This window comes from Pyrus communis, chromosome 10 (genome assembly GCF_963583255.1).
Source record: "Pyrus communis chromosome 10, drPyrComm1.1, whole genome shotgun sequence".
In the NCBI taxonomy this organism is placed as follows: domain Eukaryota; kingdom Viridiplantae; phylum Streptophyta; class Magnoliopsida; order Rosales; family Rosaceae; genus Pyrus; species Pyrus communis.
In genome coordinates this window covers 20,348,985-20,420,082 of record NC_084812.1, presented here as the reverse complement: position 1 = coordinate 20,420,082, position 71,098 = coordinate 20,348,985, and the positions used below count along the sequence as shown (strand labels likewise).

The 71,098-nt window shown below is 36.8% G+C and overlaps 8 protein-coding genes and 1 pseudogene across 9 annotated transcripts in view; 1 reads left to right on the top strand and 8 right to left on the bottom strand.

The window, feature by feature from the left end:
* The window catches only part of LOC137748496 (tubulin-folding cofactor A-like), a 1,777-nt gene extending 548 nt beyond the window's left edge, over window positions 1–1,229 (top strand). The window contains exons 2-3 of the mRNA XM_068488656.1: window positions 715–801; window positions 884–1,229. Coding sequence (XP_068344757.1) covers window positions 715–801; window positions 884–988 — 192 coding nt within the window. The 3' untranslated portion in view covers window positions 989–1,229. The remainder of the gene's footprint in view (window positions 1–714; window positions 802–883) is intronic.
* A 181-nt stretch (window positions 1,230–1,410) lies between these two features.
* Window positions 1,411–5,290, bottom strand: LOC137748495 (uncharacterized). The gene is made up of 3 exons (XM_068488654.1): window positions 4,795–5,290; window positions 2,567–3,231; window positions 1,411–2,432 (listed from the first exon to the last, which is right to left on the bottom strand). The coding sequence occupies exons 2-3, from the start codon at window positions 3,178–3,180 to the stop codon at window positions 1,733–1,735; spliced, it is 1,314 nt and encodes a 437-aa protein (XP_068344755.1). The 5' UTR covers window positions 3,181–3,231; window positions 4,795–5,290; the 3' UTR covers window positions 1,411–1,732.
* Window positions 5,291–17,156: 11,866 nt separating this feature from the next.
* On the bottom strand, window positions 17,157–18,297 carry LOC137747965 (glycine-rich protein A3-like). The gene is made up of 2 exons (XM_068488085.1): window positions 17,982–18,297; window positions 17,157–17,410 (listed from the first exon to the last, which is right to left on the bottom strand). The coding sequence occupies exons 1-2, from the start codon at window positions 18,295–18,297 to the stop codon at window positions 17,157–17,159; spliced, it is 570 nt and encodes a 189-aa protein (XP_068344186.1).
* A 3,391-nt stretch (window positions 18,298–21,688) lies between these two features.
* LOC137749068 (glycine-rich protein A3-like) lies at window positions 21,689–24,611 on the bottom strand. The gene is made up of 3 exons (XM_068489250.1): window positions 24,470–24,611; window positions 22,748–23,126; window positions 21,689–22,132 (listed from the first exon to the last, which is right to left on the bottom strand). Exons 2-3 carry the CDS (start codon window positions 23,100–23,102, stop codon window positions 21,897–21,899), a joined length of 591 nt encoding a protein of 196 aa, XP_068345351.1. The 5' UTR covers window positions 23,103–23,126; window positions 24,470–24,611; the 3' UTR covers window positions 21,689–21,896.
* Window positions 24,612–25,636: 1,025 nt separating this feature from the next.
* On the bottom strand, window positions 25,637–28,196 carry LOC137747230 (glycine-rich protein A3-like). 2 transcript variants are annotated; one of them, XM_068487299.1, is made up of 3 exons: window positions 27,918–28,196; window positions 26,887–27,262; window positions 25,663–26,095 (listed from the first exon to the last, which is right to left on the bottom strand). In XM_068487299.1, exons 2-3 carry the CDS (start codon window positions 27,236–27,238, stop codon window positions 25,878–25,880), a joined length of 570 nt encoding a protein of 189 aa, XP_068343400.1. In that variant the 5' UTR covers window positions 27,239–27,262; window positions 27,918–28,196; the 3' UTR covers window positions 25,663–25,877. The 2 variants fall into 2 exon arrangements, with proteins under 2 accessions (XP_068343401.1, XP_068343400.1); XM_068487300.1 differs by lacking the exon at window positions 27,918–28,196 and having other exon boundaries at window positions 25,637–26,095; window positions 26,887–27,241.
* An 8,658-nt stretch (window positions 28,197–36,854) lies between these two features.
* On the bottom strand, window positions 36,855–39,162 carry LOC137748392 (glycine-rich protein A3-like). Its single transcript, XM_068488539.1, has 3 exons — window positions 39,111–39,162; window positions 38,150–38,390; window positions 36,855–37,522 (listed from the first exon to the last, which is right to left on the bottom strand). Exons 2-3 carry the CDS (start codon window positions 38,361–38,363, stop codon window positions 37,257–37,259), a joined length of 480 nt encoding a protein of 159 aa, XP_068344640.1. The 5' UTR covers window positions 38,364–38,390; window positions 39,111–39,162; the 3' UTR covers window positions 36,855–37,256.
* Window positions 39,163–53,942: 14,780 nt separating this feature from the next.
* On the bottom strand, window positions 53,943–56,423 carry LOC137748957 (glycine-rich protein A3-like). The gene is made up of 3 exons (XM_068489142.1): window positions 56,395–56,423; window positions 54,941–55,269; window positions 53,943–54,652 (listed from the first exon to the last, which is right to left on the bottom strand). Exons 2-3 carry the CDS (start codon window positions 55,239–55,241, stop codon window positions 54,270–54,272), a joined length of 684 nt encoding a protein of 227 aa, XP_068345243.1. The 5' UTR covers window positions 55,242–55,269; window positions 56,395–56,423; the 3' UTR covers window positions 53,943–54,269.
* A 4,318-nt stretch (window positions 56,424–60,741) lies between these two features.
* LOC137748629 (pentatricopeptide repeat-containing protein At5g16420, mitochondrial-like) lies at window positions 60,742–63,165 on the bottom strand (annotated as a pseudogene).
* A 199-nt stretch (window positions 63,166–63,364) lies between these two features.
* LOC137748635 (uncharacterized) lies at window positions 63,365–67,437 on the bottom strand. The gene is made up of 8 exons (XM_068488800.1): window positions 67,119–67,437; window positions 66,834–66,896; window positions 66,635–66,710; window positions 65,635–65,714; window positions 65,436–65,485; window positions 65,271–65,355; window positions 65,030–65,128; window positions 63,365–63,880 (listed from the first exon to the last, which is right to left on the bottom strand). The coding sequence occupies exons 1-8, from the start codon at window positions 67,386–67,388 to the stop codon at window positions 63,656–63,658; spliced, it is 948 nt and encodes a 315-aa protein (XP_068344901.1). The 5' UTR covers window positions 67,389–67,437; the 3' UTR covers window positions 63,365–63,655.
* Between the last annotated feature and the right edge of the window lie 3,661 nt (window positions 67,438–71,098).

The following is a 71,098-nucleotide window of genomic DNA, read 5'->3' as shown; positions in this document are numbered from 1 at the left end:
TCTACTTGTTTGTTTATCATTCTATTGTTAAACTTCATAGTTTTTAAAAAGGGATTTGTATGCTTTTCCCCCGTTAACAAATTTGGACAGTCAATACCATGCTAGTAGAAAATTAAGTCCCACATTTTTGCTTTCTTATTTTTTCACTAATAGTTATTAGCATACCATTAGTAAGATTTGGGGCCAAATTCCTGTTAGCTGATGACTTATTTGAAATTTTAATGGATCATTTTACCCTGTGATTCAATCTTTGGAACACTTTTGAGGCGATTAATAAGATGTAGATTGACTTGATCAGTGCATTGTGCAATCTGCATGTACACATAAATGTTCAGATGCGTTTGCTTGCTTGCTTGCTTTGTAGAAATTATGGTAATTTACAAAAAACTTTAACAGAAGAAAAGGTTTAAGATTACATAACCCCACAATATACACTCCATAACTTAGTTTAACTTGGTTTATCAACTGTCTATGTTCTTTTGGAGATCCATTAATTCTAATTGGTATAAGTCAGGGAGTATTTTTTCCCATCAGATAATGTTCAAACTAAAGGCCATGGACACAAGCTTGCTTCTGATTGCTTGGAGAAGTTCTCGTATATTCTTTGTTAAGCTACTTCATTGAGAAGTCAACTGAAGAAACGAAAAGATCAATGGATATATGCCTATCCCTTCCAAATAAGATTCCTGTCTTGCCTTCTTGGTTCCCTTACAGGAAAATGTGCTTGCTGAATCAAGGATGATGATTCCTGACTGTCGGAAACGCTTGGAGGCCTCATTAGCTGACCTGAAAGGAATTTTGGTACGTAAAAGTCTTGGTTAACCTTAGTTTGAAGTACCAACTCATTTGGCCCCAATTCACTAAGCAAGATAATTACTTTTAGGCTGAAGTAGAAGAAGAGTTGAACCAGAAGGAAGGCCCTGAAATTGAAGAAGCTCGAACTGTTATTGGAGAAGTTGACACACTGTTCCAGACAACAGAAGCCTGATGTCATAGCTTGGTAACGTTACTAACATCGGGGTGGTTTTCGCCTTCGTCTTTTGTTCCGTTTCAAACGATGGACAGAGTGTGTTGTCTTCACATTGTTTTCTAAGGAGCCGTATTATCTTGCCTGTATATGAATTGAAATTGCGTGCTGCTTCTCCTTCTTTTGCCCTCGACGATCTTTGAATTTCGGTTTGTTTGGTACTGTGCTATTGAATGGAAAAACAAGAGCAGAGATACAAAATATATTCTGTCCTTTTCCTTCCTGCTGGATCTGTCTGTTCCCAATTAAGTCCGTAACGCATGAAAACGACATAGAATCAAAGGAAACCAGCGTAGTTGTACTTGTTCCTACTTCCCTTTCTTTTAAGTAACATCTTCGTTTTGTTGCTTGTTGAATATTAGCTTATCATGAGAAAATTTTACGTGTAACCGGTTGCATACAACCCGCAATCGGTGATAGATAAGTTCGTTCTTATCAGGGGCAACCCCGAAAGTGGATGTTTTCCTAAAAACTATCCTCATTCCGTCACCCATGACAAAATAGTAGGTACTGCCCAATGTGATGTATAATGACACCCTTTCGGCTTACTGCTACCATGAATGAGTAGTTAAACAATCTTTGAGAGTTCTAAATAAGAGTTTCCTGTACACAATGCAAGATGGTACATCAATCAAGAGAAACTACGGTTCTTTTCAGTGCACGGTTTCCCCTCCGCTCTTCTCTTCCTCAAATTTTCTTACTTTTTCATATAGAAGGGCAGGAGGGTTTCCTGAACTTCCGACGGAAGGGCCTACATGCCTCAATGCTAAGATCGACGGCAGCTGCAAGAGCCATGAAGATGGCGGCATCCTCCACACATGTCACATGCCTCATGGCTAGTTGTACCGATGGCTTGCTGGCTTTTCCTTCCCCTTGCACTCTACAGCTCATGACGAAACCACCTACAAATGGATATAAACCTGCAAAGTCTCCACTGCTTTGTGGGCTTGGTATCGGACTGGCGGATGCTGCTGCCGCTGCTACTGCCCGCATCTGTCTGTCTGTGTCTATGAAAAACTCCCCACCCTTTTCAGCATTGATGCGGATTTCAGACATGAAGAGCTCCACGGCCTCCTGGCATTCTGACAGAAGGCGAAATCGGCAGCAAACAGTGTCTCTGATGCCACGCTCACGCCATGCTTCAAGTTTTCCCCATGGCTGCCAGCTATCAGGCCTGCAAGGATCAGGACTAACAATCAACCAAGCTCCTGGGTTGGACCTTGCAACCCAATCACAACCTGTTGCCGGAACAAATGGAGTTGTTATAAAGGCTGCTGCAACAGCCGAGCCAGAGAGATCATGTATTGTCACCTTCCATCCCTTTCTCTCCCTTCTCTCTGTTTCCAGATCAGGATTGTTAGCAGCACCTGACCAGTATGTGTTCAATGGATCCACCTGGGGAACCCTGTAGATTCATTAAACTATCAGAAACTACATCGACATTTGTTTCTTTTCTCAGCAATACAAATCTCACATAGTTTTCATGCAGAAGTCTTAAACATTTAACATAAGTTATAAAGATAAGTGACGTCACGTCACCTGTCTCGGATGAACTTGCAGCTGAAAATAGGCTGTTTAAAGGAGCCTTGAAGCTGAACAACCTGAGGACTAACTTTTGTCACATCGTCAAACTGGAAAACATATCTTGGATCAGGATCTAGTCTTATTCTCAAATGAAGCTCTGCACTCAATTTTCCGCTTTCGTGCTTGTTTTTGCCGATAGCTATCCATCCACAGAAAAGAACCACTGGCCTTCCTTGGCCCCATTCGGGACCAACCTCCAGCTTATATGTCCCAATTTGCTGCCTTTTGTTCCCTACACCACAGTGGGATCCCTTCTTCCCTGTGAAAATAGCAATCTCCAGACAGGAATGAGGATTGTAGAAACAGCCAGGTTCCAGCAGCGCTTTAATATCCGATTCTTCAAGATAAAAACTCGAGGCCATGCTGAGAGAATCAGGTGTAGTAGTAGCTTCAGGGGAAGAAACTAAGGGAATTGATGCTGTCTGCATAGGGAATCCTCGAAGGCGAATTTCACACGAATACTGGGAAGAGAATGCATGAATACAAGATTTTTCAGACTTGAAAGGTGTTCCAGGAATCCTTAGTCCAAGTGAGCCTATTGACAACCTAATAAAAGCCTGAGGATCCATTCTCGTCACAAAAACTTCCCCATCATACCGAAAGCCATATTCTTGGACGGCCTGCAGCATCAGCAGAATAGTGACAATTAGATCACCGGGGATTAAGTAATGAAATTTGATGGCAATCTTGGAGAAACTAATGTCAGGGACTTAAAAGAGTTTATATTCACGATAAATTTAAGTGCAAAGCTTTGATTGATGCAAGAACCCGGCTTCAAAGCTGCACCGAGTCTTCAACTTGCACGGCTGCAGAGCCCTGTTTGATCAATTTAATGTCGAACTAAGGCCAAAACATATTCACAATTTTATCGGACAAATCACGCAATATCCCTTATCTGTCACTATCAAACAATCCTGCTGCAAATCAACTAACGTAACTAAATGTTCCTCAATCAAGTTAACAACTTTCTAACCAATTATTCAAAGGTGTTATACAGAGAGAAACTCTGAGTTTCTGCTTTCTTCTTAGAATAAGCATATAGAAGAAAATAAATACACTTAAAACTGCTAAAAGAAAGAAAGCCGAAGCTATGCATCTATATGTTCACTAGATAAGATACTTTCACTGTTTCAATTCATTTATACAAGAAATTACTGTGCATATCTGTTGCACCACGTAGAATGCCGTGGTGCATCAAATCCACTCGTATTACAACACGTGTAGAATCATTAATACTTAAATCCTAAACGTTGACTTGCCCTCTTTATCTCCTGTGACAAGTCTTGGACTCGGTTTCGCATTAATTTAACAAACTCTGATCAAATTCCATCAACCTAAATCCAACTTAGCATTCCTTTAAATTCAAGCCAACCAGAGTCCAGTCAATACAGATAAACTGAGAAAAGAAATGCACATACAAAATTCAATGAACTCAACAAAGACTTCACCTGTTATTTAGTATTATGGTCAAGTGATATTCCTCTTCACTTGTAAGTGAGAGATCTTAGTTCGATTCTCGCCAAATGCGATTTGAACTACATTATTGCTAGCCCATTGTGAGGCTAAGTTCACCCCATTCTCCCTTACCGCACATAATATTGTTTATTCAAAAAAAAAAAAAAAAAAAAAAAAAAAAAAAACCAAAGACTTCACCTAAAACTGATTGGCTTGGTTATGGTCAATTTACGGAAACTTTTTGTGTGGATTGACCTGAAATTAAAAAACTTCCATTACTCGCATCGTCTCTTGCAGTTTTCCATCAGACCAACAAAGATTAGGGTTCTAGGAATCAACTGAATTGAAATCTACGACTATTCACACCAATAAGTGGGTAATTAGCCACCAGCATACTCGATAACAAAACTTATGCATCAAACAGAGCATTGAAGCTAAAACAAGCCAACCCAGTTCAAATTTCTGCAAACTAAGCTCAACCCAATTTAAATTTCATCAAACCAAGCTCAACCCACAAAATTTTTCCAACCAAAGTACACAATTTCAGCACAATGGAATCCCCAAAAATATTAGAAACATTGAGATTACACATAGAAAAGCAGAGTCAAGAGTCACACAAACAAAGTTAATTGGGGAGCATGATACCACAAAAACGGAAGAGAAAAAGAGACGTGAATTGAGAGAGAGAGAGAGAGAGAGAGATAGATAGAGAGAGAGAGAGAGAGTACCTAAAAGTTGCGGAGCTGAAACAAAACCTGAAATTGAGCAGCAAGAGAACCAGAAGTCCAACAAAACAAGAACAAGGACGAGAGAGAAAGAGAGAGAGACGCCACAAACTGGATTACCCAATAAGAGAAATCTCTTTCTCTTGAATGTGGGTGCAATAAATAGTATGAGTAAATGATTGATGTGAACTTCAGCAACAACTCTTCCTAGAGAGAGAGAGAGAGAGAGAGAGAGAGAGAGAGAGAGAGAGAGAGGGATTGGCTCAGACTCAGTAGTAAACAGAGAGAGAGAGAGAGAGAGAGAGAGAGAGGGGAAGTGGGTACTTGCTGCTGCTGCTGCTGCTGCTGATGGTGTTTCTGTACAGAGTCTACTTTGGATATCACGTAGTGGGCTGTGCGCGGATCACGAGGACACACACCTTCTCACAATAAACGAAGCAAAAATACCATCTTCATTTTCTCTTCCCTTCTCACTCTGCTGCACCTGCATCACTGTATAACGTATTTTACTTGTTTTTTTAACTTTCGCTGTGTATTTCTTTTATTTAATTGAAAAACTTATTATATGGTCATGTTTTTGTCATGCTTAGGTTGTCATATGCATGGATTTTGTTGACAAATTGTGAACCTAAACTCTCCGTTGAACCAATACATAATATAAGTTGTCACATAAAATATCGATGTTATGTGAAAAATTTGATTAGAGCTCGTTTGAAATCTTTTTTAAAATGATTGAAAGTGCTTGTGATGAAAATGTTTTGAAATCAATCCTTAGTGAAAATTTAAGTGAATCCTGAAAGAACATTTTAAGTAATTTCTCTAAGAAACACATATCTAATGCTTCTTAAAAAAAAAAAGCACTTAAAGTGTTTTTGAAACCCAAAACCAATTTTACCACAAACGCTTTCAGTCATTCTAAAAATACTTTCAGACGAGTCCTTAATCAATAATAAAGAAGCTACATAAACTTAAAAGGGAGGGGATGTTTGCACTTTATCTTTTCACCTCTGCATTTCCTTATTTATTTGAGCATTCTAAATTGCATAATTTAGAAGAGAATCGACAGATTGAATTTTATATAAGGTTTAAACCACTCCTCGAGCATGAATCATGACCCCAAGTACCATTCTCTAATAAGATATTTCAAACAAAATACTTAACGCGCAATGAAGATTAATCACCTCAAGAGAGACTGCATCTCATGTTCTAACCTCTCTTCCTTTAATATTGAATACCACTTGAAATAAAATTAAGATTAACAGTCTCGTAACAAAATTCATGAATACATATATGGGTAGAAATATTGCAAAAATAAATATATCGTAATAAATGTTTTTCAGCCATCTGATGATTAAGAATGTACGTATGTTCTTCTAATGTTTTAATTTTAACGCTTAATATAAAATTTAGTAAATACACGATTATATATTTTTGTTGTCGAGTGATCAAGAGAACAAAATTGTTGAACGAGGGAAAAAGGAAAAGGAATAGGAAATAGATAGTGTGAAATTATAGGATAATATTATTGAGTTATTATTAATACACATTGGATTATATTATTTACTGGAATAAAAGAAAGAAAAGTAAGAGATGACCAGATGAGGGGGGAGAGCGGTGGTCGTGAATACAGCTGTAACCAACACTTGTTTGCTTAGCAGTTAGCGACTTAGCTCCCTCTCTCCCTCCAATCCAATCTGTCCCTATTCGTATTTTCCATGAGTACCACTCTCATTCTTCAACTCTGACTTCAACCTCTTCTCCTATTTTTCATATCATTTATTATTACTCTTATTAAAATATTTTCCTATTATTTATAACTATAATATAGATTGCTTACACTCTAAGTTAGATTAAGAAAAATTAGAGGTTAAGCTCGAGCTGTTGTGGGTTAAAAGGGAAGATTTTATTTAACGGAGCACTTCACCATTTACAATCTAACATGGTTTATCGTCATCAAATTTATAATCTGATTATTTTAGTGTTCGGATTTAGATAGGTCTACAGACTCATTTATGAAATGTAACAAAAGAAAGTGATAATAAATTTTAAGATGATAAACTTAATTAGTCATATTGAAAAACCTAACCATGCATGTTTATTAATCGTTCGAAAATTTAATTTGCAATTACAAACTTAGGAGCAAGTTTATCTACAAACTAAACTCATCACTCATACAACCCTAAATAATAACAACTTCACCCAATACATATGTTAGTAACCAAAACCAAAGTCGGGTATGAAGGTGCTCAAACTCCTTAGTTGCTGCCCGTAAACATATGCTCCATTTTGGCTTGAATGATATTTTCAAGCTCGAGCTCAACTGGTTTATAAGCTGAACTCGAGTTCTTTTGTTGACATGGCTGAATAAAACTTGAAAATTGATACAATTCTTTTTATAAAAAGCATAGTAATGAACACAAAATTGATGTGTTTTTAAAAGAACTAAAAATGTTTTTAGAAAAAGTGTTTCTAAGTTCCAAGAGCACTTAAAATGTTTTTCCATGATTCATTTGTTTTTTTACTAAATATTCGTTCCAAAACATTTTCAAAAAAAATGTTTTTAACCATTTTAAAAGCAGCTCAAAACAATCCCTAAATATACTCAAAATAGTAGGCTATAAACTTTGAAACGAGTGCATGTCCAATAAACAAAGATACAAAATATTGCTCACGATCTTTATAAGCCGGATATACCAAAGTTTACTAATGAGCCTAATATTTTAGGAAAATGATAAGTACACTTTCTTTTTAACTGTTGAAATATTCGTGTTTAATGAGGACCCTCGTTTCCATTTAATTGGTTCAATCTTATGAACAAAAATAAAAAAAGATATGTAAGAAGCTTAAAGAGATGTGTGAAAATCATCTCTCATATTTCAAGCCTAGCTGATTTTACTTATGAATTGAGCTTAAACGAACCAAATAGAAGTCCAACTTGAACTGTTCTGAGTCAATTTACAATTCTAATCCCAACCTCGAATTCAGACCATCTAGTTGATGAAAAACTAATGTACTACTAATGTTTTATTTTTATTGATTAGTTTGTATTAGTTGATAACTTTTTTGGGCTTAGCATGGCTCAACACCAACATCATTGATATTGTCTTACTTAACCACTAACATTATCGATGTTGTCTCACTTAACCATCATCATAATTGATATTATCTCACTTAATCACATGTTACAACATGTTGTAATTTATCACATAAAACCTTAGTAATAGTATAAATTAACGTCCACATATAAATTGTATATTATTTTTGTTATGTCCGATGTGAGATTATTTCCCAACGTTAGTAGATGGGAGCACATGTTCCAAACAATCTATGGAGGATTTTTATTTAACGTTAAAAAAAAAAAAAGAATATATAAAAGTCAGTGTAGTGAATAGTATACGATAAGTAAAGACAAAAGAGAACAATGAAAGAAATATTAAAATAAAGTCACATCTACTCCAAATTTGAATATATCCTTAAATTTAATTTGAACAACTATTACAGAGTGATTTAGTAGTTAAAGATAAATTTCAGATTTATATTTTACACGGTATGTTTTGAATCCGATTTCTAATATTGATAAATTACACGATAATAATAAAAAAGATTGAAATATCACTCTGCATCTTCTTATCTTCCAAAATGATGAACTGCCAGCTGATTTCTTCTTAAAAAAAAAAAAAAAAAAAAGTTTAATTTGAAGAATATGTCAGAAATGTCATGTTAATCAGTGACTAGGATTTCATAACAACAATATACTTCATCAATCTATCGATCCCCGCAAATCACTGGAAAAAAAAAGTAGGTTTCTCTCTTCTTTTTTTTTTTTTTTTTTTTCTTCAATTTTTTTTTTCTTATTTGAACGGTCACGATTAAACCATATAAACATTTTATATTAATTTTTTATAGAAAGAGAAAGATAAAATAAAAATATGAGAAAAGAGAATGAAATGAGATGGAAAGATGAGAAGAAAAAATCATAATGCCTGAAAAAAAAGACTCAAAAGTAGTGTAATGTCATTTATTTTTTTTACGGAATTAATGGAACGTGAAAAAGTGTTAAAAAAATCAAGTTTAAGTAGGTAAAGTTGGGCAAAATAAGTTTCGGCAGGACAATGAGATTAAAGTTGAATTCAAATTTACTTTTTTTTCTTTTTAATAATAATATTTTTTTAACACGCAAAAAATATCATACAATCATCTTACAACACGCGAATTAAAAATATTATTCCAACAGTCGTACAAAAATACTTCTACCAAAAATTTCTCCCTTTTGTTTGTGACCGTTACAAATCCAAAACCCCATGCAAGTAAAACGAAGATAGGACGTTGTATTTTTAAATTTACTTGTATGTATATCGACAAACAGTTGGATCATGTATGCAGATGAATATTGTTCTAAAAATTCTTGTTTAGGTCTTGTCTAAACGCTAGGCTACTGACAACCATCCCAATTAATCCCTTGACATTTGAAAATTAATTAAGAAAATACTATTAAACCTGCTTAGACATCTGTCTAGACCGCCTAGACACCCACTCAAACTCGCCTAGGTTGCCACTTTCACTTATTAGAGCAAGCCCATCGTGGCTTTTTGCTTGGGGGAAGGTGGACAGAACAAGGGCCCGAGGGCCAGGGGATCAGCTCCAGTGTGGGCTAGCCCGACCGAAGGTGGAGGCCCGAGCTCCGGGGCCGTGGGGGATTGCTAGCCCGAGAGCCTGAGGGCCAAGTGACGTCAACGCTGACGTCAGCCTGGCGTTAGGCAATATTAAATTTTTTTTGTGTCAGGCGTGTGCACCCCACTCGCGCGTGGGAGCGTGTCGCCGACACAAAATCAGAAAAAAAAAAAAAAAAAAAAAAAAAAAAAGTTTGTCAGTTACTGTTGGGAAGCCACGTGGCTTCCCACGGTCCGTTAGATCAGAACGGTTACTTAATTTGGACCGTTCGATCTCAACGGTCAAAAAAAATAAAAAAAGTCAGATTTAATATCCACTGTTCGATCTGAGATCAACGGTGGATATTAATATTCTTTATAAATAAAAAAATAAAAGAAAAAATAGTTTTAAAAATAAGAAAAGTTACTGTTGTGACACGTGGCACAATCTAGAGTGTTGGAATTCAAATTTTTTTATATCCAACGGCAGAGATTAATTAATTGAATAAAAATTTAAAAAAAATTGTAAAAAATTCAAAAAAAATCAAAAAAAAATCTGAAAAATTGTAAAAAATTGTTTTTACTTTTCTATAAATACCTTCTCATTATCATCTACCTTACACAACAATTTCATATTTTCTCAACTATTTTCAATCACATTCCTTTCTTTGTCTCAAAGTTTGAATCCATTTTTTTTTCAACAAAATGATTGGTTAAACAATTCTTCCTCTTCCTGATCGAATTCCCACATCATCCTTGAGGAAGAAGAAGACATTGTAAGAAAGAAGCAGAATCTATGAATAATGATACAAATTTTTGTGAAGAAGGAAGCAGAAACTATGAATAATGATAGAGATCTTGAGAAAATTGGTGTGAGATTTGTGAGGATGGATGGTGGATTATATAGAAGATTCAGAAAGGATTAGGTTGCACATAATGCCACGTGGCATGCTGTCATTCATTAAAAATCTGATGGAAATCTATCCTCAAAGATTGTGAACAGTTTATGACACGTGGCATGCCATCATTCGTTAAAAATCTGATGGAAATCTATCCTCAAAGATTGTGAACAGATTATGACACGTGGCGCGACGTAATTGGTTAATAATCTTATCAGAAATCCATCACCAATAATTGTATTTTCGGATAATGACGCGTGGCATAACGAGTACGATTAAAAATTTTATCGGAAATTCATCCCCAATAATTGTCTTTTCGGATTTTATGACAAGTGGCGTAATGACAACGATTAAAAATCTTATCCGAAATTACAAATAAAATTATTTTGTATTATTTAATAATACTTCGGATAATGACACGTGGCGCAACGAGAACGATTAAAAATCTTATCCGATATTACAATTAAAATTATTTTGTATTATTTTATAAATAAAAAAAAATACGAATATTTTATTGCCTATTGCCAGGGCTATTGAAGTGTAACGGTGGAGATGCAAATGCTACTGTCAGGGCTATTTACTGTTCATTAGGTGGATTGAATAGTGCATTGCCTTGGGGGAGGGCTCCAACGCTGGAGTTGCTCTTAGACAAAATAGATAACTTTCATTTTGTATTTTATTTTTTTAATAAATTGCAAGAGACTTGTTCCTCATATGCAAGTTCCTCGTATTTTATTGCCTATTGCCAGGGCTATTGAAGTGTAACGGTGAAGATGCAAATGCTACTGCCATGACTATTTACTGTTCATCAAGGGCAGTTACTGTTCATTAGGTGGATTGAATAGTGCATTGCCTTGGGGGAGGGCTCCAACGCTGGAGTTGCTCTTAGACAAAATAGATAACTTTCATTTTGTATTTTATTTTTTTTAATAAATTGTAAGAGACTTGTTCCTCATATGCAAGTTCCTCGTATTTTAATTATGTAGTAAAACTTTATATCTATAAGTCATCTATTTTGTAGTTTATGCATCCCATTGAAATTATATATTTTTTTAAGTTTAAGCAGACACTTATTTATATAATAAATTTACTTAAGTCCGCCTAAGTCATGCCTAGCCGCCTAAACGCTAAGCCCTAGCACTTAGCGTCTTTTTGAACCTTGCATATAAAATAAGTGGTATAATATTCTGCCATCATACATTTCCTTTAACTTTGTCTCTCATCAAATAGATTTCCAAATAACAGAAATGGAAAATGAAAAAATGGGAATAAAATGAATAAATAGAAAACAGAGACGATTGGAAAATAGGAAGTGGTGGTTGCCAAAAGAATTACGTCTAATGGTTAAGGACAAAACAAAATATATTTTCCTTTTTTCATTTGGCAGGGAGCGCAGATACGATACAGCGCGGACGAAGCAAGCATCGGATCGGAATAGGCCACTTTCTCGTCTTTTGAAAAGAATGGAGCCGTCTAAAATGGGTAGTGCTATCTACACCTTTTTTAATTTTCGACAGTCGGATAGAATGAATTGAAGAAGATCAATGGACAAAAATTTAATAAGAGTGTGTGAGAGGTAAGATAGGGTGTGTGAATAGCACTAGCCGTCCAAAATTTTGAAAACAAGAGTTTGAAAAGCTCACACAATTTCAAAGTTCACGGAGCAAAGTAGAACAAGATATATTATGCAAGTATATTGCTAGGATGTCATTTGATAACTATTTCGTTTTTAAATTGTTATTTTTTGTACAAGTGACATTTTTACTATAAACTAGATTAAAGGGGAGGCGAGAGGGTTTTAAGTTAGGATGGAGTGGGTTAAACAGAAAGATCTTGACCACTGGAACAATTCACCACTTGTAGTTTTTTTTTTTCTCTTTTTTTATAAAAAAAAATTGAAAATTGAAAATTCGTTTAGTAATTACTTTCATTGTTTAATTTAAAAATAATAATAATAACTGAAAACCATAATCTAAATGTATTTTTTCTATTTTCAAATTTTGGCGTTCAATTTTTTGTTTTTATTTTTTATTTTTTTTTAAACTGAAAAATTGAAAATAGTTTCCAGATGAGTTTTAAGTTTTACAAAAAAAAAAAAAATAATAAGCAAAAACGAAAGGTTGATATTTAAAAACTAAAACTAAAAACAAAAATGGTGGTACTCTGACCCTAAAACTTTGCTTGAAATTTTCCTTGAACAATAGCTAGATATGATGCAAGATATACCTTGTAATGACGTAAATTTCTATTTATAACTTAGGTTATAATAATGATGCAGATTTGTAATTTAATCCAACTGTTTACAGCAATGGAAATGCAAGATGACTACTTGAAACTTGAAGTGACTAATTCCAACATGTAAGAAATGAAGAGAGTGACTGCTTCACATTATCAGCAGCAGCATCTAACGTCCTCCTCCTGGACCAAACCACCAGTCCACATGCCCCCGTCTTATCACAAAAATACTTGATATGTATTTTTTAGAACATATTAAGTTGTTGACATTGTCGAAATTAGAACATACATTCTTAACATTTGAACAAAAAAGAAAATTGTACGTTCTAATGATTACTGACAAAATTGGAAAATATTGTTGCAGAGTTGAGCTTAATTAAGTTGATTAGAGCACTCTTCTTCCTCCTTTGCTTCTTTACCTTAGTCACTAAATCCTATTTTAAAACTATTCAAAATTAATCTCAAGAGGTTGGTCTAGTGGAAAGCGAGCAAACATATCAACTTATAGGGTAAACTAAGGCAAAAAAGCAAACACATTAATTTAGCGAACTGTATCATCTTATCATAGAGTAGATGAATGCAAGTGGACAACACACATCATCTTTTTGAGCAGTATGCGACAAATAAGCAAACAAATTATCTTAGAAAATAAACTCCCAAAAAAAAAAAAAGAAGCAAACACACTACTCTAGCCACTGTGTGTTGTTAACAAGCAAAGATGCATTTTAATCTTCTATTGTACATAGAAACCAATCACTTAGTTTCCTTTTTCTTTTGTTGATAAAATAATATTTTGAAATACTTTTCTCTATAAAGAGGAGACGAATGCAAGTGAGTAAACACATCATCTTATAGAAATAGAATAAACTAAGGCAGAAAAGCAAACACTACTTTAGTCAACTATATCATCTTATTATAAAGTAAATGAATGCAAGCAAGCAAACATATCATCTTATAGAGTAAACTAAGACAAAAAACAAACACATTATTTTAGCCAATTGTATCATCTTATTATGGAGTAGATGAATGTAAATGAGTAAACACATCATCTTATTGAGCAGACTGCAACAAACAAGTAAACACATTACTCTAGTTAACTACATCATCTTACGAGTAAACAAACACAAGCGAGCAAACACATTATCTTATGAAATAAACACCCACAAAGAAGCAAATACACTGCTTTAACCACTCTATGTTGTAAACAAGCAAAGGTGCATTATAATCTTCTATTGCACATAGAAACCAATCACTTACCTTTTTCTTTGTTGATAAAAGAATACTTAAAATTACTTTTCTCTATAAAGAGTAGACAAATGCAAGCAAGCAAACACAACATCTTAAACAAATATAATAAACTAAGGCAGAAAAGCAAACACTAATTTGGTTAACTGTATCATCTTATTATATAAAGTAAATGAATGCAAGCGAGCAAACACATCATCTTACAGAGTAAACTAAGACCAAAAGCAAACACATTACTTTAGTCAACTTTATCATCTTATTATAGAGTAGATGAATATAAATGAGCAAATCATCATCTTATTAAGCAATCTGTGACAAACAACCAAACACATTAATCTAATCAACTGCATCATCTTATGGGTACACGAATACAAGCGAGCAAACACATTATCATACAAAATAAACACCCAAAAGAAGCAAACACATTAGTCTAATTACTGCACGTTGTAAACAAGCAACGATGCATTATAATCTTCCATTGTCATCTTAATCAGTACCGCAATTAGTCAACAAAACAAAGCACATTTAATCGTTTAAAAGGGACAAGCAGGTAAGGACAAGTATAGTAGTGCATGTGAGGGCAGGAGCATGTGGACCCTCATCTAACCACTCGATCCCCAGGAACATGCAAACCAAAAAGTTTTGCAATTTTCCTATCTATTCTTTTTGGATTTAAAGAAAAGGGAAAAAAAATACAAATTATATTAAAAACTATATATTAAGAACAACGTAGCTAGCAAGGGACCAGGAACGATGGGAAACCCATAGCAGAGTAGGTGATCAGATGAGTTATTCTACTGCGTATGGTTCGTTCTTGACTTTGACTGCACGAGTTGGTTTTATTTTTATATTTTTAGTTTAAATTATTTTTGTAATCTTTTTCTTGTAGGTAAAGGATTTGCACAAGAACAACCAAGACTTCGGCTGCTGTCCTACTATTTAACTAATAAGAGCTTATTTAAATGATTTACACGCTTCATATAATTTATAATATTCTGAAACGGATCCGACCAAAATGAATTATAATATATTAAGAGCTCGTTTGATGCCCGTTTCGCTTTTAGTTTTCATTTTTCTGTTATAGATAAAGGGGAAATACATGGAAGAGGTGAGGCGGAAAAAGAATGGAGGAAAGATGGTGGAAGAGATGTATAAGAAAAGACACCACAAAATCAAAACTAAAAACCAAAAATAAAAAACTATTGTATATTATTTTAGGATCCATTCAGTACCATTTAGCAAAACAGTTTTTAATTTGAGCAATGCTACACTTACCGCATTTGGACCACCTTTTTAATAAAGATAGTAATTTTTTTTTTTTCAATTTTGTAGATACAAAAACACGTGCAAAAATGCTTTTAACAAATCATTTTATGAAAATGAAAAACGCAAAAAATATTAAGCCTAAATTACATAAAGATCACATTAACCTATGTTGTTCAAGAGTAGAATCCAAAATAATAGAAAGTACAAGATACATTATAAAACAAAGGTGTTATTGTCACTTGTGCACTCGTCTTAAATGTATATTTCTTTTCAAATGTGGAAAATTTGGAGTTTTTTAGCGTGTCAATAACACTCTAAAAAAAAGTTTGAGTTTTAATAAAATAAAAATAAAATCATCTATGCGACCACCATGTCACCATCACCGCTGACACTATCACCACATTCTTCACCGTCATGACCCACACCATCATGGCCACCACCTCCACCAACTCCACCGTCTCACTATCATCACCACCACTTCCTCCACCACCATCATCCCCATCACCATGGCGACCACCACCTCAACCGTCTCAACACTGCCACCACCATCGCTACTAGCAACACCACCCTAACCACCATCTCCATCATCATCATTACCACTTTATAATCGATATATGTCATTTCATTTTGTAATTTATGTATTACAGTATAGTTATGTTTTTTTTTTAAGTATAAAGAGGCACTTATTTATACGATATGTGATAAATCCATTTAGATCCCGCTAAGGAGCTATGCCCCATCTAGTCGCCCGAGTAGCGCTTAGCATTTTTTTTTTGAACTTTGATTACCAATGATTAGGAAGTGACTAATTAAACTTAATTAACATAAAAAGAGCATACTTATCATTTCACCCTTAGTTGTTTTTGTGTGAAATATATATGAGAATATGTTCCGTATTTTATTATATGTGGTTATCTTTTCAATCTCATCATTGCAAGCCTATTATGATCAAGTTCCTTAATACGCAGGAGCACAACCAAACAAAACTTTATTATTTTTTGAAATTTAGATAGTGCTACTAGACATGTATTAAATTATAAGACACATTCTCAAATAAAAAGAAAATACAAAATCCTATTTATCATGGAGTCTTGTAGGAAGTGTTGGACAGTATTCTGGGATTCCGGGAACCCTGCCTTGCTTACATTGGGCCAACCATTCCCCTCGAGAGAGAAGTTGTATGGTCCACTGAAGAGCTAAGTGTTCTACTGGAGTGCCTGGCTATTTATGGGCCTTGGGCCTTATAGCTAAGATAACAATTTGCTTACCATATCAAAAGGTAACTTGCTATTATGATTTTATATTTACGTGACACGTTCTGGTTGAATTTGGTTATTTTTTAGAGAATTATTATTGGCACTTCAGTAATTTTATTTTGCATTTCAAACTTTCTATAAGTAGAAAGAAAAAATACATTTGTAAGGAGTGCTATTTGAAATTTTTTGAATACTAATAACAGTGCTCATCTTTTGTTCCTCAAAGATTTTAACGGATAACCTTCTATACACAATTTCCTTATGCTTTTGTAAGCATGTGATACTCTTCAACATATTGCGTCTGTTTCTACATAGGCTTTTGGTAGTAGATATATGATACGTTTACATGTATATATAGTAATGAATTGAAAGAAGGTCCAGAAGGATATATAATCATCACTAAAATCCATTTTCTCTACCTATTCTCTCACCTGTGGTGTTGCACAGGCACCTACTTGTGCTGCCGTCGATGATCTATATACCACAGAACTAATAAAGCCTTGAAAGAAAGATCCAGAAAAGGAAGCAAGGATAATGATCTTGTAAGACGGATTATCAAACATTAATAAAGATTTAACAAATAGAAAAAGATATTTAAATAAAAAAAACACAAAGAACTAAGCTTGTAAGATTAAACAAATAAGCTTGTAAAACTGCGTATGGGCATGCACAATAACATTCTTTCAGAAAAAAAGAACACAATAACATCTTTCAAACATCTGCATATGAATAACACCAATATTGTACTGTAGTATTATCAATAGAGGAAGGGATTTGGATCTTGAACCCTCCATTCGATTTCCTTAGATGAACTATTACTTCCATTTCTTGAACTTGCCATGTTTCCCATGCTTAAACTTTCCATGTTTCCCATGTTTGAACTTTCCATAACCGAACCCCCCATAGCCACCATGACCGTATCCGCCACCATGGTGACTCCCATGCACAAGATGGTGAACTCCGTAACCAGCAGCTGCGGCAGCAGCACCCCCAGCTAACATGGCCCCCATCCCCATACCGGATGATCCACGTCCTGTAATATATATATTTTCGTCAGCTAAAATCGAAACTGAAAATCGTAGAATATTGTATGTAGAGAAATGTACGTAATATCTTAAACATTTAGCAATAATTTCTTAATTATTATATGGAAGAAACAAGAGGAACGGAAACATGCATTACATGGCTTATAAAGTAATGCACAACACTAATTCCTTAATTAAACCCTAATTGATGCTTGCGATCCTCTAAAACAAAGAGGAAGGTGTATGTAAGTCTACCAACAGCTTTCCAACTATATTCTCATTTTGAATGGTCATCAGCATCGGTTTGGTTCAGTTGAACAAATTTATTTTCTGGAGCAAAATGTATCGAGAAGAGACCCCAATCCAAACTACACAACTTTTATCAGTTTGGATTGCTTGAGTGGTTCAGTTCAGTTCTTAAACAACCCTAGGGTTCTGAGATTCAAGAAATGACTATTGAGAAGAAAAAGTTTGCTACCTCAGTTGAAGCTTCTCTTAGACGGGAAATCAATAATAAAATATATGGAGGACCGCTGAGGATAAATTTATTGAAACTGAACTATACTCACATATCACAAATTATATAAGAGAACTAAGTGACAGTGATTCGGTTACCTGAATGATGTGGAGCTGATGGACCTGGATAACCGGCTGGTGGATATCCACCAGGGGCCGGATGGGCTGCTGGTGGATATCCTGCGGGGGGAGGTCCAGGAGGATACCCAGATGGAGGGTACCCACCGGAAGGAGGGTATCCACCTTGGGGAGGGTAACCGCCTTGAGGAGGGTACACAGCTTGGGGAGGATATCCACCTTGGGGATATCCATGGTGTGATCCAGGTCGTGCAAGGTGTCCAGAAGCAAATCCAGCAAGATTTGAAAATAGCCCTCTGTCAGTAGACTCGTCGTTGTTTCCTGTTCCCCCTCCCATATTACTTCAACTTTAAACTAATGCCTACAAAAAAATTAACATTAAAAAACATGATAGAAGCAAACACAGCCAACAGCCATGCACATAGCAAACCCATATCACTTCATACTCTTTCTTGGAAAAGTTTACTACTTTGACAAAGTTCAAGAATCAAGAAATTATGCTATGGAGAGGTGTTCATAGAATCACGCCCAAGATTTTGTTCTGAAGATTCCTAAATGAAACAACAACCGTTTACTTATAGTAAATAGAAACAATTATTCTGCTAAAATTCAACTACAAAGAAAAAATTCCAAGTTGGACATAACTATACAACATTTTGCACAAATTTATATAACAATTTGGGATGAGATATCAGCAGTTCAAGTGACCAAATAAAGCAGATGTAAGAGTATGCGTCCATACCATGGAAATATGAGAATGTTAACAACCACTATGATAAAAAATTGATCATGTCAAAGGAAATTCCTTTGAAGTTCTTTCTAATTATTTCTTTCATAGGCGTTTACAAATTAAAACATCCATTAGGTCTGTGATATCTCTAAGGCTTCTTTTGGTACAGAGGATTGGATAGAAATGGATAACCCTACAAATTCAAGGTATGCATATTGAAATTGTTCTTAATTTTGAGGGGATCCGAATTTAGAAGGGGATTATACATGAACAACCATCTCCTAATAGTAATAGAAGCCTAAAGGACATATCTGACCTGGTAACCACTAGCCTAGTTTGACACCCTTTGGTGTCAAAAGTTCATCATATTGTTTGAAACAAGTGTGTACAAGAAACATATTAAAGTCATCATATTGTTTGAAAAAGGTTGTATGGGTTAACGGAACCGTAGAGAAACAATTTAATATGAAAACGTGTTGACATTGGTAACTGACTCATTAACTCTGGTGAGTGGTGACTCCTCAAAGTGAACGCCTATATGATGAAAACAGAAACATAAGTGAACCCACTGTCTCCCTCTTGTTCTCCCTCTAAAGCTGCAAACTAGGTGCGGTGAGATCGTGAGAGATGCGATGCGAGACGGTGCAGAGATGTAGTGCAAATGCGGCGGGATGCAAGTCTAGGAGATGCAGTGATTGTGAGAGATGTGAATGTGAAGGGATAAAGAAAGCCTGCAATTCACGGCAAAAGTGCAAAATCGACGACGAGATTTCAAAATCATGGACCGCCTAAACTGGCCGCCTACCACTGCCTAAACCGCCTAGAATGCCTAGAAAGCGCCTAGGCGGTTGGCTAAACCTTCCCCGATTTTCATCAACAATTTGGCCTAAATCAGATCAGCCCTTCACCGTTCAATGCCTAGGCGCCGCCTAGGTTGACTTTTAGAACACTGAATTTGAGTGATGCTACACTTGTGTACCACCTTTCTAATAGAGATGATTTTTTTGTTTTTTAATTTTGCAGATACAAAAACACGTGCAAAAATGCTTCTAACAAATCGTTTTATGAAAATGAAAAATGCAAAAAATATTAAGCCTAAATTATGTAAAGGATCACATTAACCTATGTTGTTCAAGAGTAGAATCCAAAATAATAGAAAGTACAAGATATATTATAAAACAAAGGTGTTATTGTCACTTGTGCACTCGTCTTAAGTGTATATTTCTTTTCAAATATGAAAAGTTTGGAGTTTTTTTAGCGTGTCAATAACACTCTAAAACAAAGTTTGAGTTTTAATTAAAATAAAAAATAAAAAATAAAATCATCTATGCGACCGCCATGTCACCATCACCGCTGACACTATCACCACATTCTTCACCGTCATAACCCACACCATCATGGCCACCACCACGACCACCTCCACCAACTCCACCGTCTCACTATCATCAACACCACTTCCTCCACCACCATCATCCCCACCACCATGGCAACCACCACCTCAACCGTCTCAACACCGTCACCACCTCCCACCACCATAGCCACCTCCTAACCACCATTTTCACTACCATTGTTCACACAACCACCATTTCCACCACCACCACCTATATCCCACCACCATTGAAACCTCTTATTATCACCACCACCGCTACTAGCAACACCACCCTAACCACCATCATCGTTACCACTTTATAATCGACATATGTCATTTCATTTTGTAATTTATGTATTACAGTACATTTATGATTTTTTTTTTCAAGTATAAAGAGGCATTTATTTATACGATATGTAATAAATTTACTAAATCCGCCTAGTCTGCCTCGGCCCCCTTTTAGGTCCTGCCGAGGAGCTATGCCCCATCCAGTCGCCCGAGTAGCGCTTAGCATTTTTTTTGAACTTTGGTTACCAATGATTATGAAGTGATTAATTAAACTTAATTAACATAAAACGAGCATACTTGTCATTTCACCCTTGTTGTTTTTGTGTGAAATATATACAAGAATATGTTCCGTATTTTATTATATGTGGTTATCTCTTCAATCTCATCATTGGAAGCCTATTAGGATCAAGTTCCTTAATACGCAGGAGTACAACCAAACAAGACTTTATTATTTTTTGAAATTTAGATAGTGCTACTAGACACAGTCTTAAATTACCAGACACATTCTCAAATAAAAAAAAATACAAAATCCTATTTATCATGGAGTCTTGTAGGAAGTGTTGGACGGTATCTGGGATTCCGAGAACCCTGCCTTCCTTACATTTGGCCAACCATTCCCCTCGAGAGAGAGGTTGTACGGTCCGCTGAAGAGCCAAGTGTTCTACTAGAGTGCTTGGCTATTTATGGGCCTTGGGCCTTATAGTTGTGATTTTCTGTCATTCTTTTAAGCTGGTCTGCTTAGCCTATTACCATGTCAAAGGGTAACTTGCTATTATGATTTTATATTTACGTGATACGCTCTGATAGAATTTGGTTCTTTTTTAGAGAATTGTTATTGGCACTCTAGTAATCTTATTTTGCACTTCAAACTTTCTATAAGTAAAAAGAAAAATACACTTTTAAGGAGTGTCATTTGAAATTTTTTGAATACTAATAACAATTCTCATCTTTTGTTCCACAATGATTTTAACGGATAACCCTCTATGCACATTTGCTTATGTTTTTGTAAGCATGTGATACTCTTCAACATATTGCGTCTGTTTCTACATAGGCTTTTGGTAGTAGATATATGATACGTTTACATATATATATAGTAATGAATTGAAAGAAGATCCAGAAGGATATATAATCATCACTAAAATCCATTTTCTCTACCTATTCTCTCACCTGTGGTGTTGCACAGGCACCTACTTGTGCTGCCGTCGATGATCTATATACCACAGAACTAATAAAGCCTTGAAAGAAAGATCCAAAAAAGGAGGCAAGGATAATGATCTTGTAAGACGGATTATCAAACATTAATAAAGATTTAACAAATAGAAAAAGATATTTAAATCACAAAAACACAAAGAACTAAGCTTGTAAGATTAAACAAATAAGCTTGTAAAACTGCGCATGGGCATGCACAATAACATCCTTTCAGAAAAAAAGAACACAATAACATCTTTCAAACATCTGCATGTGAATAACACCAATTGTACTGTAGTATTATCAATAGAGGAAGGGATTTGGATCTTGAACCCTCCATTCGATTTCCTTAGATGAACTATTACTTCCATTTCTTGAACTTGCCATGTTTCCCATGCTTAAACTTTCCATGTTTCCCATGTTTGAACTTTCCATGACCGAAGCCCCCATAGCCACCATGACCATATCCGCCGCCATGACCATATCCGCCACCATGGTGACTCCCATGCACAAGATGGTGAACTCCGTAGCCAGCAGCTGCGGCAGCAGCACCCCCAGCTAACATGGCCCCCATCCCCATACCTGATGATCCACGCCCTGTAATATATATATTTTCGTCAGCTAAAATCGCGACTGAAAATCGTAGAATATTGTATGTAGAGAAATGTAAGTAATATCTCAAACATTTAGCAATAATTTCTTAATTATTATAAGGAAGAAACAAGAGGAACGGAAACATGCACTACATGGCTTATAAAGTAATGCACAACACTAATTCCTTAATTAAACCCTAATTGATGCTTGCGATTCTCTAAAACAAAGAGGAAGGTGTATGTAAGTCTACCAACAGCTTTCCAACTATATTCTCATTTTGAATGGTCATCAGCATCAGTTTGGTTCAGTTGAACAAATTTATTTTCTGGAGCAAAATGTATCGAGAAGAGACCCCAATCCAAACTACACAACTTTTATCAGTTTGGATTGCTTGAGTGGTTCAGTTCAGTTCTTAAACAACCCTAGGGTTCTGAGATTCAAGAAATGACTATTGAGAAGAAAAAGTTTGCTACCTCAGTTGAAGCTTCTCTTAGACGGGAAATCAATAATAAAATATATGGAGGACCACGTACTGAGGATAAATTTATTGAAACTGAACCATATATACTCGCATATCACAAATTATATAAGAGAACTAAGTGACAGTGATTCGGTTACCTGAATGATGTGGAGCTGATGGACCTGGATAACCGGCTGGTGGATATCCACCAGGGGCCGGATGGGCTGTTGGCGGATATCCTGCGGGGGGAGGTCCGGGAGGATACCCAGATGGAGGGTACCCACCGGAAGGAGGGTATCCACCTTGGGGAGGGTAACCACCTTGAGGAGGGTACCCACCTTGGGGAGGGTAACCTCCTTGAGGAGGGTACCCACCTTGGGGAGGATATCCACCTTGAGGAGGATATCCATGGTGTGATCCAGGTCGTGCAAGGTGTCCAGAAGCAAATCCAGCAAGATTTGAAAATAGCCCTCTGTCAGTAGACTCGTCGTTGTTTCCTGTTCCCCCTCCCATATTACTTCAGCTTTAAACTAATGCCTACAAAAAAATTAACATTAAAAAACATGATAGAAGCAAACACAGCCAACAGCCATGCACATAGCAAACCCATATCACTTCATACTCTTTCTTGGAAAAGTTTACTACTTTGACAAAGTTCAAGAATCAAGAAATTATGCTATGGAGAGGTGTTCATAGAATCACGCCCAAGATTTTGTTCTGAAGATTCCTAAATGAAACAACAACCGTTTACTTATAGTAAATAGCAACAATTATTCTGCTAAAATTCAACTGCAAAGAAAAAATTCCAAGTTGGACATAACTATACAACATTGTGCACAAATTTATATAACAATTTGGGATGAGATATCAGCATTTCAAGTGACCAAATAAAGCAGATGTAAGAGTGTGCGTCCATACCATGGAAATATGAGAATGTTAACAACCACTATGATAAAAAATTGATCATGTCAAAGGAAATTCCTTTGAAGTTCTTTCTAATTATTTCTTTCATAGGTGTTTACAAATTAAAACATCCATTAGGTTTGTGATATCTCTAAGGCCTTGTTTAGTACAGAGGATTGGATAGAAATGGATAACCCTACAAATTCAAGGTATGCATATTGAAATGATTCTTAATTTTGAGGGGATCCGAATTCAGAAGGGAATTAGACATGAACAACCATCTCCTAATAGTAATAGAGGCCTAAAGGACATATCTGACCTGGTAACCACTAGCCTAGTTCGACACCCTTTGGTGTCAAAAGTTCATCATATTGTTTGAAACAAGTGTGTACAAGAAACATATTAAAGTTATCAAATTGTCAAAATGATTTTAGAATTTGAGTAAAGCCGCCCCACCCCACCCCCACCACCCCCCCCCCCCCCCCCGGCGGTTACATCATAACATTCTCACGAGTGCGGGATTTTGGAAATCTAATTCCAATTTCAATAAAGATATAAACCCTATCATCATTAACTTTTGCTCCACACCTTCTTTTCTTTTGGTATAAGAATTTGAACAAAAGAGAATTTAATGGTGGTTATATAACTTAGCGATTAGCGAAGTAAGATTATATGAAGTGTGCATGATGTATCTCAAGAAAAAACAACGATTTAAACCATGGTTTATCACGATGAAAAAACAAATCCCCTACGAAACCCGTGCTTGTAAAAAGGCCCCCAAAATAATTAAATGATTCCCACAATGCTAAAAGAAAATCATGTCAGAAGCAATTCCATCAATTTAAATCAATAAAAAGAAACAATGACAACCAAAATCAGGAAACCACAAACCCAAAAGAAAATACGAAAAATCTACATAACCACAAGAACTATTCATAGAGGCAATGAAAGTTTACCAAGTGATATAGAATGCTCACCAATTGATGTTGCAGAATACTTGAGATTGGTGTGACAAATTTTTGGAAACGTTGTTTCTTGTTCTCCCGTTGCATGTGCAGTTGGATCGTTGGAGGCTTCGACCATACACACACGCACAAACAAATGCGTGTGCATTTTTTATTTTCTTTATTATCTATATTTTGTTGGGTCAAACGCGTGTGTAAAACTGTTAAAAGAACAGATTTGTTGATAAGGAGCTGTAAAATACTTATAATTAGGAGGAGAGTTGTTGGAAATGGAAAGGAAAGAGGAAAAAAAGGGGGGAAGATGACCTGTTAAGGGCATCCCAAATATTGCTAGATGCAAGCGGACATGCAAAGACACGTTTACATCCAACCACCCGATAACTGCTGTAATCAGCTACATTATTTGGATATTATATGTAAATAAACAAATGGTATGTATACTTTCTCTTCTACATCTCTACGTGTAACGATTATACCGTCACGTTTTCGACAATTCGATGCTTTATTCAAAATGTGCCAACAAGGCAAAAGCGGAACAAAGCACAGGAGCCAAGTCCTCAAGAAATTAAACATCAACAACAACAAAAAGAAAGGAGAAGTCAAAGAGGCCAGTCCAATGTAAGGAGAAAACACTAAGGGAAAATAACACTAACAATATTAGCAGGTTCTGGCCATGGCTCCCGGGGAATTGGGGAGGCCGTCCCCGGGAAAGAACAAAGACCAAGGCGGGGCCTTAGCGGCAACATCCTACATTCAGCAGCATGGTTTGCTTCTCCAGGGACCCAAGACTACTGAAGAGAGGAAAACAAAGCATTCATATACAACCTAGAAGAAATAGATGATGGACCTAGATGAACTTGGAGTAGCTAGATCAAGTAAATATACCTAGGTTGGTATTGAATAAATGCATATTGCAGTAAGAAATGAATCCCAACTTCTAAACGATGTCCGAGTGGAAGGATATATGGATTAGTCATGAAGAAAATTAGAATCCCCCACATAATGGTAGGAATAAAAACGAGAAGTTAATCTTCATTTCTTTCTTTAACATACCTTAAATTTATTAAGTTCATTTTCATTCCTCTAACGTGGCTACAAAGCAAATATACACAAACGAAGGCCCAATTACAATTAAGCACAAAACTAATGCTCCTTTGTGAGCCCATATTTACTATACACTTACATTAACATATTGACATTGAGGATAAAAAGAAAATAGAAAATCCATCAAGTTGCTCATTACAAAGATTTATAGAATAGAGATAATATATACATCATAGGAACCAAAAGAAGCAAACTGACATGAAATACAGAGGTAAAAAAAATTCAAAGAATCCAGTCTCAAGTAATTATTAAAAGGCCAGTTAAAATATCAACAACATCAAATACAGAGGACTTCGATCTTCAATAGTACTCTCGATCACTTCCACTTCTTGAACTTTCCCCCGAATCCAAAGCGCTTGCCAAATTTCCCGTGCTTAAATTTTCCATGCTTGAACTTCCCGTGTCCATAGCCGTGGTGACCTCCATAACCATACCCATGGTGACCTCCACCATGCACAAGATGGTGAGCCCCGTAAGCAGCAGCTGCAGCAGCAGCACCTCCAGCTAGCATCCCTCCCATATTAGGTCCATGCCCTGTTATAGTTTCATATTAGCAAAAATTGTAACAAAAATAGTGGCGCGTCACATATTACTCTAAGAACCTTTTGGTGGTTCTTATCTGATGGTCATCAGCATCTAGTTTAGTGAATCAGTGATGTAATATTACATACAATTATCAGCTTAATTATATTCAACCGCTCCTTCTCACAATTCATGCATTGAAATTAAAGTGCTCCCATGAATTTCTGGAACTTAAATAGAATTTATATTAACGATCTCATGCAACTAGCCAATTATTTCAAACATTTTGGTCATCGACACAGGTTCCGTTTGGTTAACACTTTTTTTCCGGAACCAATTTTGTTCTTTTCTCTTACATTAAGAATAACCTAGGACCTCAAATCATTTTATGGCCGTACAAAGTCCAAATTTACATCACACACATTGCACGCCACCAATGCCATAGACCCGAGGAATCATGGGCATTTAAAATAAACCATAATTGTACAAAGATAATAGTTATAATTTAGAAAAGAAAACTCAATCCAGACCACAAAATTTTGATTGGTTTAGATTGCTCGAGTGGTTGACTTTGGTTCTTGAAATAGCCCTGGTTAGCCAAGGTTCTAATAGTCTTATTTTGTTATCAAAAAAAGTAAACCAATGGATAGGCTAAAACATCACATACTGGCCATTTTAAGCTACCTTTCTCCCTTGAGATATTTGCTACCACAAAATCTCACAGTTGAAACTGAACTATACTAACAATCTCACAAATTACTCTTCATATGGTATAAGAAACTAAGTGACGGCAATTTGATTACCTGAATGGTGAGATGATGAACCTGGATATCCGGCTGGTGGATATCCACCAGGGGCAGGATAAGCAGATGGTGGATAACCCCCAGGGGGAGGATAACCGCCTGGAGGAGGATAACCGCCTGGAGGAGGATAACCACCTGAAGGAGGGTACCCGCCGTAGGGAGGGTACCCACCTTGAGGAGGGTAACCCGGTGGTCCATGCGCTTGTGGAGGATATCCATATCCTTGTGGAGGGTATCCATATCCTTGTGGAGGGTAGGCTCCATGCTGTGGGTAGTGTCCAGCAGCATATCCAGCAAGATTTGAAAACAGCCCTTTTTCATTATCATCTTTGTTGTCTCTTCCACCATCCATCTTACTTCAGCTCGTAACTAATTCCTACATAATATCATTCATCCAAAAGATCAGTTGGGAAACCAATAACCAAAAGTAAACAAATAGAAACAAACACGCCCAACAGCCACAATGCAGTCCCAAATCACATCATACTCCGCCTTGGCGAAGTTCACTACTTCAACGGAGTATAACAAGAGCGACACACATACTATATTACAGAAAGATTTCACAAAATTAGCCCAAAAATATGAATAAAAGATTCTTAATTCTGGGCAACAATGGATTGATCACTAATATTTTAAGCAGAAGTCCTTTTTCCTCAAAACGGTTTCTGATTTGCAACAACTGTTCGACTATGGCAACTTCAAACACAAAAAGATCATCTGGGCCAAAAAGCTACAGAATCCCAAATAATGTAAAATTTCCAAGCAGCCCAATCCATCAATAAGATTTGAATAACAAACCCTCTTCATAAAAATCCCAATTCCGGCAAAACTGAAAAGAAGAGTGATCAGGACGCTGCACCTCCACAGACATCATTCAACAACCAAGAAGTAATACAAATTCACAGATCCAAAAACCCAGAACAAAATTCTTGTAAGCAGTAAAAAATTACCAGTATTTCAACATCAACTAATAGAACAATTATCAAATAACAATAAGATAATAACCAGGGAGGAAGAAAGATTTTGCTCACCAACTTGATGTTATCTTTTGATTTTCTTCTCTGGGTAATTCACCAAATCTAAGTTGCAGAATGCAGAGTCTTTGGGATCGGAACTTAGTCGAGATTTGTATGCGGAGTCGGCTTTAAACACACAAAAAAAAAACACAAGCGCGTGGACATTTATTTTATTTTTTCGTCCAACGCGTGTCCCAAACTTAAGAGAAGAAGCTTAGGAGATAACGTAGTAAAGTTCGTCTGGGAAAGTAGGAGGGGGAAGTGGATGAGGATGTGTAGGAAGGACAGAGGAAAGGAAAGAGGCTATTTGACCCTATTTAATTGTTTCTACTATCTTACCAGGAAGTTTCAGAGAGAAATTTTATTGGTTTGAAAAAAAATTAAAAAATAAAACAGAAGGGCCTTCATTTCTTATTAGAGTATATTCTGTGAGATCATCTCTAATTTTTTGGGTTGTTAATCCAATCATTCTCTAATAGGTGAGTCTGAAATAAGTTTTGGGTTAAAACTTCGATAAATTTTAAAATAATAATAATAATTTGTCAAACGATAGATTTTATTAGATTAGATGTTAGATTAGCCATTAACGAGATTCGAATCCATGTCACACAAGAGCTCAACTCTTTTCCACCACTGTGAGTCTGTGATAAAAGGCCACTTACGTGAATTTAGGTTAGAGTTAAAAGGCTGGTCCACCAAAATTTAGGTTTTAAACTAACCCAATCATTTTTCAATGGTTGCATCTAAAATAAGTTTGGGTTAAATCCTAAAATGTGGGCAATTTTAAAATTTTAAATACATTAATTGCAACAGCTAAGATTGAGTATGATAAATTCTAATGGCCCAAAATTAAATTCAATGGTTGAAATAATTAAAAAGAATGTTGGAATCAAAATTCACTGAAAAACTTTATAAATACATGTTTCATAGGTCAATTTAGTGAATTTTCAACTTTTCTCAAAACCTAAATAATTTAAGTTAAAATGTTCATAAAAATAAATTATGATAATCTACATAAATTTTATTATGAAAAAAAATCACCGAAAGAAAAATTAACTTAAATTCATTCTTTAATAATTTTGGGCTAAAACTGTAACTCAAAACTATTGGACCAAAAGAAAAAAAAAAAAAAAAAAAAGGATTTATGGATTAAAAGGTAAATTTTGTTTTTAATTAAAAATTTAAACTTTTAATCCAAACATCATTAGATAAAATAAATTTTGCAAGCCAATGGGCAACTTCATTGGCTTCATGACACACGATGAAAATGAAAGTTTTCCCAATACTCAAACCGCATTTTTACACCAGCAGTAATTGTGAAGATTAGCTAGTTTTACAATTTTACGGTATTGGTTTTGTTGAACTATCCAAATCAAAGTTTTGCCAACAAATCCAACGGGAGGATTGTGCCCCCGCTGGAATTTTAAATAGCTTTGCTTGACTAAACATACAAAGCAAATTCATTGGATCGTGTAAGTACTGTCGCAATGTAAAATTTGTCTCTTACATTTGTTGACAAAGTAAAATGCAAATAAAAGTTATCAATTTTTTATTTAAGTGAGAATCGAAATCTAGACGGGTTTATACGGGCTAAGTGGCTGCATAAGTGGGTTTATGTGCACTTTCTTAATTTTCAAATGTTTAGATATTAATCGGAGCAGTGATTAATCGTCTAACACCTAAATGATGCTAGGCCAAGATTTTTAGAATAGTGCTCCATACAGAATATTTATAATCTTTTATACTCCCTGGTAAAGAGCAATAAGCTAAATTAGAAGCGCTAAAATCAATAACCTACATGAAATCAAAATCAAAACTAATTAATTGGAAGAAGAAAATGAAAATAGGAGTGAAAACCACTTGAAAGTGTCCGTATAGAATATTTTCTCTTAATTGTACAGAATAATACTTATTATATTTTGTTCTGAATATCTGATATTCCGATCTGTTGTTATAATAATGTAGAATAAAACAATGTGTGTATATAATAATCTTCTAATTTGCATACCTCCTTTGTACTAAAAGAAAAATGATCTTCTAATTTGCCAAACAATGTGTATATTTTGGAAAGGAATGTCTTTATTTTATGTTTATAATAATAGTGTGGATCCTCGTCCTTTGATCCACATGAGAAGTAATGCTGTGAACTACATGAACGCGTGTACTTTATATATGTCTTCCACAAAAACTTCTAACGCTTCTTTTGAAACGTGATCAAATTTTCTAGTCAATGAGAAAAATATTTCCATATTACTTGTTTATATCAATCCAATAAACAACAAAATATAAGAGGTTTTGGGTTCGATGCTCCGAGCTGGAAGTCTGTTTGACTGTGGCCACGGGCAAGATAAAAATTTTCATAGCCTCTCCGAGCCCGAAAATGGTGAAGAACCGTGGTCACCAGTTGTCCCTCTTTTTCTGTAAAATAAATTTTCTAGTCAATGAGAAAAATATTTCCATATTACTAATTTTTATCAACCCAATAGAGCGCCTTAAACCTAAAAATTTAATATTTGTTGTGGCCTATGTTTAACTGGCAGGGAGGGAGAGGGGGTCGGCGGCACAGAGAAAATATAGAGAGAGAGATGTGTTTGTAGGGTTGTGTAGATGATGTGTTATTCCCTATTCCCAATGCCTTTATTTATAGTAATAAGAAGGGAAGAATCCTTCTCCTTCAAGGAATACAAGTCTTAATAGGAAAGAATAACTAGAATCAAATCTAATCTAGGATTTACGCAATCACACTTAAATACAAAGTTTATAACACTCTCCCTTGAGTGTGTAAATAAATACTCAAGTAGATTCGGCATCATGTAGAGTTGAGGAAGTAAATCTCACAAAAAACCCTAAGGCTATGTTAAAACCCAAGTAGGGACAAAATCCATAGTCTAAGGAAAAATATGTGAATAATGCAAAGTCAAATGAAACGTCTACAGGACGTCATTAGGGATATGATCAACCCAAGGTGGGTGCCTCGTCAAAACCTCGTTAGGTAACAAAAACCTAGTGGGAGAAATGCTCTTAATCGTATGAAAAAAGAGTACATTAAGATCAAGCAAGTATACTTCAGGATACTCCCCCTAAGTATGACACAATTCTAAAGAGAACTAACACTATTACAACTCAGAAGTTTACGCATACCAATTCCTTGAACAAGCTTCTAAAACGTCGCATTCGGTAGTGATTTGGTGAAGAGGTCGACCATATTGTCTTGTGAACGGATTTGCATGACTTCAATCTTCAAATGATCTTGTTGTTAATGTGAGAAGAAGAACTTCAGCGCAATGTGCTTGGTGTTGTCTCCTTTGATGTAACCCTTCTTGAGTTGTTTGATGTATGTTGTGTTGTCTTCATAGATCGTCTTCTGGACGTCAATGACGGGGTAAAGATTGTAGGAGCTTTGAATACGGCCCACAACTGCTCTCAGCTAGAAGCATTCCCGAATTGCTTCGTGTAGGGTAAGAATTTTAGCATGGTTAGACGAAGTGGTAACTAAGGTCTGCTTAGTTGACCTCCAAGAGATTGTGATGGCTCCAATGGTAAAGATATAACCCGTTTGAGAGCGTACCCTGTGCGGATCAAATAAGTATCATGCATTGGCATAACCAACAAGGTGAGAATCAACTTGAGATAAGGGGGCACAACATCACTTGAGGATTCGTAGAGATAGAATAAGCCTAAATCCGTGGTACCCTTAAGGTAACGGAAGATGTCTTTAACGCCAGTCCAGTGTCTGCGTGTTAATGCCTTACTAAATCTTGCTAAAAGATGAACAACAAATGAGATGTTGGGTTTAGTGCATTGAGCTAAGTACAATAAAACACCTATCGCACTTAGATAAAGAACTTTAGGCTTCAAAATCTCTTCATCATCCTTATTCGTACGGAAGGGATCTCGTTTTGCATCTAGCGATCGAATGACCGTAGGAGTACTCAAAGGCTTCACTTTATTCTCGTTAAAATAGCACAACACCTTCTGGATGTAGTTCTATTGATGTACTAAGATTCCATCTGAACGGTGCTATATCTTGACCGAGACAGTAACGAGTCTTTCCTAGATCTTTCATCTCAAATTCTAACTTCAGGTGCACAGCAGTTATCTCAAGCTCTTCAGGAGTTCCGATGAGATTCATGTCATCGACATATACTACAACAATTGCATAATCGGAATGTGACTTCTTAATGAACACACAAGGGTATAGTTCGTTGTTCACATATCCCTAATTAGTCAACTACTCACTCAGACGGTTATACCACACTCTTTCGAATTGCTTCAAGTCGTAGAGTGAATGCCTCAGTCGAATTGAAAGCATGTTCCAAGGTTTGGAAATATTAGATCCAGTCAATGTAAGTCCATCAGAAACTTTCATATAAATTTTCGTATCAAGACCCCCATAGAGATACACATTTACTAAGTCCATCAACTGTATACTCAGTGTTTCGGAAAGTACCAAACTGATAAGATAGCGAAAACTAATCACATCCATAACGGGTGAATAAGTTTCGTCATAGTCAATACCGGGGCGTTACGAGAAGCCTTGAGCAACAAGACAAGCTTTTAACGCAATTTTGTTCTTCTCATTATGCTTCCAAACGAAAACCCACTTGTAACCAACGGGCTTCACATATGGAGGAGTATGAGCTACAAGTCTAAACACCTTATGTTTCCTAAGTGAATCGAGTTCGACTTGGATTACTTGTTTTCAGCTTGACTAATCAATTCTACGTCAAAAATCATATAAGGAACGAGGTTCAATGTCATCTCTCAACTGATCTCAGTAGCTACTATATATGATAATGCATCATCAACAATCATCTTATTTCTACACTAAACATCATCCAAGCTAACATAAGGACCAAAATCTCACAAATCTCGGGAGGTGGATTCATCTCATCAAGGACACTTCTGTAATCTAGAATTTCCTTATGAGTTTGATAGAATGAGTAGGCGACAGTCGGATTCACAGTAGGCTCTTCAGGGGCCTATGTTGTGGGTTTCCTCTTCCGAAGGTGTGAATCTTTTGAACCAAGTGGTCTACCACGCTTTTGTGTAGGGGCAGATGATTGGCTAACCGCTAATGTACGTGGATCGGCCAAAGTGGCATCCCGGGCCTGCAAGAGGGAAATTTATTGTATATTTGGTATATTAGTCTTTGCAGGCACATTCGCAGCTGGAATATGTGATCTTGCCACTCGCGCTAGATTGATGAAAGCATCTAGCATGCTTTGAGCTACGCTATGAAGATCTAATATGCACTGCACTTCAGTTTCAGACTAAGCAATACGGGGATCTAAATGAGACAAAGTGGGAGTCGTCCACGATAATTCGTGCTTTCATCATCAACGTTGATGTTTTTATCTCCCCCTAACGACAGGAAGACTATCTCATAGAAGTGACAATCCGTGAAATGAGTGGTAAATAAATCGCATGTCAAAGGTTCTAAGTAACGAATAATCAAAGGTGAATCATATCAAACATAGATTCTCATCCTTCTCTGAGGCCCTATTTTTGTACATAAGGGTGGCGAAATAAGCACATAAATTGCACAACCAAAATCGCACAGATGCGATATATCGAGTTCGTATCCTATAACCAACTGAAGAACGCTATATGGTTAGGTCACAACAGGCCTCAGGTGAACCAACATGGTTGTGTGTAATATTGCATGGCCCTAAGCAACGTTCGGGAGCTTGGTACGTATGATCAACGATCGAGCAATCATTTGTAAGTGCTTAATAAATGCCTCTGCCAGTCCTTTCTGGGTGTGAACATGGGGTACTGGATGTTCAACTTCAACCCCAATTGACATGTAATAGTTATCAAAAGTTTTAGATGTGAATTCTTTAGCATTATCCAATCGAATAGATTTGATCGGATAATCAGGGTGGTGAGCCTTGAGCTTGATAACCTAAGCCAATAGTTTGGAGAATGCAACGTTCCTTGTGGATAACAAGCACACGTGTGACGAATGTGTGGAAGTGTCAACCAGAACCATAAAATATCTAAATGGTCTACAGGGGGTGAATCGGTCCATAAATGTCCCCCTGAATCCTTTGTAGAAAAATAAGAAGATTCGAACGAATCTTATCATAAGAATGCTTAATAATAAGCTTTCCCATGGAGCAGGTTTAACATGCAATATGATTCCTTGAATCGAAGTGGATGCCCATGTGATGATTTGAGGATACGGCGCATCGCTGTTCGTTTAGGTGTCCCAAACGATCTTGCCAAAGTGTAATTTCGTGCGCGGTCCCAGAGGTAGGGCCTGCCACATAGTGGCTTGGGTCAAGTCCAAAACACCCCAGGTTAGAACTGGCTTGTGTCGTCGGGGAAAGAAAATGGTGTCACTATTTCATGCAGCTAGTTTTTGAGACACAGTTCTCGGTGTAGAACCGTAGGTTCAACAACGAGCCATTTCCTAGTGACGAAGAGGGTACTCGACGTCGGGGAAAAAGAAAAAGGGAAACCCATGAAATTCAAACTTGAATTTCACCCAAATTTGATAAAAATTTTCTGGAATTTCAATGATTTTGGTTCGAATTTTGCCATAAATTTGCACGGCAAGGCCGTGGTGTCGCTGTAGGCAAGTTAGGGTTTCTAGGTTGGACACCATAGGCATCAGGTTTTCCGAGTGAGCATAATGCCTTCGTGCATGGCTCAGGTCATGGGTTCGAAAAACCCTAAAAAAAAATTCAATTTTTTCTTTCTTTTCAATTAATTCAATGCATATTTAATCAAATAATTCAATCCATGAGCAGATATATGATGCAATTCATGGCAATATCAATTCACATATTCAACAATTATGGATATAATGCATAAACGATTTATATAGAATCTAAAATTCGAAGAACTTAAAGTTAGGTCATGCATTATAGTGAATGTTCATGTTATCAGGGTTGCAAAAATATTGAGATAAAAATTGTTGTTTTGAAAGAACTTGATTGCATGTTTGAAAGAACTTGATTGCATGATGATATTGATGAACTGGTTTGATGCAGTAAACTTCCACGTCAGATTCTTAAGCGCAGTGGTAGGAGCGTGTTGATAACGTGTTGTGGCCTATGTTTAATTGACAGGGAGAAGGGGCCGGCGGCACAAAGAAAATATAGAGAGATATGTGTTTGTTGGGTTGTGTAGAGGATGTGTTATTCCCCTTACGCAGTACCTTTATTTATAGTAATAAGGAAACAAAGAATCCTTCTCCTCCAAGGAATACAAGTCCTAATAGGGAAGAATAACTATAATCAAATCTAATTTAGGATTTACACAATCACACTTAAATGAAATGTCTTCATCATAGGTATAGAAGTACTACTAGTAGATACATTATTCAATATTTGTACCTTTGTTATAAGTTAATAAGGATGCTGAGTATTTTTTTTCACACGTAGACTCCAATTTTTTTCATATATAAATAAGAGTTTGAAGATCTTAGTCATAGGTAAATTAGTGTTAATAATTCAAAATCCAAATTAGGAAAAAGAAGAATGCATAAATTAAGAATTTTAATTAAATCTTATAAGTTAATGAAGGGTAAATAGATAAAAGCAAGTGAAAAGGAGTTTTACTAAAGTTGTGCATGTTGATTGGTCTATATCGAAATACCTAAAACAATAATGTTAACGAGTTTTATTGAATAATACAAGGGACACTGACTCTTATAAGTTTGTGGTTGGCCCAAATAGAAATTTGTATTTGATACGTTGTTTTGTTCTAAAGCGTCGATCTAAATGGAGGATTTCAAGTCTCTACACTTAAGATTGGTGCATTTACTCACATTTCGCATCATCTCCACCATTGTAATTCTTAACGATTTAAAACGTGCCACATCACTGACAAATAAGTTTTGAAGCGTGAGCACTGACGCAAATTCTTCCTTTGCAGATTGTTCTTCATTATTTGTGGGTTTCAAATTCGTGTTGTTCATGTTTTGTAAATAGGTGACTAAGATTATGGCAATTTAAAACGTTGGACGTACACCAGCTGTTATAGCAGCTAAGATTATGGCAATTTAAAACGTTGGACGTACACCAGCTGTTATAGCAGCTGTGTTGTTTAAGTTGTCCATGTGTTGTGCACGTGACTGAAGCATTGCTGATGTATGTATAACAACTTATTTCCTCACACTTTTTAGTGTCATGTTGTAATTGAATCCAATCAAATCCAACGAGCAACTTACTTCACTTTTTATCCTCCATTGTTCTCTGCAATTCTAGCTTACTGAGTTCATCAATTTCTCAGTGATTTCTACTTTAAAACTCACCAAAAAAATTCACAAACCTATACAAAACTAACATGGCCTTAGAGCTTGGTTCGATTTGAATCAAGGGACGTGAGACTATGATTTGATTTCGTCTAGGTTTTCAATGATGAACTCGGTTGAATCAAAGAGCAAAATGGCTGGATCTGCTGCTGAGCTTCGAGCTCCAATCTTCACTAAAGTCAACTAAAACTTCAAGTGTATTAGGATGAAGACTATCTCCAAATCCTATAATCTGTGGAAATTTGTAAATGGAGGTGTATTAGTAAGATTGGCAGTCAATCTGGCTTTTCAATATCCTCGCTGATAATGTTATGACTCGTTTGGAAAGTGTTTTTAAATTACTAAAAAACGCTTTTAGGGAAAAAAAATTTGGGTTCCAAAACCGCTTGTCACTTCAAGTACTTTTTCAAGATTAACTTGCATTTTTACTAAAAATGTTTTTAGTTATCTAAAAGCGAATTCAATCATTTAAAAGTATTGCTCAAACGAGCCCCTAAAGTATTAGTTCGTATTTGATTATTGATAAATCAGTTTATCATTTGAGAAAAAATATTATCAAGATTAACGAATTTAAATGACAAAAAGGGAAAGATTGATTTTGAAATCAATACAAGCAGCATCAAGATGAAGAGCATCAATATGAAGAGCATTTTTAATAGAACAGAAGAGACACGTGAATCCAAGTAAAATCATACTTATTTTTTTAACAAACGATATTATCTACACTAAGAAGATAGGGGAGTAGTGGGCTAAGCCTCACAATAAGCTAGTAATAATACGGTTCAAATTCGTTTTCAATAAGAATCGAACATAAAACCTCTTACTTATAAATGAAAAGGAATATCACTAGACTGTAGTACCAAGTGTCAGGAAAAATGAGAATTAAAGCCCCAAATATTAATGTATAGCCCCTTGGAAAGAGGAAATTACAATACAAATACGCCTTTCCTTATATTGTATTTTCAATATAAATAATTATTAGAATACAAATACATGTTTAAAGTAATTATTAGAAAGGGTGAAAATATATTAGCTTAGAATGAACCGAGCATAATATTTGCCTTAATTAGATCCACCATATCACATGTTTACTTCCATTTCTTGAACTTGCCCCCAAAGGGCTTGCCATGCTTAAATTTCCCGTGCTTAAATTTGCCATGACCGCCGTAGCCGTGGCCACCCCCGTAGCCGTAGCCCTGGGAACCATGGTAAGCGCCATAGCCATGGGGTGCCCCAGCTCCATAGCCATGGGGTGCCCCAGCTCCATGCACAAGATGGTTAGCACCATACGCAGCAGCAGCTGCGGCAGCACCCCCAGCTAACATCCCTCCCATTCCCATGCCAGATCCATGCCCTGTACGTAATAATCTTTCAGTCACCAAGAAAACAAAAATATATAATATATATTATACTTTAATTTCATTTTAGTTGGTTCTTCATATATGATGATCACTAGCTGGAAGAAAATTAAGAACATCACATGATAAATATCGATGCAAAATGAGAAAATTGTTATTGGTACTTATAAAATTTTCAGTGTACACTCTAAACTTTCTATATTTAGAAAAAAAATACGCTTAATTATGAGAAGTGCGCAAATGAGATTTTTAAAGTGTTAGTAACAGTTTTCTTTCAAAATTCTATATCTATGTATTTTCTTTTGTGTCTAATTTTTTGTCATGCAAACTATTAAAAATGTGGTCTCCATAATATTTTCCTTTATATATTTCTCCTCTCTATCTCTTCCATTGTAAATAAGGGGGGAAAAAACACAATCAGATTGTCATCCTTCAATAAAATTTGAATTCAGCCATTTGATTAATATACCCATGAATATTATTGGCCTATAATTTTGTAGAGTACCCAAGTATATATAAATTCAAAATTATTATAAACCCGGTAAACCATAAAGTTAAAAAATAGATTAGGGACAACCGTGATGTGATTCGATTGCATGCAGAATGAGAAGACGCTGAAGTACCTGAATAACCGGGTGGAGGGTAGGAGGTTGGTGGATATCCCCCATAAGAAGGATACGCAGCTGGAGGGTACCCCCCTGAAGGAGGGTATGATCCACCACCACCATATGCTTGCGGGGGATATCCATATCCTTGTGGAGGGTGTGATCCACCACAACCATATGAAAATAGTCCTTTCTCACTTGTCTCATGTTTCTCGTGCTTTCCACCTCCCATCTTCAAGTACGTAAGATTGATGCCTACCTGCATATCATTATTAAAAAATTACTGAAGAAAATGAAAAATAAAATAAAACAAGTAATTATAAAACGCGCCAACCATACAATGACACCTTGAAAAATTCATCACTACGTATTTTACGTTGTGTTTCATAGATAAAATGACCATCTAGTACTTGTCAAATGGGACGCACCTTAAGTCATGATTTTACTTAATTCATGGTTTAAGGAACATAACATGTTAGAGAATTTTGTTGTAACATATCATAGATAATTGCAACAATATATTGTTATGCTTAGCTAATAATAATAAAAGATATTATCCCGGGACCAATTTTCTACACTCATTTTGTGTGTGGTCTCTTTGTGACATCGATTATTAATTGACACGTATTAAGTTTATTACAACAGATTTAAGAAGGGTTAAGTTTATGAACACGTGTCAATCAATTATAAATGTCACAAAAGCCACACACAAAATGGGTAGTGCAGAAATTTAAACTCATTTCTCTGGGACCAATCTTCAAAACCCTAGATAAAGAAAATTCTTTCCAATTAAGCAGGACGTAAATCTCTAAACATTTGCATGCGTTAGTATATCTCATGAGCTTATATATAACCAGCCATTAATCTTCAAATAATAAGAAATCCATGTTCATATATAAATCATTAGATATATATATTAATGCAGAAACAGAGGACAATAACTAGACATTAGAGAGAGAGAGAGAGAGAGGTGGCTCACAAACGGTTGTGTGGGGACTATTAAGTTTGCCCTAAGCAGTACTCAATCAAACGTGTAGGTGTGGAACTTGAAAGAAATGAAGTGTATATGTAGGGATCGTAAAGTAAACAAGTATATATTCTTATCACTTTGATCCCAATTAATTAAAATGAGATAATGATAGATAAGATTCCATAAAGTTGATGCACTGCGTTACTTCAACGCATGTGCTTTATTCTATGCCCTATATAGTAAAGGACCACTAACATTTAATAACTTGTAGTTTCTCTAGTAGGAGAAATTTTTAGTTGTGACGGAAACATAAGTGGTACATTATATGTTTTAATAAGAATGGTGAGAAATTTTATTTTTTAAGTTATTAACTTTTTAGCGCACATATCTTACCATTTGTTTAGTGACACGTAGTGTACCACTCCGTGTACCGATCATATTGTACAAGATAAAAAGTTATGCTAATTTTATAGATCCTTTTAATTAAAATGCCTAAATTCAAAATTTTCAATAAAAAAAAATTTACAGAGTCAGTTAGCACACGTATGTGCCTATGGACTAGAATCATTTGATTTTAGTCCCCACACGTGTAATATAGGAACTTGTATGTCTGTCGAATATGGAAAGAAGAATCTCACATACACCTGCCTAAATTGGAATAACTTTTAGAAAGTACGATCATCTTTTCAATCATATTTTCGTGTTGATAATTTTTCTATTGACAAAAATGTGTCATCTACAAAAATATATGATATTTTTAATAGAAAAATAAATGTATTCATATAGACAAATCTCGAGTATTACTGCTTCTAGAACATCCGAAGAGAAAAACATTTTTCGTAACAGTGGGTAAAGACATCCCAAATAAAGTAATCATGAATGGAATGCCGATCGCTAATAATGACATCGTCAAAAAACTTTACCTCACGAAAGAACTGAACCCAAGAAAAAGAAGAAAAAGATCGTGGAAGTAATATTATTCTCAATAATAGTCTTCAATCGTCTAGGCGTTCTACACTTATACAAAATAGAATTAATAATGAGTTTGGAATCACTTTTAACACATACATCCTTAAAACCTTTGACTTTTGCAAACTTTAGCGCATCACGCAAAGCAATTGCTTCATAAACCCCTAAAATTGTGCATCCCAACAACAATAGGAGATTGATTTTGATAACTAGTGGCAAAACCTGCAGCCGCTTAAGATTCTACCACTAAACCATCAATATTAATTTTGATTCATGGAGCACAATCTGAGAACACGTGTGAACAACATTGAAATTACGAACTCATCTTGAGTTTTTATTGGTGTTGTAGTACTTCTACCAACTGTAGCGGCCACACCATTGGAACTCTGGCAGGGTAGACTATACTATTGCAAAAAATCATATTGTTTTTAGCATTCCATATTTTCCAACAAATGAGGAGAGCCCTACTAAAATCAGACAACTCCACTTCATCATTAGCATCAAATGACTTAACCAATCAATTAAATCCATCCCAACTTGACACACCCCGACCCAGAAAGTCCACTTAGACCCTGAATCGAACTGTGCTGGCCGACACCTGGAAGGTGACGAAGCCATAAAATGTGATAGTGTACAAAAAGTGAATAAATTTGAATCTAAAAGTGTCTAAGTACCAGAGTGCGCTACGAGTGGGAGCGAACCCATTTCACACGCGATGTCAGAGCATAAGTAAGGTACAGTAGTATGGGTAAGAATCATACCCTCAAAAAATATCCATTAATACTAAGATTCACCACAGATTGTTGTCGATACAAACTCAGCAGCTAAAACCTGGAGGGCACCAAACAGAAGGTGTGAGTAAGCAATAAAACCAAGCTTCCCAAAGTTATTACCTCTCTAAAAGTAATGCCCTAATGTAAAACCCGTATCGTTTTCCATAAGACAGTACAACATATATACATATATCCAAACCATACTCAGAAATGACCAAAACCACGGTTTTCCATTAACTCCACCATACATTAATAAGTAGGCCAAATGAACTAAATCAATACAAAGTGATATATCAGTCAGAGTCATCTAAAATGACATGTACAACTTATTCGTATCTCATCAATCATGGCTAGCATATAAGTCGGAGTCACCTCTAGTGACCTGTACGACTTATCCATATCTTATCAATCCAGGCTAGCATATAAGTCGGAGTCACCTCTAGTGACATGTACGACTTATCCATATCTCAGGATTCTTATCAATCCTGGCTAGCATATAAGTCGGAGTCACCTCTAGTGACCTGTACGACTTATCCATATCTCATCAATCCTGGCTAGCATATAAGTCGGAGTCACCTCTAGTGACCTGTACGACTTATCCATATCTCATCAATCCTCGCTAGCATATAAGTCGGAGTCACCTCTAGTGACCTGTACGACTTATCCATATCTCAGGATTCTTATCAATCCTGGCTAGCATATAAGTCGGAGTCACCTCTAGTGACCTGTACGACTTATCCATATCTCATCAATCCTGGCTAGCATATAAGTCGGAGTCACCTCTAGTGACCTGTACGACTTATCCATATCTCATCAATCCTCGCTAGCATATAAGTCGGAGTCACCTCTAGTGACCTGTACGACTTATCCATATCTCATCAATCCTCGCTAGCATATAAGTCGGAGTCACCTCTAGTGACTTGTACGACTTATCCATATCTCATCAATCCTGGCTAGCATATAAGTCGGAGTCACCTCTAGTGACCTGTACGACTTATCCATATCTCATCAATCCTGGCTAGCATATAACTCAATAAGTATACCTGCACACGAGTCGGAACCACCTAAAGTGGTCTGTACGACAGGACTGGGTGTAAATAAATAAGCTCAAGTGCTACAATCACGTGAAGACTGGGCGAATAATCGCGGGTCACCTACGAGTCGGAACCACCTAAAGTGGTCTGTACGACAGGACTGTGCACCTACCTTGAATCCAAGGTGAGCATAAGGTGCGGGAGGTGAACATCACGTGAAGGACTGTGCCCTGGCCACGGGCGGGAGCACTAACACCGGGGTGCAGGTTTATGAGCTCTCAATGCATCTCAATATAACATGTGCAACTCATGGCAACCAGTACGACAGTATCGAAGTTGCCTAACACATAACTGTAGTCATGCTATAACGAAATCGATTCAACTAGTACCATAAACTCACCTGAACTTACCTGGGTGTCCTGAGTTCACTTTTGCACTTGAAAGCATTCCCAATAATTATATGCAAGTAATATACATATTGATATACTATGATGCAATCTAATACTCAACCATGTCGTAGCATGTTCAATTATAAACAATACAGTGAGAAGTGTACAATCAATAACGCATTACTCCCAAACTATTTATTTTCAGGGATAATTATCCTTGACGACCCAATTAACACTAATTTAGCTAACTAATTCATAAAACTAAAACTTGCCTTTACCAATTTCCTTCGCCTTACTCAATTTCCCAAGCAAGGCTTTGGTCTCAAATATTTTATGGCTGCATCTAACGTCTCGTTAGACTGCCTACGTACCCTAAATAGGGATCAAGCCATTCGTAGTTCATATCGTACTTCAAGCATTCACAATAATTATATATGAAAGTAATATACCTAATCAATTCAAAAGTGTCGATAGAACTCTCAATAATATGTACGATAAAAAGGAAAAGATCCACTTACTTGGAGTCCACGCTATGATTCTCTAGCGCACACATCGAGGCGTCCTGAATGATTGGTCCCTGTGACCAATTATCAAATCACATCTCAGAACTCTTATCCGAAGAGTACGTAATTCACATAAAACACAACATCAACGACATTCTAAAATAGTTTGATACCCATTGACCACAAGTCAACCGTCGATCAAAGATCGATGGTAGGGTTTACAACCCTGTATAACTTGACCCGGAAGATCCGCATATCAGATTTCCAATCCGCAACTCCCAACGATCCACAATATGTTTCAAGAATAACATACTAAAATTTCATTACGATCCAACGGTCCGATCTCCGCCAATTGCCTAAAACAAGTGGCCATGAACATTTATTTTACTAACTTACAAATCCAATTCAGGAAGATCCGTAAGTCGGATTCCCGATCTGTAAATTCCTATAATCTTTAAATATTACGTATTATAATATATCCCATTTTGGTGACGATCCAACGGTCGGATCATCGATTCACATTTTCATCAAGTAACGTATCGTAATGAATTTAGGTTCCAACTATCAACCTACGTCATTCAAATGACAAAACTGAATTCAAGACATTTGACATAGCCTAAAAATAGCATTGGCGGCCCACTGGCCATGCGCCGCCGCACGCGCCGCCGCGGGTGGCGGTCGGCCGCCCCGACTCGCCGGAAAATCCAACTATTTCCAAAAATTCTCAAACTTCACAGAAATGAAGATCTCAGTGAGTGGAGCAACTTTCATACCTGCCACGAAGTCCAAAAGTGGACGGAAGATGGTCAATTTTGCCCACGAAGCCGGCGGATGCCTAAAACTTCCCGACGTCGATTCGTCGTCTACGGTGGTCCAACGGGGTCAAGGTTGGTTGGGTTTTGCTCCTGGGATTGTGGGCTACAAAGCCCAAGTGGTGGCATCGGCCATTGCTTTGCCGATTGGCCGGAAAATCGAAAAGGGTGGCCGGAGCACCATTGATTTTCGTCAACTTTCGTGGCCTCAAACCGTCTCATACCATGGTCAATCAAGGTGGTTCTTGGGTGGGTTTTGTAGAGGGGAATGAGAGCTTCAAGATGGTGGTGGTGGCATCGAAAAACTCCACCGGAGTTGGCCGGAATCGGCCTTGGAAGGTGGTCTCGTGGTGGCGCGGGTATGGGTGCACGGGAAGCTCTCTTCCCTGTTTTTTTTTTTTTTTTTTTTTTTTTTTTTTCTTCTTTTCTTTCCTCCCTCCGTTTCTGATTTTGGGCTTCCCCCACAAAGTGGGGGGTTTAATTTAAATACACACTAAACCTTGAATAACCAATTTCGAACGTTCGTAACTATACCGTTATAATCCGGACGCGCAAACGGCTTTCGCCTATACGTTCGTACCAAAGAGTACTACGAGGATATGCTTAAAGAATAAGTCCCACATCTCTCAAGTCGATGGTCAACGGAAGTCAAAGTCCTTGCCTCTAGGGCAATTTAGTAAATTCACGCTTTTAAAATAAAATAAAAACGTAAAATTTGGAACGGGCTGTCACAATCTACCCACCTTAAGAAAATTTCGTCCTCGAAATTTAAAATCATCAGTCCAAAGTAGAATACTCAAAATTAAAGAGATATATGTATGTAAATACATACACGAGGAAGATACAAAGTGATGGCGACTACATAAAAGAGGATGACATTCCGTCATGATCGGAGCGTAGTGACTCTTCTTTCATGCCTCCAAATTCCTACTATCCTCTCATAAACGTGTTCAAAGCGTAACGCACTTCGAAATTAAGCATGTAATATATATATTTTTTTTTTTTTTTGGGTCAAGCCCAAACAACCATTAACGAATTAAATAAGTAAATACAAATATTAACGTAGAATAATCTACTTGTTTACTTGCTTAACAACCCAACGAATAAGTTATTAATATTACGGTCTGCACCCCGCAAAACCGACAATTCACTGTTGTCTTGATAAGCAAGTAACAATTCCCGAGGGTGCAATATTACCATCTTGCCCCTCAATGGGAAATACACATGCCAGCCTCGATCGTACTCATTCGCTACCTTCTGAGGCAACATCGTCAATAACATAAATTTTCTACATCACAATCTCAATCAAATATTTGTTCGCAATAATCTGCTGTAAATCACAAACTGCACATACAATATTTGTATTATATTTCGAAGGATACCATACTCCTAAACAGGAATGTAACCGTAGTTACCCATAATTCTAACAAAAGTATGCATTCATTAAATATGCGTTGTGCGTAAAATCTCCATACATCAACTCCAATGATACCATAGTTAACCCGAAATTGTAACCGTGGTTACAAGTGACTAAAATGGAGATAAGGATATACTGCAACCATGCTACTGGTGGGACAAACAAGATGCAACTCGTCCACAAAGGTCTGAGTAACTCATTTCAAACTAATCGTTAATCTAGGGATAGAAATGCAATAAGGAACAACTTCTAATACTCAAAACCTTCATAACGACTTCCAAAGGCTTGGAAGTAAAACATGTAACACGATGAAATATAAATACACCAAGATGATAATCTTGTCAGGTTTCTGTTTGCTGAAATTGGTATAAAAGTCTAGGAGTAGTTTTCTCAAAAAGTCATCGTCCTCTGGACGCACTTAGAAAATTGTAGTTGTCCAGAAAATTTTGAACTCTATAATCTCAATATCCTCACAACATTAATCAAAGGCAAGGTCCATCTAGAGTGAGGATTCATTTAAAACACATCAAAGGAAGCCTCGATTTTATCTCTTCCCTACTTCCACATTTGGTCACGTCACAAAGAGAACTTCTAGATCACATCACCCGAAGAGGTTGACTACATCCCACTTCTATCTTAGTGGTCTTCACAAGTGTCTTATTGTTGAAATTTCAACACCCATTTTCAGGAAATAACTATTGCCAATACTTCAATTTTTTGAGCAAGAAGAATATTGTTTTCTACTTAAGTAAACAACCACCAATTGGAACATCATATAAGCGTATCATCAGTTTAGCATCACGATTAATGAATTTCACATTCTTTACATATACCACATATCTCGAACTGCGCATATAAAAAGATACTTCCCAATTAAATAGAAAAGGACAAGCTGGAAATGTGCAAGAGTAGATACGCGATAATGCACTCATAGATGCTAATTTAATTCTACTATTGCCTCTGACAGAACTTAGCTTGTTCCAAAAAGTAAATGTAATAAAAAGTTCTAAGATCAATGAAGATTTGGACACACTTTTCTACATAAGAGTCCCAATCAATATTCCAATGAAATTAGAAATTGTTAATTCTAGGTCAGAAGTATGATAGTTCATCTTTAGCGGTTCTACCATCGAGAAACATAAGCGTTAACATACTAAGAAAGTCTGAATCCGAATTGACTTATCACATCAATCGACAATCATCATGCATCATCAAAATCTCCACCGAGAAGTGTCATTTAGCCTTCGAAATAAGGTGATGACTGTTGACTTTAGGTCAATGAATAAGATGATTCGTTTCAAACGATTCTAATCGTGAAAAGTAAAAGCAATACTCCGTCATGTTGCCATACCAACTTAACAATGTGGTGGTATCCGCGGTAGGATTTTTGGGATATGACGCCAAAAGTATATGTCCTCGAAATTTACAGTACTACTAACCAACTCTACGACACGAACTAAAAGGTCTTCACAGTTTCCTCGACACTTATAACAATCTAACAGTGAGATATCATCCCGCATTTCGATTCTAATGTCTATGGAAGTGATCGAGAGGTGGTTAGTCAAAGGGTTTTCGTTTACCTAAATAAGTGATAAGGTAAAACAACAATCATGAGTTTAACGTCCTATTGCAAAGCTTATTCCTAAGCTTCCACGATCCTAATTTATTCGGCTCAAGCGAAGTAGTTCATTGATCCTAGGAGGATTTGATGATTGCTTTTCGGATTTCTACAACTCCCAGGATATGACAACTTACATTCGCAAGCCTATTCTCACACATTTAATAAGTACAACTACGAAAGCAAAAATCTGGAATAGCGTTGATTGAAAAATCTCAATGCTAGAAAAAGACCTTGCTTAATATCTACTTTCAAAAAGACTTCATCGACAGTCGATCTTCCTCCTAAAGATCCAACATGAACACAAGTACGCTTGAAGATATTAGTGCTAATAGGGACCGAACAATAATTATCCCTCCGATGATCTTCCGCGGAATGTTACTAAGAAATCAAGATTAACTAAGATTTCCAATCTTTAAAGAATCAATACTAATGGCGGTAGGACAATGATAGAATTATTTGGTAATATCTCTGGCAATACATGATTATCAAAACATTTACTTAGGCCATCAACTTGCCTCACTTTTATACCTTTCCTCCACAAGGAAAATCTTCGTTTTAGTTCTATGGACATGGCCAAAATGATCATCTAAAATGTCGTGAAGACAACATAATTGTCCAAAACTTAAGAAAAGTTAGCATATCTTTCCATATTCGACGAGGTGGCATCATTCGAGCGTCAAACACAAAAACCAAGAGTGCTCACATCACGCGTGTGATGAACACAATACTGCCCAACATATGCTCTGATACCAAACTGACACACCCCGACCCAGAAAGTCCACTTAGACCCTGAATCGAACTGTGCTGGCCGACACCTGGAAGGTGACGAAGCCATAAAATGTGATAGTGTACAAAAAGTGAATAAATTTGAATCTAAAAGTGTCTAAGTACCAGAGTGCGCTACGAGTGGGAGCGAACCCATTTCACACGCGATGTCAGAGCATAAGTAAGGTACAGTAGTATGGGTAAGAATCATACCCTCAAAAAATATCCATTAATACTAAGATTCACCACAGATTGTTGTCGATACAAACTCAGCAGCTAAAACCTGGAGGGCACCAAACAGAAGGTGTGAGTAAGCAATAAAACCAAGCTTCCCAAAGTTATTACCTCTCTAAAAGTAATGCCCTAATGTAAAACCCGTATCGTTTTCCATAAGACAGTACAACATATATACATATATCCAAACCATACTCAGAAATGACCAAAACCACGGTTTTCCATTAACTCCACCATACATTAATAAGTAGGCCAAATGAACTAAATCAATACAAAGTGATATATCAGTCAGAGTCATCTAAAATGACATGTACAACTTATTCGTATCTCATCAATCATGGCTAGCATATAAGTCGGAGTCACCTCTAGTGACCTGTACGACTTATCCATATCTTATCAATCCAGGCTAGCATATAAGTCGGAGTCACCTCTAGTGACATGTACGACTTATCCATATCTCAGGATTCTTATCAATCCTGGCTAGCATATAAGTCGGAGTCACCTCTAGTGACCTGTACGACTTATCCATATCTCATCAATCCTGGCTAGCATATAAGTCGGAGTCACCTCTAGTGACCTGTACGACTTATCCATATCTCATCAATCCTCGCTAGCATATAAGTCGGAGTCACCTCTAGTGACCTGTACGACTTATCCATATCTCAGGATTCTTATCAATCCTGGCTAGCATATAAGTCGGAGTCACCTCTAGTGACCTGTACGACTTATCCATATCTCATCAATCCTGGCTAGCATATAAGTCGGAGTCACCTCTAGTGACCTGTACGACTTATCCATATCTCATCAATCCTCGCTAGCATATAAGTCGGAGTCACCTCTAGTGACCTGTACGACTTATCCATATCTCATCAATCCTCGCTAGCATATAAGTCGGAGTCACCTCTAGTGACTTGTACGACTTATCCATATCTCATCAATCCTGGCTAGCATATAAGTCGGAGTCACCTCTAGTGACCTGTACGACTTATCCATATCTCATCAATCCTGGCTAGCATATAACTCAATAAGTATACCTGCACACGAGTCGGAACCACCTAAAGTGGTCTGTACGACAGGACTGGGTGTAAATAAATAAGCTCAAGTGCTACAATCACGTGAAGACTGGGCGAATAATCGCGGGTCACCTACGAGTCGGAACCACCTAAAGTGGTCTGTACGACAGGACTGTGCACCTACCTTGAATCCAAGGTGAGCATAAGGTGCGGGAGGTGAACATCACGTGAAGGACTGTGCCCTGGCCACGGGCGGGAGCACTAACACCGGGGTGCAGGTTTATGAGCTCTCAATGCATCTCAATATAACATGTGCAACTCATGGCAACCAGTACGACAGTATCGAAGTTGCCTAACACATAACTGTAGTCATGCTATAACGAAATCGATTCAACTAGTACCATAAACTCACCTGAACTTACCTGGGTGTCCTGAGTTCACTTTTGCACTTGAAAGCATTCCCAATAATTATATGCAAGTAATATACATATTGATATACTATGATGCAATCTAATACTCAACCATGTCGTAGCATGTTCAATTATAAACAATACAGTGAGAAGTGTACAATCAATAACGCATTACTCCCAAACTATTTATTTTCAGGGATAATTATCCTTGACGACCCAATTAACACTAATTTAGCTAACTAATTCATAAAACTAAAACTTGCCTTTACCAATTTCCTTCGCCTTACTCAATTTCCCAAGCAAGGCTTTGGTCTCAAATATTTTATGGCTGCATCTAACGTCTCGTTAGACTGCCTACGTACCCTAAATAGGGATCAAGCCATTCGTAGTTCATATCGTACTTCAAGCATTCACAATAATTATATATGAAAGTAATATACCTAATCAATTCAAAAGTGTCGATAGAACTCTCAATAATATGTACGATAAAAAGGAAAAGATCCACTTACTTGGAGTCCACGCTATGATTCTCTAGCGCACACATCGAGGCGTCCTGAATGATTGGTCCCTGTGACCAATTATCAAATCACATCTCAGAACTCTTATCCGAAGAGTACGTAATTCACATAAAACACAACATCAACGACATTCTAAAATAGTTTGATACCCATTGACCACAAGTCAACCGTCGATCAAAGATCGATGGTAGGGTTTACAACCCTGTATAACTTGACCCGGAAGATCCGCATATCAGATTTCCAATCCGCAACTCCCAACGATCCACAATATGTTTCAAGAATAACATACTAAAATTTCATTACGATCCAACGGTCCGATCTCCGCCAATTGCCTAAAACAAGTGGCCATGAACATTTATTTTACTAACTTACAAATCCAATTCAGGAAGATCCGTAAGTCGGATTCCCGATCTGTAAATTCCTATAATCTTTAAATATTACGTATTATAATATATCCCATTTTGGTGACGATCCAACGGTCGGATCATCGATTCACATTTTCATCAAGTAACGTATCGTAATGAATTTAGGTTCCAACTATCAACCTACGTCATTCAAATGACAAAACTGAATTCAAGACATTTGACATAGCCTAAAAATAGCATTGGCGGCCCACTGGCCATGCGCCGCCGCACGCGCCGCCGCGGGTGGCGGTCGGCCGCCCCGACTCGCCGGAAAATCCAACTATTTCCAAAAATTCTCAAACTTCACAGAAATGAAGATCTCAGTGAGTGGAGCAACTTTCATACCTGCCACGAAGTCCAAAAGTGGACGGAAGATGGTCAATTTTGCCCACGAAGCCGGCGGATGCCTAAAACTTCCCGACGTCGATTCGTCGTCTACGGTGGTCCAACGGGGTCAAGGTTGGTTGGGTTTTGCTCCTGGGATTGTGGGCTACAAAGCCCAAGTGGTGGCATCGGCCATTGCTTTGCCGATTGGCCGGAAAATCGAAAAGGGTGGCCGGAGCACCATTGATTTTCGTCAACTTTCGTGGCCTCAAACCGTCTCATACCATGGTCAATCAAGGTGGTTCTTGGGTGGGTTTTGTAGAGGGGAATGAGAGCTTCAAGATGGTGGTGGTGGCATCGAAAAACTCCACCGGAGTTGGCCGGAATCGGCCTTGGAAGGTGGTCTCGTGGTGGCGCGGGTATGGGTGCACGGGAAGCTCTCTTCCCTGTTTTTTTTTTTTTTTTTTTTTTTTTTTTTTCTTCTTTTCTTTCCTCCCTCCGTTTCTGATTTTGGGCTTCCCCCACAAAGTGGGGGGTTTAATTTAAATACACACTAAACCTTGAATAACCAATTTCGAACGTTCGTAACTATACCGTTATAATCCGGACGCGCAAACGGCTTTCGCCTATACGTTCGTACCAAAGAGTACTACGAGGATATGCTTAAAGAATAAGTCCCACATCTCTCAAGTCGATGGTCAACGGAAGTCAAAGTCCTTGCCTCTAGGGCAATTTAGTAAATTCACGCTTTTAAAATAAAATAAAAACGTAAAATTTGGAACGGGCTGTCACACAACTTCTTGTGCAAAGCTGCATTTAACAAAAAGATGTTGGTGATCTTCTTCATCAATATTACAAACAAAACAAACATGATTAGTACTAGGAAAGAATCTATGCAATCTCACTCGCATTTAGAGCATCTCATGAAAGAGAAGCCAAGAAAACATTTTTATCTTTTGTAGATTTAAAAGTTTTCACATTTTGTTCAACAACACAACTGCTAGGTGTACAAATTGGTGCTTAACTTGCAATCAAGTTGCTCACTTTACAATGAATTCACCATTAGTAGACACACCCAAATAATCTTGTCTTTCCTGTGAATGAAGAGGGATACTATAAATCTCTTACAATACCAATGTCCAAAATACTCATCAATAAGGTTTTGTTCCAACTGTTATCAATAAAATCACACTCCCAAATTCCAATCAACATTCAATCTTTGGGTCCATTTCTACAATCCATCTCAAACCTTTTAAAAGAATATCCTTGGAATTCAGGACACCCCTTCATGCCAAGGAATGTTGATGTTTACTTTAGTAGTAAAAAAAACCTCTCATTTCTTAAATAGTTTTGTTTAACAATTTGGACCCACCAATTATATTGATCAGTAATAACCTTCCAAGCAAGTTTCGTGAAGGATGTATTATTAAAATGGTCAGCTCTTCTTACACCAAGGCCTCCCATAGACTCAAGGGTACAAACATCCTTCCAGGCAACGGGGTCCATATTTTTAATTTCTTTACCCCTTAAACAATTTTCTACACTCTTTGTTTAAAGCATCAGTTATTTGTTAGGGCATTTAAAACAAGCCATGACATGATTAGGCATGCTAGATAAGTTGGATTTAATTAAAGTTAGTTTACGAGCCTTCGAAAAGGTATTTGCCTTCCAACCTACAAATTTCTTTTTAATTTTGAGAATAAGTTCTTTAGAATTGACAGGATCATTCCAAAATATTACAATATAAATTCCAAGTACTTACCAATAGTTGTTTTATGCTGAATTTGCAGGGTAGTGATAATATTACTTCTCAAACTACTAGTAGTACTACTATAAAAATACAGAGACGATTTACTGAAATTAATCCTTTGGCCAGAAGTAGAAAAAGACTTACTGAGGGTCATTATGCTGCTTGTTGTTAACTAGAGATTTTGCTAAAAATTAAACAATCACCTGCAAAAACCATATTAGAAATTCTAAACCCTAAAGGAGAAGTAAGTCGACCTGATTTTTAGAATTACAAGCTAACAAATTTAGTTGTCTAGTCAAGGGCTCTATACATAAAATGAAAGTGTAAGGGGGATAAAGGATCACTTTGTCTGATTCCCCGTGAAAAATAAAAATGACTTTTAGCTTCTCCATTAACCAGTACAGAAAAAGAGGATGAAGTGATGCACTCTACCAAATTAATCCAACTAGTGTGGAAACCAAATTTACTAAGCATCATTCCATTATAATCCCAACATAGAATGGTGCTTAGTAAATTTAGTTGTCATGGAACCCAACCTAATATCGTAGGCATTCTCGAGGTTTAGTTTAATTGTCATGGAACCCAACCTGTCATTTTTATTCTTAAGTGCAGAGAAAATTTCGTGAGCAATAAAAAAGTTATCTTAGATTGATTTTCCTGGGGCAAAAGCCTCTTGGTTTTTAGAATACAGTGCACAAGTAGAGGTTTGAGCCTAGTAATGATAATTTTGTAAAAGACATAGCATAGGCTAATAGGCCTATAAGGATTAACAGTCTCAAGGCTCTCAACTTTCAAAATTAGGACAATATTGATATGGTTAATCAATTTAAGACGAGCAATTATCAAAAAAATTTCTAACCAATTTACCAACAAAATACTTAGAAGTGGACCAACAATGTTGGGAAAAGGTAGCATATGTAAGCCATCTGGTTTATGTCCCTTTAGGCTTCCAATGTTGTTCAAAACCATCCAAATTTCATTTTTAGAGACTTCCTTTAGTAAAACAATATTTTGTAAATCAGTGATACAAGGATTGATAATGTCAATAAAACTACTCACATCACCAGGATCGATAATTTTATTTTCAGGACAGTATCTTTAAGATGAAATATTTTAAAGATACTTGAGAATAATCTTTAGATATATTATTAATTAAATAATAATATCTCTAAGAATTATCTTTGAAAAATCCTTGATTGGATTTGATTGTGTTTTCTTAAATAAAGGAAAAAGTCTTCAGTTTAGTAAGCTTAAAGGTAGGAATTAGTTATTAACTTTAATTTTCTTGCCATATCTCCTTGTCATGAGCAGAGGAGCTTAGAGAAGTTGTGGTTAGCATATGAGGACTCCTTGGTGGTTGAATTGCGCGTGGAACAAAAGTGGTCTGGCTAATGTAATGAGGGCATTCCCATTAATAGTGAATAAAAAGTCCGCGTGTAAGCTCCAAAAAATTTTGAACCATTTTTGGCTCCACATTTATCACTCTTATAATTCAGACATTGAATGCTAACATAATGTTGTAACACCATAAAACCAGCATGAGGAAGTACCTAAAGTGAATATTGATTTTTTTGTAATTTTGTGATGCCCATTAATAATATCTTACATTCATATGGTGACAAGATTCATTGTGTAACAATCAATGTTGGTAGTGTAATAAACAATATCATTAATATAATCTCACCAGTTTAATGTAACATTGAACAATTAATTTTGACAATTATAATGTAAGAGTGGTGCTATGCATACACGATTATCTTATTTCCCCATCCTCGTTGGTATGAAAATTTTATTGACAAATTCAACGTCATACAAAATGAACTTGAAGACCTAAACAAAACAAGGCTCTAAAAATTAAAAGTGATAAAAGAGAATTTTTAACGTCACTATCCAGCACCCACCCAACCACTTTTGTTGATGACAAAGAGAAAAAAGAACACTCAAAAGACACCAAGAAATATAAAATCGTCCCCATTATATTTATTTATTGAAAATACACAATAGCATGACTAAAGTAATTATTAAAGAGTAATGCTAACAAGTGAGGAGATTACATTTTAGATTACTACATTATACCACTTTTCTATTAGAGATAATACTCTATATTTATAAGAAAAGTAGTCCAACGTGAATTCTAAATGCAGTTTCTCTAGCATTTTCTTATTATAGAGGGCGTAGATTATATGTAGACTTCAATCTTGATGAACCGACCAAAATAGTTTCCTAGATCCACTAAACGGACCTGTCAATGGACCTGCCATAACCATAGCCATGGGAACCGACATAACCATGGGAACCCCCATAGCCGTGGGAACCTTCATAGCCGTGGGAACCTCCATAGCCGTGGGAACCTTCATAGCCGTGGGAACCTCCATAGCCGTGGGAACCTTCATAGCCGTGGGAACCTCCATAGCCGTGGGAACCTCCATAGCCATGAGCCCCACCCCCATGCATCAGATGATTAGCCCCAGTAGCAGCAGCACCCCCACCAGCTAACATGCCGTGGGAACCTCCATAGCCATGGCCCCCACCCCCATGCATAAGATGATTAGCCCCATACGCAGCAGATCCACCAGCTAACATCCCTCCCGTTCCCATGGTAGATGATTCATGCGCTGTAGCTTTTTCAGTCACCAGAGAAAGAAAACATTCATTAGTCTACTTACGGCATTTTGGTGGTTCATATATGATGAGCACTACTAGCTAGCATATAATTTAGTCCTTTGATTATATACATTCATATTCATAAGTTCAAGGATGCACGTATACGTATATACCATGAATAGTTTGACCTATAATTTTGTAGTATCCAAGTATAGATAATCCGAAAATAATTAATGATAAACCAAAAAATTTATGAAGTTACAAAATGAATATATTTATGACAAACGTGATTCCATTACCTGCAGAATGATATGAAGTTGTTAAACCTGATGAATAACCACCGGCTGGCGGATATCCACCAGCGTAGGAGGCCTGCTGACACCCTCCAGAGGAAGGATATCCAGTTGGAGAGTTCCCGCCTGAAGAGGAGTATGAATATGATGAATACTGTGTTTGTTGTGGCTGTGGGGGGTATCCATATCCTTGTGGAGGGCATGGTTTAACATACTGTCCTCCATGTCCGGCACCAAATCCAGAACCGAATGATGAAAACAGTCCTTTCTCAGAAGTCTCATGTTTGTCCTCGTTTTCAGCTCCCATCTTATATATAATTACGTGAAATTGATCCCTAGATACATAATAATATTATTAAAAAATTACTGAGAGCAAATATTAAGCAAAGTACTCATGAATGTTAGTGTTCTCTTACTAGATCGTATGTTTATGAATGACAGTGACATTAGTACAGTACGTTCTACTTAATTAACGGTCTACACAACATGAAGTGAGAGATAATTTCGTTGCATATTATAGTAACTGAAACAAATATATTGTTAAGGTAAACTTCAAATAAAAAGAGAGCATCTATGGAACCAATCTTCCAAACATTTGTGTGCATTTACAATTTTTTATCCCACACCTTATAAAATTAACTGGCCCTTAAGAAAGACATGTTCAAATAAGAAACCCATGTTTATAAAAGGTTTTTTAGCCAAAATGGTCTATGAGATTTGCATAATTCATCACTTTGACCCCTGAGATTTGAAATCAATAGAAGTGGTCCTTGAGTTTGTCCACCATCAATTATTTTAGTCATTCCATGAAAAAATATATTAAATAAGGACCAAATGACAAAAAAAAAAAAAAAAAAAAAAAAAAACCCCCTCAATTTATTAAACAATGGGTCAAATAATTTGACAAAATTTGAGGGTACTTTTATCATTTTAGCCTTGTTTAATGGAGATTTTTCTTAGAATGACCAAAATAATTAATAGTGGACAAACTCAAGGACTATTAGAGTTAAAAAAAAAAAAAAAACAAATGTTACAAAACAAAAAGAGTTAAAGAAGTAAAAAGCTTAAAGGCTGTTTGACAATTATTTCGTTTTCAGTTATTGAAAATTGAAAACTTGTTTAGTAACCACTTTCATTTTTCAGATTTCAAAAAAATAAAAACTCAAAACCAAATATTGAAATCTCAATAAAGTAGCTTTCAATGTTTAGTACGAAAATTGAAAGTAGTAATCAAACGATTTTTTTTTTATTTTCCTTTTTTAAAAAGTAAAACAAGAATTGAAAATTGAAAACCAAATAATTGTCAAACGGCTTCTTAATTTTGCCAAAATAAAAAAAAAGTTCGGTTGGGAAGAAATGTCATCTACTTCATTCATAATAATAATAATAATAATAATAATGGAATCATTGATGAAGAAGCACCAGATAGTAATAGAAATGAGAACGATAGAGAGGCTTACCAAAATGATTTGAGTGTTTGCCTTAAACACTCAAACAAAAGCTTGTGTGAAATTTGAAAGAAATGAAGGGGCATTATATCGATAATAAAGTTAACAAGTTTGATTTAGATTCCCATCAATCTGTAATATTATACACTTGATTCACCGAATACCTAAAGTTAATGGCCACCCGCGTTAATCGTACGCGTGTGCTTTATTTGATGCTCTGTAGTATTTGAGGTCGAGCTTCATCTTTTGGCTTGCTATAATGGGTAAGTTATCTATTACGGTCGAGTAATGGTCTTCACCTTTTGTGTCTCATCTATTTTCTCTTTTTGCTTGACTGATAATGTGTCACACAATCACTTGTTCTTTGAGTCGTATAGTGCTAGTATTTGGTCTAATGTGTTTTTTAAGTGTGATTGTGATCCCCCTCATTTGGATTGCATAACTTTATCACTTGGGCTGTTAATAATTGGATGTGTAAATCGTTGAATGTTACCATTAGGAAGTTGTGCCTCCAAGCTGTTGTCTATGTTATATGTAAGGAACGAACTAGCGGTAAATACAGAAATGAGTACCTCCACTCCATTGATGTCTTTAAAACCATTATGAACTCTATACACTTGCGGTTATGTTCTTGCAAATTTCGATCTCTATTGCAAATATGCACATTTTTCAAAAATGGAGAATCCATATGTAATTGTTCTCCCTTTGATGTTGGTTGTTAGGTTGGATTGTTGGTGCTTTTACAGCCTTCTTGTATGTTTTTTTTGTTTTTAGCTTGGCCTTTGTTGCTGCTATTGTGTTGTTGTTGTTGGTTCTCTCTTTTAATATAATCTCATTACCAAAAAAAATTTCTAAAAGACGCTAGGTGCTAGTCGGGTGGCAAGCTGAGACCTAATGCCTAGATACGTAAGCGAGGCCTAAAGAGACAAGGTGAATTTAAGTAAACTTATTATATATTACATAAATTAAAAAAAAAATTACTATATAATATGTAAATAAACATGAACAATATGTTGTTTAAGAAAAAGAATATGTGGAATGTGAGAATTTTAAGTACATAATATGATATGGCCTTAAAAGGAAAAAGAAGATAATAATAAAACATTACCCTAAATAATTATATAATATATTTATTTAATAGTGAAGACCAGGTAATTGTTTAAGGCGTCATGGTGGACGGACAAGGATCTCTCCGAATAAATTGATACATGGCCATACAATCAATTACTAACGGCCAAGTTTTGGGTTTTCACTGTTTCCTCTTCCTCCCGATCTTTCACTTCCCTTTGATCTTGCTCTATAACTAAATTCTCCTTCTTCTTCCGTTACTCTGTAAATTCTCCATCTTTTTCTTCGATTTCTCTGTAAACTTTCTATATGAACTCTTCTTTCTCTCTCCCACCCTCCCTCTTCTCATCAGATCTTCCATCGTCTGCGGGCAAAGACGAGAAATGCGACGGTGATCAAAGACGAGAAAGAGTAAGCATGCAGAAAAAGAAAAACTACTGCCTAGATCACTGCCTAGGCCGCCTAGAGAGCGCCTAACTCCTTATCAATTTTGCTGGACAATTTGGCCTAAATCGCAGTGACACTCCATTGCCTAGCGCCTAGGCGGCTACAAACAATGACGGAGCCAGCACGGAGTCATTAGTTGCCGTTGACTCCAATAACTTAAAAAAACTTCATGTAAATTTGTTTGTGTATTGTATTTGACCTCTATAAACAACTAAGACAAACTAAATTACAACCTCCTCTTTCTACTTGTTCTATTATATTTGCCTTACTTTTCTATTTTCTTGTGCGACTCTATTGTGCGCACCATGTGCTCGATGAAATACTTTAGTTAAAAAAGCTTTGGCATTATTCAATATTACTCCATTGTATTTGCATCCACCCTCGACAAGTCTCTACAAATAATAATAGTTGTCGACATATGTTGGCTTAAACTTTGGGCATATGTTGACAGGTTTTGACAAGTGCATACTAGGTGCTTGACAAAATGGCTCAATGAAGTTTTTTTTAGTTAATACTAGCATTTGCCTACACACTTTGTGTGTATGAACACATTTTTTTAGAAAATGAGAAGGAGAGAGGGAGAGATAGAACCTGGGGGTGAGGGCAGTGGGAGGTTCTTTTTTTTTTTTTTTTTAATATTAGAGGTATTTTAACATCATCTGTAAGTGAGGCTTCAATAAAAAACAGTAAAATTTGAACCTGTGAAATTACATTATTGCCCATCATTTTTTTTGTGTGATAGAAGGCTAAATTATCTTTTACCCTCTTTTGCTTGACAAAGAGAATTTCATTAATTAGTAGAGATTATGATTCCATATATTATTTGAAAATCCTAACTATGCCATTGACTGCATTGGTTGATTTTTAGAATAATGGTATTTGGACCACCAAGTTTTAAGGATGTATTGTAAAAAATAAAGTTTGTGGAAAAACGATAAGTAATTTATATTAAATTTATATAAATTTATATAAAATAGGGAAGAGCTTGAACCCAAAACGCAATGAATTAGAGTAATGCCCGATCCACCACTTGCGTCCAAAAGAATGTTTGAGGTTAATGGTTGACACACAAAAAAATGGTTGTAAGAGCATCTCCATTTATATAGTTTTATTAGCTGAGAAATTATTCAATAAATAAAGTTTCAGAAAATTCAGAACCAATCGCATTGGTCATAAAATATAAATAAAATATAAGTTTACATATTTCTTTACAATTTTAGGAGGCGTGCTATGCTAGTTTTTTTTTTTTTTTTTTTTTTTTTTTTTTTTATCAAACAATAGATTTGTTAGATAAAATATCATATTAGAGAGCTGATATTCGATCCTATGTCATAATGCAAGAGCGACACTTCTCTCCACCACTATGGTAAAAGACTACTTGCGTGTGCTATGCTAGTTAGAGAGTGAAAAATAAACGATGTCCCAAATTTATATTTCTCCATTAAATAGAACTCATATTTATATTTCCTGAAATTGTAGATGAAATGTAAATAAGATGTAGATGTAACTTTTAAATATCAAATTTATATCTTTTACACTTGTAACTTCACTGGTCTTGTTTGAATCAGCTTCACGCTCAAAGTGGCAATCAAACTAATTACTATAGTTTATGCTCACCCTCCCTAACCCAATGTCACATCCCGGTCCAGGACCCCACCATATCTCGGGCTCAACTCCACCGTAGCACGATATTGTCCGCTTTGAATCCTGACCACGCCCTCATGGTTTTGTTTCCGGGAACTCACACGATAACTTCCTAGTGGATCACCCATCCTGGGATTGCTCTCGCGCGCTACTCGCTTAACTTCGGAGTTCCGATGGAACCCGAAGCCAATGAGCTCCCAAAAACTCGTGCTAGGTAGAGATGAGAATATACATATAAAGCTTACAGGATCCACTCCCTTGGGTGATGTAGGATGTTACAATCCACCCTCCTTAGAGGCCCGACGTCCTCATCGGCACACATCCGGCCAGGGATTGGCTCTGATACCAAATTGTCACATCCCGGCCCGGACCCCCACCACATCCCGGGCTCGACTCCACCGTAGCACGATATTGTGCGCTTTGAATCCTGACCACGCCCTCATGGTTTTGTTTCCGGGAACTCACATGATAACTTCCTAGTGGATCACCCATCCTGGGATTGCTCTCGCGCGCTACTCGCTTAACTTCGGAGTTCCGATGGAACCCGAAGCCAATGAGCTCCCAAAAACTCGTGCTAGGTAGAGATGAGAATATACATATAAAGCTTACAGGATCCACTCCCTTGGGTGATGTAGGATGTTACAATCCACCCTCCTTAGAGGCCCGACGTCCTCATCGGCACACATCCGGCCAGGGATTGGCTCTAATACCAAATTGTCACATCCCGGCCCGGACCCCCACCACATCCCGGGCTCGACTCCACCGTAGCACGATATTGTGCGCTTTGGGCCCCGACCACGCCCTCACGGTTTTGTTTCTGGAAACTCACGCGATAACTTCCATGTGGGTCACCCATCCTGGGATTGGTCTCGCGCACTACTCGCTTAACTTCGGAGTCCGATGGAACCCGAAACCAGTGAGCTCCCAAAAAGCCTCGTGCTAGGTAGAGATAGGAATATACATATAAGGCTTACATGATCCACTCCCTTGGGCAATGTGGGATGTTACACCCAAGGTGACCGTTACTTCCTTCTAATATTTTGCCACGTGTTTATTCAACAAAGAACCTATGTATTTTATTAAAATAAGACATGTATTGGGATATTTCTCTTCAATTGTACAAAATGTATTATTTTTTTGACACTCATGGTTGAAGCAAATTTTCTGAAGATAAAATGGATTATGAGAGTGTGTGACCTGAACTATTGATTGGGCCTTGCAACAAAAAAAAATGTGACTTTGTTCCGGCCACTGCGTAAGCCCCATACAGATGATGGGCCGGTTCGTTTGAAGATAATCTTTTTTGTGATCGAACCCGTTCATGTCATGTATGATATGAACAGGCATTAATTAATAATTGATTGCAATTTTAATTTCACATTCTAATACAATCATCCTATCTTATAGTCTACGGCAAGAACAAAATTAAAAAATAAAAAATAAATAAAAAACTTTGATGCCCGCACCATAGAAGAAAAATAAAAATAAAATAACTACCCCATCGACAATGGTAAACACTGACCATCCCTGCCCCTTTTACCTTGTATAAGTTTGTTCATCATAATGTAGTATCTGCGCAAGCTTCAAAATTTAGATTTCTCAATATTCTTCTGGATAATTGCTTGCAGGAAGATTTCTTACTGCTCCCTTTATTCTCCATGTAATTTGTTGCAGATTTGAAACCCGTATCAAGATTGAACTAGCTTGGACTGGATCGAAGTGTGGCGAACCAAGTCAGATCAACCAGCCAAGTGCAGTATTGAGCTTGAAGAGCTTATTACTCATCTCAATGTTGCTTTCAGATTACTCTGTCACATCAGATACCATATAACTTCAATTCCCCCCAGAAATGAAACGCTTGCTTGCGCAGCAGATTATGGTTTGTGCATCCGAGTTCAGTTCTTGTAACATTTGGGCTCTTCCGAAGAGAGTAGACGTTGAATAGCCTCTAAGTAACATTCTCCAGTAGTATCTTGTCCAGAAGACTTCCCCCAGTATCCGAATCACCAACAAACTTAGTAACTAAAAGATCCCAGGAAGCAATGTTTGCGTCTCCGCTTGACATTGCCATTGAAACAACTTTTGTGACTTCCGCTTCCTTTCCCGAGTCACAGAGCCCCTCAATCAACATAACATAAGTAGACTTGTTAGGCAAACAGACCTTATCCAACATCTCCTCCAAAATTTTAATCCCCTCCTCTGCTTTTCCAATTTTGCAAAATCCTTTGATCAACATACTATAAGTAAAAGCATTCGGAGTACACCCCTTCTCCACCATGTCATCCCACAACCTCCCCGCCTCACACAACTCCCCCGCTTCACACATTCCCGCAATAAGCATGTTGTACGTCATGACGCTCGGAATGGAATCCGTGTCAAGCTGATCAAACAGCTTCTTAGCTTCCCATACTTTTCCCTTCTCACAAAACCAGTGTATGAGCGTGCTTGAGACTGCATTATCAGGTGTGCAATTCTTCTTCAAAAGCTTCTTCCACAGTTCATAACCATCCTCCACCTTCCCTTCACGACACAAAACATCGATCACCTTACAGCATAGCGCAGAGCTTGGTATATACCCTTTCGCAAGCATGTCATTAAGCAAATTAACAGCTTCGCCCGACTTCTTCTCCTTACAATAAGCTTCAACCATAACCCCATAAGTAACCTCATTTGCCCCGACCTTATTTTCCTCCATCTCATCCATGACCTTAACGGCATCAACCAGCTTCCCTTGCTTAACAAACCCATCCATCAAAACCGTATAAGTAGTCGCATCCGGATACCACCCTCTATCCAAAACCTCCCCAAAAACTCTCTTTGCCCCAACCATGTCACCCCGCGAAACATACCCGCCAATAATCGTGGTATAAGTCACCACATTCGGGACAAACCCCATTGCAGGCATTTCGTCGAGCACCTTGAGTGCAGTCTCGACATCGTTCTTTTTGCAGAGCGCCTTGATCAGAATATTACAAGTGGATAAATTGGGCATAACCCCAAATCTCTGCCCACAATTCTTGAACACAGAGTGAACCAAACCGTACTCACTGTTCTTAACAAGAGCGTTCAACAATACGTTCAGGGCCTTCACAGAGCGCTGAACTCCGAAATTCGGCACGTCGAGAAACGCTTTGAAGGCGAGTTTGGGGCGACCCAAAACGCCGAAATTGCGAATGAGGGTGATGAAAATGTCTTCGGAGCATTGGATTTGGGAGTTTTTGAGGTCGGAGAGGAGGGGGTCGATCATGCGGTGGAAAGCGCAGGAACGGGAGAGGCGGTTGAGGATGGCGTGATAGGTGTGGTAATTGTGGGAAAATCCGGGGTGGAATTTGGAGGCGTGGTGGAAGATTTGGAGGGCGAGGTCGAGGTTGGGTTGGTGCGCGATGAGGGAGATGAGGCGCTTTGGGTAGAGGCGTCGAGGCCAGGGTTGGATTGGAGGGGTCACGGTGTATGAGTGGAGGAAATCGGCGGTGGCGGCGGGGGTGAAGGTGGAGGCGGAGGAGGAGAAGGAGACGGTGGTGATTGAGTGGAGGAGAGGGGAGGGCTTGGCTGAGATCTTCCAACGCAGGATCAGCATGGTTGAAGAGTTGAAGACAGTGTGCCTTCGGCAAATGCCCTCCACATTTGTACATTACATGACCGTTGAGTCAATTTTCCTACCAACCCTAGGAGGGCATTTCGAGGTTGTGCTTAGTTAGTTTGGCCCCAACACACACGTGATCCGTCAATAGCATACTAGAATTTTTCCTTTTCTCCTTATAAAACAAATTCACAATATGAAGAGTAGTCCGATTACTTATAAGTTAGGCAAAATTCCTTCTCCCATATGAGATTCTTTCTCAACAATTTCAGCACCCTTGAATTTGAATTGACAATGAACTTCTGTTTTTGCTTTATTGGGGGAAAAAATTCTCTAATAAAAAACCTAAGCATAAAAAATTGTCTGAGACATTAAAATGTGCTTCACCTAATCGCTACATTTTAATTAAACAAAAATTTGGTAATCCCAACATTAAGATAAATCACCACTTCCTAATTTCTACAGGAGGTACTTCACTCTATACATGTTTTCACTTGATCCACATCGCGCTTCATCCACGAACCTTCAAGTTAATTACATTTGCTTCTGGTACACCCGCCTGTAAATCTTTGCACCTTCAAACTCTGCATGAATTTCTCTCTCGGTCCGAATTCCCATTGGATTGTTTAACAGCCATCCCTCGCTGTCACACAGCACACTTGTGTCAATTTCGTGGATGTGTGTCAGGATATTGGAATGAGAATCAAACTGATCTCTCATGTCAAGTGCCACATCAAGTACGTCGGATTGGATAAACACCTGCAGGCGGATTATGTCGTTAAAGAAACAATCATATGTTCATAGTTCATTCAACCAAAAGCAAGCCATTGTTTGAAGACGAAAGTCATTGAAAGAGTTCACATAGTAGGTATGCACTCAATTTGAAGAGAGAATTTGATTCTTCTTTCTGAATAAGTAGAGGTTATACAACTGTATTCAGAAAACTGTCTCATGACCTAGAGCACTTAACTCGACGCCTAGAATTATTAGTCATTAGAGGTGCTCCTCGTAACCGTTTATATAAACTCAATTTACTCAGCAGTGCAGAATAAAAGTCCTTCAAGAGTCAATAAACACTCGCACAACCCCCATGCAACATATTTTGACACCACTATCCACGTGAGGGGCTAAACCTATCATGCTGCATTACTCTCATACCCACAAAGCAGTATTGAGTGACTTTTATACCATATATCAAGATCATTCCATTGACACAAAACAACCGGGACAGGTCAATAATTGAAATCCTTGTAATTGATTAAATAACTTCGATCGACTCAGATTATAACCAAGTGAGACTCAATACACACCTTTACAGCTTATGCACAAAACAAAGTTGGTTAGAAGCCTGTCTTTGATAAGCAGCAAGCTTGTTCTACTCTGTTGTTCTAAACAGCATGGTCTTCATCCTAAAGGCCTCCCTCAATAGCTGCCTAACCCTTGCAACCTGAGCCATATCTTTGTGTCCATACAGATTTATTTAAGATTATGCATCAATCAATACAAAGAAAAGGTTACCCGTTTGGTCATGATTGATTAGTTAATGAAAAACAAAACCAACCTAAGGTACATGTAGAGTAGCAAGAACTGAAGGATTCTTATGTGGAGTAACCATAATGAACGGTCGCATACTTTCTATACAGAAAAATGCAAAAGCTGCTCATCTGCTCCCCGCATTAACTCAACCTTTCCCTATCCTCGTACCCAGAACCATGGACAATTGAGGCAAATTATTGAAACTGAAAGATAAGACTTCAACCTTTTGATACTATTAAATCTATAACTTGTATATTGAGCAAACCTAAACAAAAACTAGCAACTTTATAACAATCAATCATAGTCGCTTTCAGGCCAAAAAGAAAAGTCATATTCACTTCATTATTTTATAATTAAACGAGTTATTCAAACCTGGCCGCTCGGCATTAAACTGTTCACAATGGAATCTACTAAGGGCTTCTGTACAACCCGTCTCTTATGATGCCTTTTCTTGAAATAAGGATCTGGGCACTGCATATGAACATGAGCAAAGAATCCATTAGAATAGTTGTGTTTCAGCCTTATGACTGACCAGAATAACATGAAGAGAATCCCTCCCTTGGATACATAATGAGAAAATTCGACCTAGAATGTTTCAGCGAGGTGAACTCACCAGGATGGAAACAAGCATCAATGGTCCGGGGTATGTAGACACTAGTTGTTGATAGGAAGTTGTGGCATTTGCAAACATGAAATGTCTGCCATTTAGTTCAATATAGCATATCAGTTTCTCGCCAATAGTATACAATAGGAACCAACTAATGATCAAGTGTCTTACATATTACTAAGAGCCAGGTCTTGAACCCAGAATTGAGAACGCTTGACCAGCTTCATCAGGGAGGAAACCATTAGTATATGAGAAACAAACCATCTTTTTCTCTTGTAAAAGGGAGGAAAGAGGACGAAGTAATTATACATTAAATCAATCAGAAGAACTAACAATTGTATAAAAAATAACCCAAGGAGTTTTCCCATACTTTCTTCCGTATTTCCAGTCCCAGATAATTTCTCACAACTAAATTCCTTTTTGCGAGCCATAAGAGAAATCTGCCACTACCTGAAAATGTTTACACGTTTAGATTGATATATGATCATTGAAAAAAATTCGTTCCATTGGGAGGCATGTCTCCCTTGTTAAGTATATGAGCTCAATACATGAATCAGTAATACTTGAAATTCTCAATTGTAAATGATTATATAGTATTTTGACATAAGGTGTAGTTATACTTTCTCACTTTATCATGATCTTGATACAACTCTCATCAGTTAAAGAATACAAAGAACAAAATAGTCCTTCTGTACACTTGAAGAGCGTATTCAAAGTAACAATTCAAGAATATCGCAGTGGTATAAGACCAGACACTTTCTTTGCCGCTTTAGCATGATAAATACACTAAAAATGAGTAATGAACCACCTATGAGTCTTTCTACATTGTCTTATTCCATGATGCGGCATGCTACATGACTTGCCGCATACTTTGTGCTACCATTGACATATACATGATGGGTGCAATAAGTATGATGAATGATAAGAAACCATGTCATAGAGTCACAGCTTATATTTAATGCAAAAGATTGGAGTAGATTTAGCATTGTCCATCAAAAATGCCCTTTTTCTATATATAATTTCTTCTTGGTAAATAAAGTCATGTAGCTCAACAAGTAATTCATAAATGGTAAACGAAGGAATCACAACATTCGACATATATATATATATATATAAGAATCATTTGTAGTGATTTCATACATTGAACAGAAATGGAAAATCATGTACACCAATCCTAAATGGTTTTAATAAGATGTAGAAGTTGAGTTCAAACATGGGAAGCACCTGGGTTTATAATTCAAAGGAAATTACAGGTTCTATTAAACAAACACAACATATATGCAAGGCTAAAAAGCTCATGATAAAGAAGAACTTGGACTGTAAACACACAGATGACATGTGAGAGGGAACTGTAAAACAACGGCCAGTACCACTTCCAATATCCACCATGAGTGGCAATGTTGGATCCCTGAAGACTCGATTCCAATCAGGTACTTCCACAGGCGCCTACCCAATCAAACAAAATAAATAAAAAGGATTATTATAACTCTGTCTCTAATTCTCTATAGCTAAAGTATTCTATTGTATGTCGAAAAGCGAAAAAGAAAGAAGAGCCTCCAAATGACATACAGAGAGAGAGGTTTTCAGAGGGTTGACATGTTGCCTGATTCGGCCATGACCCAGACCCAGTTCCTGCAATTCAGAATTCCAACCCCACAAAGTGAGCTTCTTTTCTATTACAATTTACGATCGATATTACTACTCTAAGCTACACTAAGGGAAGATAAGGATTTGAGCCCGAGACGCAGTCAGCTTTACATCAATCAAAGAAATAATAAATTCCATATTTTCAGAACAACATGACAATTATATCGAAAGATTGTGTGAATGAATGTAAATTAACAAAAAAAGGACCTCAGAGATTGTGGGGTTGAGATTAAGGTCGGCATATTCCAAGGCCACTAGGTTGGGGCTCTGCTGCTGGTGTTGATGTTGCTGTTGCTGCTGCTGTGCGCCAGCAGAAGCAGAGGCGCTCAATCTTCTGCTGATGGGGTGAAATTGGTGAGAAGGTAACAGTGTTGAAGTAGGAGAAATAAGCCGTTGCAGTTTCAGAGCTCTTCTTGGTAATGCAGCACTGAGTGTGCCACCGCCTACGCAAGAACCCAGCATTTTGCTGCTCTGCATATCCTAATGCTTTCGTGTTTTGGGTTTTGGGTTTTGGGATTTGGGTACCCCTCCCCTTCTCTCCATTCTCCACTCTCTCGGTGAAATTAATTGAAATTGAAATGGAGAGGATAAGTTGAGACCGTGAGATCATAATCCAACGGCTACATAATAAAGAGATTAAAAAACATGAAATGTCTCTCTATATGTAACGCAAAATAATAAGAATTTGCGAAATTTAATGGAAGGTAGTGGATTTGATTGATTTTAAACAATTTTACTTTTGAAAAAAATAATTGGCAAATGTCTCTGTATATTTTTTTTTTTTGAAATAAGAAAATATATTGAAGGTAAAAACCTCGAGAACAACCCTTTCTTACATAATCAAACTGAAGAGAAGGAAAAGCAAATGAAAGAACACAATGATTCCAAATATAACAATCCGTAATAAGAAAGCCATGACGAGTGAATGCATCCGCCACAAAGTTAGCCTATCTATTAATATGGTTTCAGTCAATGCAATCAAAATTGGTCACCGTCCACTTGATATGTTCAATAATAGAAACCAGATTCCATGACATTACTCCCTGGTCCAACACTAACTAAATGCCTAACTTAGAGTCACCTTCAAGCCATAGCCTCCACTTCAGAAATAGTGGCACCATCCATATTTAAAGCTCTACCTCTAATAATCTGCCCAGTATGATTCCTTAAGACAAATCCCGCTGCCGCCTTGTCCTCAGCCACTAAACTGTCAAAATTTAACTTAACAAAACTCTTATACAGCAGATGCCATTTAACAATTGTGGAAGTATCATCAATATTTCTTCTCAAACCTTTACCATTGGCTTTAAGATATCATTCACCCATAGATATAGCCAATAACTTAGATCTTGTCGGGATAGGCAAAACATTTATGAACACCATATTATTATGGTTGTTCCAAATTTGCCAACAAATGAGCAAATACAAGCTTAAATCACTAGGAACTTCCTTATCAACATGCTTTAAAGAATTTAGCCAGTCTACTGTCAAGTCGAAGTTAGCATTAGTGAAACTGCCTAGTTTAATTGACCAAATGTCCATATCAATTTAGTGACACCATAATTAAAAAATAAATGCATTTGGTCCTCATCTACGGAATTGCAAAAATGACACATCTTATTACTATTAATTAGAATATGACTTAATCTTTTTCTAGTTTAAAGTTTGTCACGTATGAACAACCATGCAAACATCTTAACTTTAAAAGGAATATTAAGTTTCCACATCTTATTAATTAACTTATACTTTGTAGATTGAGTCAAGGTCCTTTTCTGGATCCAAGTAGTTGATTTAACAAAGAACTTACCATTTATATTTGGACCCCAAGCTAGCACATCTTTGGAATCCTGCAAGGGAATTGTAATATTACAAATTTTCCTCACAATTTCATTACTAACCACTTGCGAAAGCTTTCTCCTATCCCAACAATATTTATCAATAAATTCATTAACTTTCAAGTCCCAATATTGGTTAAAAGATGGAATAACAGGTAAGGAAAAACCCAATTGTGGGACCAGAACAAAATGTCCTTATCATTACCCACTCTCCATCTCATACCCTTAAGAATAACATCCCTACTTTTCAAGATACCTATCCAAGCAAAATAATGATTTTGTCTAATTTTATTATCAAGAAAATTTTCCTTTCTAAGATGCTTACTTTTTACTAACTTCACCCACCACTTATCTTCCTCAATCATTACCTTCCAACCTAAGTTAGCGAGATAATCATTATTAAAATGAGCAAGTCTTCTAACTCCCAAACCTCCCATTTTCTTAGGAGCACAAACCGAATCCAAAGTCACTGGAAAGATTTTCTTGTCCCTACCCCAGAAAAAAAACTCTACACTCTTTATTAAGCTTATTGACAATCTTGTCAAGACACTTAAAGCAAGACAAAACATGATTAGGCATACCCGTTAAATTCGAGTTAATTAAAGTAAGCCTCCCCACTCTTGAAAGAGTGCTTGCTTTCCAACCAGCTAATTTTAGCTTAACTCTCTTAAGTAACTCATTACCATTAAGTTGGTCTTTCCAGAAAACAATATTATGAATTCCTAAATACTTACCGATAATAGTTTTATGTTGAATATGTAAAAAATTAACAAAATCAATTCTAGTTGGAGAAGTGGTATTCTTGGAAAAATACACGGACTACTTATGAAAGTTTATTTGTTGGCCCGCCGCTTTAGAAAACATATTAAGGATTTGAAGAATATTCCTCGCACCCCTCGGCGTGGCCTTAACAAACAGGAGACCATCATCAGGAAACACTAGATTTGATATTTTAAATTCTCTAGGTGTGGACAAAATGCCAATATGAGACTTCGGATTATTTGTTAGGGTATTGAGGTGTCTAATTAACGGTTCCATACAAATGATGAAAATATAAGGGGACAAGGGGTCCCCTTGTCTAATTCCACGCTTCAGATAAAAATAACCATGAGGTTGCCCATTTATAAGCATAGTGAATGAAGGAGAAGTAATACATTCCATAACTAAATCAACCCAACTATTATCAAAACCAAATCTAAGAAGAACATACCGAATGTAGTCCCAGTGTAAGTAGTCATATGCCTTTTCCATATCCATCTTGACACCCATAGCTCCAGTTCTTCCTTTCATCCTATTGAAACCAGCAAACATTTTGTGAGCAATGAGAATATTATCCTGAATGGCTCTACCCGAAGCAAAAACATCTTGATTTTGAGATGCAAAGATCTAATAGAGGTTTTAGTCGCTTAATCATGATCTTTGTGATAAAGTTATAACTAACATTTTGGAACTAAAGCAATGTGAGTATAGTCTTAAGCCGGACCCATTTTGGAAATTTTTTTTTGACCAAACAGGAAACAAAGTCACTAATTTAGTCCCAGCAAGCATGAAAAAAGGCCGCACTTAAACCATCAGGACCCAGGGCTTTAAGAGCTCCAATACTACTCACAACATCCCAAATTTCCTCATCTGTAACAAGAGCCAACAAACTTTCATTAAGATGATTAGAAACACAAGGTTGAATGAGATCCGCTAAATTATTTAGGTCAGCACCCGAGGAAGGACTGTCATAAGAAAACCGTTTTTTTAAATCGTGCACAAAAACCTGTTCAAGGCCCTGACCAACAGACCACCAAAAACCATTCTCATCTTTGACTTTTGTAATTTCATTCTTTTTCTTACGAATAGTAGCCACAGTTTGAAAGAATTTAATATTTTTATCCCTAAGTTGCAGCTAATTAGTTTTAGCTCTCTGGGCACACATAATTTCTTCACAAAGTAACAAATGGTTCAATTCATCTCGAAGAGATTTTTTTATCATCAAATCAAAAGAGTTGCTACTTATAATTTGCTTTTGAATTTTGCGAAAATTTAAGGGTTTATATCAAAAATGGTCCATAAGATTGACCATCACGATCAAGATGGTCCTTGAAATTAAAAATCAATTAATGTAGTCCATGAAAATAGGTGTTGCAAATCAATGTGGTCATTTCGTTACATTTTGTTGAAAATTCTGTTAAGTGCTGATGTGACACATAAATGGGCCCCACAAGATTTAAGGGTTTTTATTACAAATAGTCCTTGAAATTGATCCACACCATTAAGATGATCCCTAAAATTGACACACACCATCAATATGGTTCCTGGAAGAAAATCAATCAATATAGTTCTTGAAAATAGGTGTCGCAAATC

What these genes read in the sequence shown, in the direction of transcription:
- LOC137748495 (XM_068488654.1), bottom strand. Translation starts at nt 3,180, where the DNA reads ATGGATCCTCAGGCTTTTATTAGGTTGTCAATAGGCTCACTTGGACTA. An exon ending in TGCAAGTTCATCCGAGACAG is followed by an intron (nt 2,433 to 2,566) that starts GTGACGTGACGT and finishes ATGAATCTACAG; the next exon opens with GGTTCCCCAGGTGGATCCAT.
- LOC137747965 (XM_068488085.1), bottom strand. Translation starts at nt 18,297, where the DNA reads ATGGGAGGGGGAACAGGAAACAACGACGAGTCTACTGACAGAGGGCTA. An exon ending in ATCAGCTCCACATCATTCAG is followed by an intron (nt 17,411 to 17,981) that starts GTAACCGAATCA and finishes TACGATTTTCAG; the next exon opens with TTTCGATTTTAGCTGACGAA.
- LOC137749068 (XM_068489250.1), bottom strand. Translation starts at nt 23,102, where the DNA reads ATGGGAGGGGGAACAGGAAACAACGACGAGTCTACTGACAGAGGGCTA. An exon ending in ATCAGCTCCACATCATTCAG is followed by an intron (nt 22,133 to 22,747) that starts GTAACCGAATCA and finishes TATATATTACAG; the next exon opens with GGCGTGGATCATCAGGTATG.
- LOC137747230 (XM_068487299.1), bottom strand. Translation starts at nt 27,238, where the DNA reads ATGGATGGTGGAAGAGACAACAAAGATGATAATGAAAAAGGGCTGTTT. An exon ending in TTCATCATCTCACCATTCAG is followed by an intron (nt 26,096 to 26,886) that starts GTAATCAAATTG and finishes AAACTATAACAG; the next exon opens with GGCATGGACCTAATATGGGA.
- LOC137748392 (XM_068488539.1), bottom strand. Translation starts at nt 38,363, where the DNA reads ATGGGAGGTGGAAAGCACGAGAAACATGAGACAAGTGAGAAAGGACTA. An exon ending in CCCTCCACCCGGTTATTCAG is followed by an intron (nt 37,523 to 38,149) that starts GTACTTCAGCGT and finishes TATTACGTACAG; the next exon opens with GGCATGGATCTGGCATGGGA.
- LOC137748957 (XM_068489142.1), bottom strand. Translation starts at nt 55,241, where the DNA reads ATGGGAGCTGAAAACGAGGACAAACATGAGACTTCTGAGAAAGGACTG. An exon ending in AACTTCATATCATTCTGCAG is followed by an intron (nt 54,653 to 54,940) that starts GTAATGGAATCA and finishes AAAAAGCTACAG; the next exon opens with CGCATGAATCATCTACCATG.
- LOC137748635 (XM_068488800.1), bottom strand. Translation starts at nt 67,388, where the DNA reads ATGCAGAGCAGCAAAATGCTGGGTTCTTGCGTAGGCGGTGGCACACTC. An exon ending in CTCTGAAAACCTCTCTCTCT is followed by an intron (nt 66,711 to 66,833) that starts GTATGTCATTTG and finishes TTGATTGGGTAG; the next exon opens with GCGCCTGTGGAAGTACCTGA. An exon ending in CATGGTGGATATTGGAAGTG is followed by an intron (nt 65,715 to 66,634) that starts GTACTGGCCGTT and finishes AAACATTTTCAG; the next exon opens with GTAGTGGCAGATTTCTCTTA.